This window comes from Rhagoletis pomonella, unplaced genomic scaffold (genome assembly GCF_013731165.1).
Source record: "Rhagoletis pomonella isolate Grant_MI unplaced genomic scaffold, Rhpom_1.0 Rhpom_scaffold_00003, whole genome shotgun sequence".
Taxonomy (NCBI): domain Eukaryota; kingdom Metazoa; phylum Arthropoda; class Insecta; order Diptera; family Tephritidae; genus Rhagoletis; species Rhagoletis pomonella.
The window spans coordinates 78,730,561-78,802,649 of NW_023458557.1; the positions used below are offsets into that span (position 1 = coordinate 78,730,561).

At 35.9% G+C, this 72,089-nt stretch overlaps 4 protein-coding genes and 1 long non-coding RNA gene across 6 annotated transcripts in view; 2 read left to right on the forward strand and 3 right to left on the reverse strand.

The window, feature by feature from the left end:
* Window positions 1-1,440, forward strand: part of LOC118735591 — a 1,580-nt gene extending 140 nt beyond the window's left edge. The window contains exons 2-3 of one of the 2 annotated variants that reach the window (XM_036465425.1): window positions 39-450; window positions 514-1,440. In XM_036465425.1, the coding sequence (XP_036321318.1) occupies window positions 62-450; window positions 514-1,063 (939 nt within the window). In that variant the 5' untranslated portion in view covers window positions 39-61 and the 3' untranslated portion in view covers window positions 1,064-1,440. Of the gene's footprint in view, window positions 451-513 lie in introns of both variants that reach the window. The other variant, XM_036465424.1, reaches the window with a different exon arrangement.
* Window positions 1,441-8,064: 6,624 nt separating this feature from the next.
* LOC118735592 (adenylate cyclase type 3) lies at window positions 8,065-25,171 on the reverse strand. Its single transcript, XM_036465426.1, has 20 exons — window positions 24,457-25,171; window positions 23,361-23,550; window positions 23,120-23,279; window positions 22,891-23,040; window positions 22,698-22,816; window positions 21,869-21,980; window positions 20,449-20,576; window positions 20,069-20,227; window positions 19,851-19,989; window positions 19,567-19,787; window positions 16,748-16,906; window positions 16,475-16,679; window positions 16,151-16,397; window positions 13,742-13,814; window positions 13,606-13,681; window positions 13,295-13,520; window positions 13,145-13,227; window positions 12,739-13,086; window positions 9,349-9,456; window positions 8,065-9,290 (listed from the first exon to the last, which is right to left on the reverse strand). The coding sequence occupies exons 1-20, from the start codon at window positions 24,779-24,781 to the stop codon at window positions 9,033-9,035; spliced, it is 3,486 nt and encodes a 1,161-aa protein (XP_036321319.1). The 5' UTR covers window positions 24,782-25,171; the 3' UTR covers window positions 8,065-9,032.
* Window positions 25,172-35,476: 10,305 nt separating this feature from the next.
* LOC118735593 (germinal center kinase 1) lies at window positions 35,477-50,659 on the reverse strand. The gene is made up of 9 exons (XM_036465427.1): window positions 49,371-50,659; window positions 39,600-39,695; window positions 39,407-39,535; window positions 37,661-38,170; window positions 37,303-37,448; window positions 36,596-37,241; window positions 36,199-36,528; window positions 35,928-36,118; window positions 35,477-35,865 (listed from the first exon to the last, which is right to left on the reverse strand). The coding sequence occupies exons 1-9, from the start codon at window positions 50,127-50,129 to the stop codon at window positions 35,853-35,855; spliced, it is 2,820 nt and encodes a 939-aa protein (XP_036321320.1). The 5' UTR covers window positions 50,130-50,659; the 3' UTR covers window positions 35,477-35,852.
* Window positions 50,660-60,087: 9,428 nt separating this feature from the next.
* Window positions 60,088-64,360, reverse strand: LOC118735594. Its single transcript, XR_004992615.1, has 3 exons — window positions 63,432-64,360; window positions 62,901-63,247; window positions 60,088-60,478 (listed from the first exon to the last, which is right to left on the reverse strand). It is a non-coding gene; the product is annotated as an uncharacterized LOC118735594 (long non-coding RNA).
* A 6,279-nt stretch (window positions 64,361-70,639) lies between these two features.
* The window catches only part of LOC118735596 (elongation factor 2), a 3,935-nt gene continuing 2,485 nt past the window's right edge, over window positions 70,640-72,089 (forward strand). Inside the window, exons 1-4 of the mRNA XM_036465429.1 lie at window positions 70,640-70,658; window positions 71,062-71,175; window positions 71,328-71,428; window positions 71,500-72,027. Coding sequence (XP_036321322.1) covers window positions 70,656-70,658; window positions 71,062-71,175; window positions 71,328-71,428; window positions 71,500-72,027 — 746 coding nt within the window. The 5' untranslated portion in view covers window positions 70,640-70,655. The remainder of the gene's footprint in view (window positions 70,659-71,061; window positions 71,176-71,327; window positions 71,429-71,499; window positions 72,028-72,089) is intronic.

Below are 72,089 nucleotides of genomic sequence, written 5' to 3' on the forward strand. Positions count from 1 at the left end.
TCACAAATATTTGTTGCCGTCTGTGGTTATCATCAAAGAAAGCTACCTTCTGTGCTGGAAGATGACTTCACAGGTATGCAGTTATCAGGGCTGCTACACACTGCGTTTCCCTTGCAGTTCGCTCACATTCTTCCAATTGCCAAATGACGAGCCACGTCGTACTCAATGGATCCTAAATAGTGGAAATAAACAGCTTCAGAATCTCAAGGCCAATCAGCAGCGCTACTTTTGCGAATACCACTTTAATAAAAACGACATAAAACCACATTTTTATCGGAAACTATTGTATAAATATGCAGTGCCAGTGCCATATAAGAGTGACAATGTCCGTACGACTACCTCAAGCACAGCAGACGGCACAGATTTTAAAGACTTGAACGAACTAGAAGAGGATGTTAACGTGACTGAGGAAGCATACATTTCTGACTGCAATCAAGTAAATGAAATAAGGTATACTTTTCATTATAAAATTTAGTACTGGGTTGGCCAGTAACTCTGTTATATATTGCTTAGTGATGTAGAATACGAGGATGATCTTGTAGAGAGCCTGGATATTTCGTCAACCGATGTTGCTTTACTGGACGAAGAAACTGATGAGCAATGTATGATAGCAAGTATTATTACGGAAGACTACAGAATACCGGCTTTCCAAGAGAGCAAGGACAATTTGGCAACAACGACAGACTCCGATGCGAATGAAGAAATAGCTGCGATTGATACGGGACCTACTATTTCTATTGATGTTGACTACCTTGACACCACTCCTGCTGAAACGTCATCAGCTATCATTACTTCGACAGCTTCCTCCACTACTAGCGATATCGTTAATGAAGCTACAACCGGAATTGAATATGATGCTGCAGGTACAACTTCGCTAGTAATGAACAATGATCATGAAGTTAATAACGAGCCAGGAACTTCTGATAAATCATATGAATCTGACAAACATTTTGCGCTATCACTGGTATATTATTTTCAACGTTTGAATGAGAAGAAGAAAGCAAAAGCCAAAATTGATATACTCAGCTACCTAGTAGCGCTTGAGCTGGACAACGATGCATAATTAGATGCTGTAATTATAGTTCAAGATAATAATAGCTGCTAACACAATAATAATTTAAGATAAGTGCAGGTATGGAGCTTTTTATTTTTTAGTAGTTTCATTTGGTTTTTCAAAAAGAGTTTTGCGAATATGAAATTTCATGATTAAAGTTTATTATCAAACAGGTTGAGTAAAACCGCTGCTTATGTTGTAGCGTCATAAATTGTTCTATAAAAGTTGTTGGTGTATTCTCTAGAAGTCATTGCGATATATGTATGCCAAAGGCTCTTTATGGCGTTAAATGTAAATGCCGCAGTACCATTTTTATTACTATAACAACGTGTTGTTTTGGTAACAATTCCATAAATAAAACAACTTTGTTTTTAGACTAAATTTTATTTGCAACATCTTTTTTTTCTCAAAGAAAAAGTTGCTTTACTAATCTATGCTAAATATTATGCCGTATGTATAACAGATGATTCCTACATTAAGCATTAAATCGACTATAGAAAAATATCTCAATAATATTTTTTATAATATACAATAGCTTATGATTTTTATTAAATTAATATAAAATCTAAGTTAAAACTATTAAATTGCAAACTAAGATGTAATATATCTCAATATATATGTATCTAAGTGTAAGTTTTGTTGTAGATATTTTTCAAAAAAAAAGGTTACTTGAGAAGGCAAAATATTCTCACCGCGGTACAGAAATTTTGGAGTATCACCTTCATCGAGCTTTTATTTCTTATAATACACTTCAACTTATTAAATTATTATATTGTTTGTGCTACAAAACTACAAAAAACGCTACTCCGAACTTAAGGAACGCCGATATTACAGTCAGCAGTTAACTTAAGCAACAAAAATTGGATTTTTCTTTTCTACATTGTTTTCACTGCTACACTGCCAAGCTTCGTAAATACACACATATCCTTAGTTTTTGCAAATAATTATAATTCCATATATCCATGTACAGACTTCGTTTGTACATACATATGTATGTGTGCGCGTCCACCTTGTTGATTGTCATGCTACTAAATATATGTTTGGTTTTCATTTTATGCAAGAGAAATATAGATGGGAACTAAATATTTACATATGTATGTACATTAGGGCGTACCAGAATAAGAGGTCGCCATACACCTTCGAATCTGAAGTATTTTTTGCAATTTTGGAAAACATTTTTCTTTTTTTTTGCTGAACATTTTTCGTCATACATTCCTTCGGTCGGCACTTACAGTCAGTCGGATCTTAAAATATGATAAATCGATGTTTTTTCTCCAGACGAAATTTTTTTTGTTCTTAAGTTCATTGACCTCAAGTAACCCATTCTAGTACTACATACCTAGTTCTTATCACCCTACGTTCCATCCTAATAACGGTGAAATAAACCTCACCAAAACTTATTCGACTTTTTGTAATGAAGTATTTCGATTATTCCAGTAAATGTCACCGAAATAATTAAAAAGGATATCCCTAGATTTGGCCAATACCAAAACTGGTCTTTCAAAATTGCTTTGCAAAAATACTTTAAACGCAGGAGTGTACGGCGAACTTGTTTGTGTTTATTTGGAATCTGGTACAGTCTAATGTACACATGTAAGTAGTGGATAAAAAAAACATTATTTTGAAATCCTTTCTTTGGTAAAGAAATATACAAAAATCAAACAAGAAACACTTTTTTTAAGGACGAGTACAAGCTTGCGTTAATAATTTTAAGAGAAATTAGGTTTCTTTAAATTAACTTCTAGCTCACTGTTTTATTTCTAATTCATATATGCATAGGTATATATGTACGTACATCCTAGTTGACATTTAAGCTTGAAATTGCGATTTTAAAATTCGTTGAGACCATCGATAGCTATTTCAGAAAGCAGTTTTTATTGCTAGTAGAGGAGATTTTGTTTCTTTACAATAACAATTATAGGCCTGGCTGCTTCTTTTTATTATAAATATATTTTTAAGTTATGCATTTGAAGCAAAAAATTAGTAGCATGGTTTTTAGTTAGATTCTTAAAACTTTTCAATTCAAAAATTCTCTGATTCTTAATTCTTTAATGATTCTGCAGAGCTAAATCTTAGACTAAATTTTCTACTGATTTGCTTATCTAAGAGAGCTGTTTTAAATATACATATATGCATATATTGCGCATGATTACTAGTTTTATATTACATTTTTAAAAACATATGGAGTATATATGTATGTATGTATGTATGTCTGTCTCTCTGTGTGCGAATATATATAGTTGAAATCATATTTCTAGGTGGTCGCTTTTTAAATGGTGGGCTTTGTTCGAACACAACATGCGATGAATTTGGCGTTTGGTATAATTTATTAATATATGTATAAATACACTCATGGACAAGAGAATAGGTGTAAAAATGACATTATTTGCGACTTATGCCAAATTTCCACTAGGCATTGAAATGACAAAAAATGCATGTCATTTGAAGAATACCATGTGGAAACAAACTTATTGGATTTTTTATGAACGTAATCAAACGGATATTTTCTAATGCCCAACATTGCCATTAAAATTTTTCTCATTGAAATTACGTAAAATATGTGTAATTTAAAAAATTCAATGTGGAAACAAACTTAATGAACATTTTTCTTAATGCAATGGCAAAAGTATTTTTTAACGACCCGTTTTGTTATACATATTTATGTATGTAATTTAATGCCTTGTGGAAATCCGGCATTATGTTTATTTATTCCATATAAAATATAATTCCATCTATAGCAGTAACCACATAAACAAAAGTTCAAAAGTTTTCGCAAAGTTGCCAAAAATTAATCAAATTAACAAAAAAAAAATATCAAAATTTCCAAAAATTGTTATCAAAATTTTAAAAATTTTGTTCAGAATAAAATATGGAAAAATATACTCAACGCCTTGACAAAAAAAAAAAACCAAAAAAATCAACGTGAATATTTAGCGACATGAAACACTAAAATTAAATGGGCTACAAAATTGCGTACTCGAAAATTTTGTAAAAATTCTGAATAAAAAATTTGAAATTTTGATAACAAATTTTAAACCTTCATTAATTTTTGTGGACTTTGTGAAATCTTTGAAAACTCTATTTATGTTGTTTCTGTTATGGATCAAACTATATTTTAAATGATTATTATTAAGTCTAAAAAAATAAACATAAGTTGCAAATAATAATATTTTCAGCTGTAAAAATTAATTTTCGGGTTTCTTTTACATCGAATTTAACCGTTAACAACAAGGAGAACTCGCTTGTACAGACTAGTGCAATCTAGAAAGTTTTTATTCATAAATTCGAAGTCTCTACAACAGTAATTAATTTTTCCACACAATTTTACTTGGTAGTTCTTTTGGTTGAAAGTTTCAAATAAAATCAAAGGTAGACAGACATCTGGTAATATGGTTGTGGAAAATTTTCTATTGCAGCGTTTCAAAAGGACAAGTTTAGAAGAAATAGAAAAGTTTTAAAAGAACAATTTAAGTTAATTTTTGTTTTGCAATACATACTTTATCAAAATTTTATAGTTAGTTTGGTTTTCATCTACTGACTACATATTTGCAGAGTGTGGTTGTGTTCTGTCATATACAGTCAGCGTCAAAAGTATAACGTTTTGACGATTTTCTTTATTTATATTTTCCATACCATTTTTTTTTAATTTTTTATAAAAATGTAATTCATTCTACAGCAGAATCAATTTTTTTAATTTCATATAGAACTCGGGGGGAAAATTCAGGAAATGTCAAAAAATTTTCATCAAAATTTGAAACTTTTCAATTCGTAAAATTTTGAGTATGCTGTTTTTTTGCCCATTAAATAAGATGCAAGTTTCAAGTCTCTAAAAGTTACCGTGGATTTTTGAGAATTTTTTTGTAAAGGGTGTTTCGCATTTTCTTCCATATAACGCATGAATAAAATCTATTTTTATATGGAGGAAAATGCGCAACACCCTTGACAAAAAAAAAAATTCTCGAAAATCAACGGTAATTTTTATAGACTTGAAACCTGAAGCGATTTTACAGACAATTTTAGAGGAATGGAGGGGTGAATGGAAAGTTGGCTACCCCCAACGTCATTGGGAGCGATTAGTTGAAAGGCCTGTAAAATCACCTCTTGTAAACACCGTATAAATTTTAAAAGTTTCATGAATCATGATATTTAAAATTTCACACAACTTTTCTTCGTTTGAAATTTTATCTGATTTAGGACCACAATGTTGACCAAGCTTACTTCACCTGTTTATTGCGCCATGATACCCTGTCGGAAGCATCAGCAACCAAACTGAGAACTATAAAAAACAATAATTTAGTCGCCCAGTATTTTATAAAAAAAAAAAAAAAAGAAATGGTTGCAAACAAAAAAAAAAACAAAAAAAAAATGGTTGCAAAGGAGATTTATAGAAACAAATGACAAACGAAATTCGGCGTTTCTTTTTCACTTGCTGATTCGTAATATTTGTTATAGTGTTTGTGCAAATGGTCGTCTGAATGTAATAGGTTGTCTTCTTAAACGCATCAACGCAAATAATCAGTCTCTTTTATTTCTTAATCATGACACATAGTTAATTCCAATAAGCGCAACTACGAAAAATTTCTAATTTTGCTCAAATTGGATACTTTAGGTTTAGGGAAGAAACAGACAGATGATTTGCATTAATGCGTTTAAGAAGGCAAAAATACTGTTATAATAAGACAGCATTTACTTAGAAATATACAACATATGTGTATGTGTATATATTTTTGCAAATAGGTATTTACATATCGTCACCATGATTGCAAAAGTTCCGGCCCTGCCAGACAAACTTTTAAATTTTATACGAGAAGAAATTTATATGGGAATAAAGTTCACAATAAATCTCGTATTTTTTTGAAAGATTTGACTATGCATTTTGCTAAGGAGATGCATCTGAGATCAAAAAAGCGTCAACTAGGGCCTCTTGCGTTAATCATGATGATATGCATTTCTTTTTATGGTTATGTATTGTAATTTATTAAATCATTTATGATTATGTAATATTTTTTATTGAATTTATTTCTTTTTACACAATTCTTTATCATGACTTTATACTTAGTATACATATATACATACACTCGTACTTACTTGTACATACAATTAATTTATCGATAACATTTTGTACAGAGATAGCTTTATATAGATTTCAAGGTACTCAGTTTTATTTCATTCTACTATAAATTAATCTTATTTTAAAATTTTTATAATTAATTTAAATTTTACATTTATTACTTTTTTAAAACTTGCCCAAATTCATATAAAAACAACAGCAAAGTATATAAAAATCAATATTTGTACAAATATACTGGAGTTGATCATTCGTTTGTAAAATGTTTAACTTTTTTTCGAATATATTTTATGGTTTTAGTTTATTTATTTTTTAATTTTTTATTTATTTTTTGTTCTTTGAAAGTTATTGTTTGCGAAAAGCCATAACATATTATACAAAGAAATATGTACAGTCTAAATTCTCAAATAATATGCATTTGTGCTCACATAAATACTATATAAGTGTCCTTATAAACAACTTAAGATAACACTGACCACTTAAAATACTCTTAATTCTTAAAAGAGTCACGAAACTTTGACTGAACTACTTCAGTTTCGAATATTCTATGTAGTTTCCCAATTTTTTAAGAATACAGCATTTGGCTATGATTTAGATTAGTGAGAGCTTACTTGATCGCTCTCTGAGAGAGCATCACAGTCTCATCTATTGACTCGTTTTGTGTTAGTATGCCGACCACCAATTTACATACATAGATGAAAAAGCGCCAAGTCCATTAGTCAAAATTTTAACAGGGGAGAAAATGGCGTTCTATTAACAATTTAGTCTAGGGCCAAATGGAGAAGTTTACCATACCTGCCCCTTAAGCTGCCACAACACTAAAAACTGTTAATGAAATGTACTTGCTGACTGAGTGTTTTAAATTAAGTAATTTTGGCTGCATTAGGAAGTATTTTTTTTTTTTTAAGGATGCAATCAAGCAAATTTTCTCTATGATTTTTTAAAGATGCTTTTATATGTAAATAAAGTTAATAACAATTCAATATTTTACCCCTTAGCCTAGACATTTTTCCTAGAGACAATCTTCTGGTTTCTATAGATCATATTTTTTTCTGTGTAGTTTGGCAGAGGCCCTACAATGAATGTCCTAAAACGTTTTTTTTTACAGATTTCGACACTTATATAGAATTTGAAACTAGACAGTATTCTTCATATCCAATTTTGCCAGTTTAGTCAGATTTTGGAGTTATTTTTTTTCAATTTAAGCGAATGCCCTTTATTACTTTGCCTAATTAAGAATTTTTATTTGAGATATTTGGTACATAAAAAGAAAAACATGAAATTAGGTTATTCACAAGGTGTTATGACGAGTCGCATGATAATAATGCCACAATTTTCTTAGCGACTAAAAATATTTTTAAACAATTAACAACAATTACAAAACAAATGTAACCGTTTTCAAATTTATGACAATATGGACTGTTATTGCAGCTTGTGAATACCCTAAATATGTTGCGAAGTAGCTGTGACTTAATAAAAAGTGTCGTTGAGTGCGAGATTAATATTAAAAATACATAGCCATATAATTATGTACATTGGTTTTTATAGAATAAATAGTATGTACATATATGTATGTATGTACATATGAGGCATTTTTCGTCAGTTGAAGCCCCCACCACTCTCCGAAATTGGTGCAGGTAAAAAAAAAATCGGTTATATACTTGTAAATTCGGTGCAAAATTTTACTTTTAAATGATGAATGACGTTTTTAAATATCCAAAATGGCGAATAAATTTTTAAAAATTCATAGAATGTGCTCGAAACTTATTACTCTGGGGTTTTTGGGGTCCCTATAATCATGAATTTTTAAAATTCAAAAACGCCACTCATCCTTTAAGAGTAAACATTTTTGGCAAGAAGATAACAAAATATAATGCATAATAATAATAGCAAATACTTAATAACAATAATATTGATAATAACAATAGAAATAATAGCCATAGGCTGGCAGTCAAAATTGGGCATCAAAATACATACATATGTAAACCCAGGAAAAGGCAGATACATATCTTCTTCTTTTGACTACGTAGGTAATCACTTACATACAGTTAATATTTTGAATTTTTTTCCTACTATTTATTTACTCTTTTTTGTTCTTCATACTCACATATACTTAGTACATAAATATTTATTATATACTGTGTTTATATATAGTATTTAATTAATGCAAAAAATCTGTTTGGTATACGTATGTTTGCTTGGTTGAGTGTTTACTATGGTTTTATGTTTGTATGTAAGTATGTCTTGATTTGAATATTGCTTCTGTACAATTTTTGTTGTTCTTTGATGTTTGCTTTTTTTTTTTTTTGGATAGGACGCAAGCAACCATAAGGGTGTAGGGATATATCCAATCTATTGATTTCCTTTCCTACCCAAAATTTCAGCGTCTCCCTTATATGACAGCCGCTGTATAACACATATCGTTGGTGATACTGCAAAACGTGCTATGACTTATTACCTCTGGTGCCTAATTGATCTGTTACCTGATCGCTTCTGGCAATCGTTCATCTTTATCAGCCAAAGGAAAACAGTTTTGTTTGCTGGGTTAGAGCTGTTTCGTAGAGGGAGTCTGTTTTTATTAGAACGGCAACGCTTTTAACTCAACGGCCGAAACAGCTCTAACCCAGCAAACAACTAGATAAGGAACTTGGCCCAAATTAAACACGGAAAACAGTTTTGTCATTCGTTTATTAGGATGTAACGATTTGCAGATGCATTCCGGTGCAAGTATGAGACCGTTTTGCAGTATCGTCGACGGTATTCGTTACAGCACACTTAATCGTACTTTGCCCTTACATATGCTAGTTTAACACACAGAATTACTAAACTCCTTTTGTATAGTTTACTAGTATATGGTGTTTGTTTTTCATTTTGATTTCTTTTTTTTTTAATTTTTTTTTCTCATAAAATCTAATTTATCAATGCATCTGCCTCGCCATCAGCCATCGTGCTACTATCATGCGCCTTTATATCTAAAAGTGGTGTTTTTATATCAGGTTCATTGATCTCTTTGTGCCGCACATCACCAGCTCCAATGCCATTTATGGCCGAGTGTCCATTGCAATGTTCGTTTGTTGTTTGTAAATGATTTTCTATTACGGGCTTTAAGTGCTCGTCACTCGATTGACGCACAGTTGGGTATGTGATGCTGCCCTTATCGGCTTTTCCCTGTGTTGAAAAAGAAAGATCAAGCCTATATTTGATACTTTTAATTCAAAATACTTACCATTAAATAGTAGGTCATAAGTTGACCTTTACCCTTAACACTAACAAGTCCACGTTGTTGGAAAGTGTAGCCAAATTCTTGTAGAATATTGCAAGTTTCTTCTGTCACCTGTCGAAAAAAAAAAAAAAAAAACTCAAATTGATTGAAAAAGCGTGGCAGTTGTCAGGGTCTTCTACTTCGGAAACATTTAGATTTTATGGCTTCTAATATACCGGATTTGCACTGGGCATTAAATTACACAATTTGTAATATCCAATTTGGTCATTAAAAAATATCTGCGAAAATATGTATTAACCGACTTCAAAAAAGGAGGAAGGTCATAAATTCATCGGAATATATTTTTTATGTACATATGTTACTGCATAACTGTAGACTAGGGGAACTGTTTTCGATAATTCTTTTTTTTTTTTTTATCGGAAAGGTGGTAACTCGAGTGTGGTCCCATACTAATTTATTTTAGTTCATTGGATCATGAAAAAATTACAATACTCCTAATTTAAAATAATCGTATTTTTGCTTAAAAATTACTTGTTTTCATGGGAAATAGTTATTAAGCTTGTTTCCACGTGACATTTTTTAAAGGAAAAATTCCTTTAATTTTGATGGCTTGTGAAAATTCGACATAATTGCGTTTAAAGTCTGTTTTCTCATTTGAAAATTGAGGAACTTTTTTATTTTATGACTCCTTATGCCGGATTTTCACTGGGCACACAAATTGGGCCATTAAAAAAATTTTGCGTCATTATTTATATAGAAACAATCATTAAGCTTGTTTCATCATACTCTACAAATCTGACATCATTTTAGGGACACTGTACGCAAGATCTCTTCAGCTCTAAGAGTATGAAACAATGAACTCGTACGGTTTAAAATAAAACACTTAAAAATGGAACTCTTTGGCTTGGTCGTACAGAAAATGATGTAGTGAGAGGCAGGGTTAGGTTAGGTCCAGCATGAAGGCATAGTCAAGCCTAAGAGGGCCCGTTGTTATACCGCTTGCTTGGCTAAATGTTGACACCCAACGTTTACCTAGTAAAATAACCACTTACATTGTCTAATGAAGCGTTGTTCATAGTTTGCAGATTTTTGCCCAGCTTCGATTCGACAGAGAGTCGGAAAAAGTACTGATGAAAACACTGCCGCTAATAATTAGACAGTGGTAATGAAAATGTTTTATACTGAAAGTACACATTCTGAAGTGCGGTAAATCGTGTGAAAGTAGATTTAGGCTTAGCTCTCAAACTTACTATACGTTTACGATACACAGTTTATAACTTTGAACTACTCTCAAGCAATGATCTTTCTCTTGAGCTTTCTGACACTTTGGCCTTCTTCTCTAGTCTCCGTGGTTCTCCGAAATTTAAAATTCCTCCCAGGTGAGATAGATCAAAGTATACCAATATAGGGCCCGATTAGATCCCTCTTCACCCTTCAAGGTAAGGCTGGGCGTGCTCCAACTTGCAGACTTTCAGATTACTACGTGTTCAGCGTTGCCAGGTTGACCTTTTTATGGTCATTTGGACGCTTTTTGTATCCTGTTGACGTTTGGATGTTTTTTGTGTAAAAATGACTTTTTTTAACTTCACAGTAATTTTTCTCTATGCACAATATACTTATTCAATGTATAGCGTACTATTTGCTTGTAGAGTAAGTACTGACGCTCACACTTTCGGCAAATTTGTTACTTAACCTTGTAAGTAGAACTGATTTTGAATTATTTTCTTAATAAATCTTTACAAGCTTTGTTTTTTGCAGCAGGTGCATCAAAAGATATTTATTCTTTGGACACATATGACATAAATATGATGCAAACCAAGCGTACTCGCATTTTTTATTTATTTTTTTGATTCTGGTACTAAGGATCCCGCGTTCAAAGGCTGGTTGTGTAAACGCTTGAAGTTACAATATTTGCAATTGCATATTAAAAGCCAAATTAGGAAGAGCTGATCTATTGTAACACGCACGCTCGAAAAGGCACTATGTTCTTTCTTAGCAGAACGAAATTTAGCATTTTCGACAACCGACCACCTAAACAAATGTCTACAAGAAAAAAAATATATATAGCAACTTAAAACTTGCACATTATTGCCCTGGAATTTAATGGGCTATCAAACTGCATACTAAAAAAAATTAAAAAATCTGAATAAACTTGAAAATCTAGCTTGAAAATCTATCTGAAACTTTTCAGATTTTTTATAATTTTTGTACAAAGTTTGAAGTGTGGATTTATATTGTGTTAGTTATATAATGAGCTAGGCTTTTATGAAAAAATAATAAACATTAAATAAACAAACAAAAAAAAACAGCCAAAATCGATCAAAATGTTGATGACTTAATCAGCTGATCACAAGTGTATGTATAAAATGGTTTTTATATTAACGATCTCAAACCAGTTTACAATAGCGGTATTCTTCACCAAATTGTTGCAACAGTCGTTGCTTGAGCTCATCTGCTGTTTTGCCAGAGTGCCAGGCCTCTTGCTCACTTTGGTGAATACCCCTAATGAAATTTAAATGTGCTCTGTCGAAATGACATTTTAATATACCTTACGTTTGGAAATGACGTTTTTTCAGACCAAGAGACGTTTTCTCATGCCGAAAACCTGGCAACATTGTACGTGTTTTACAGGTATCGATTATACATTTTCCCCTATGTTCTCTTTCCATTTTGCCTACGCAAAATATGGGTTTGCTCTCCTTGTACAAGTGTACTCCCTTCTCTGATTAGGAGGAGCTGATATACATATAGCCTAACATAAACCTGAGTTTCAAAACCTTTCTAACGCCAGGCTTACCGATATGCTAAGGAGAGAGATTTGCGTTGGTTTCAAGGAAAAAGGAAAATCGGTATTTTCTGTGAGGAACTTCAGCAGTCGGGCCATAGAAGGCCTGCGAGATCAGGCAGTTAAAGATTCTTCTTTTTTAGCCTTAGAACTATTTGTCTGTGTGACAGTCCTTAGTCAGATATATGTAAATGTGGGTCGTTCCGATTACGTAGAACCGACTATCGTAGGAACGCTGATATAGTTCGTCATTATATCTTTTGTGATACCCGTCGCTTATGCGAACAGGCCATAGATCTTGCGTAGGATAGTTCTAACATACCAAGCTCACTTGGTCCTAATATTTCTTTAAGAAAGTCTATTTTATCATAGGTTTATGCCAGAACTCCCAAGGTTGAACTTTATTTTGAATGAAAGTATGTAGCCCAACTACAGTAATAACTGATGCGGGCCATTCGAGGTCTGTGGTAGCGATCTAAACATTTTGGTTTTTGGTTAAATAATCGAGGCATTCTAAATATAATGGATTTCCGGTTTTCAGTTGCAAAAAATTTCATAGATGGATTATAACAAATGAGAACCAGAATTCGGAGTCAATTTCATCTCACCTGTATGGCACCAGCTTTGCCCGTACTCTCCATGCGCGACGCAACATTCACGGTATTACCCCAAATATCATAATGAGGTTTTCGTGCACCAATTACACCAGCCGTTATTGGACCATGATTAATACCCATTTTAAGCACAAAATGATTAAACGATTGCTCGTTGATACCCTGTAAAGCTTTCTTCAACTCCAGAGCGAACTCCACCAAGATAGCCAGATGGGCCCAACGTTTGGTGATTGGATCATTCGGTTGACTTATGCGATTTGAGTTGATGCCGCTTGCGGCCATATAAGTGGAACCGATGGTTTTTATTTTAATTATATCTTGAAATTGTGGAAGCTCAAGTAACTGAAATAACATTTGAATTCATAAATTACAAGCAGGCTATTTGATGAGCTAAAATTACCGCATCAAAATCGGATATCACTTCGTTTAGAAAGCGCAAACATTCAAGTCCTTGATTGTTAACGGTTTCCTCTGAATAAAAATCTATTGAAAATAAGTGAGTTAATAACTCTTGTGGAAATACACACTTTTGAAAACATCATTTGCATACCTGAAAAGTTGGGCATGCTCGCAAATAGCACACCCACTTCAGCATAACTTTGCGAGTAGAGATCATCGTGTGATCGTTTCGTGTTCTTCATGAAATGTTCTGCTACATGAACGGGTAGTATGTTATAGACTAGCGCTTCATTTCGTTGCCGCATATCTGTTGCCATTTCACGTTGCTCAGCCACTTCTGTTTTCCATTTAAAAATTACACGATCCTCACGATCCATCTGTTGGAAGAAGATGAGACCAAATAAATTAAAAAAAAAATGCAAGTAATTTAATTCGACTTAGGCAGCATTGCAGCTCACTTACATGTCGCGCAAAAAACGTTAATGCCAATGTGACCATAATTAGAACCGTAGATAGGGCGACCGAAGTCGGTATTGCGCTGAAAATATCGAAGATTGTTTACATATGTATATGTGACTTCAAATGGGCCTAAACTTACGGATTAGATGCAAGATCATCCTCGAATGTATATAAATCGCTCAGGAGGAATATATTGCAATAGCAATGAACAGCTGGAAGTAAGTGAAAAAAATAATCAAAGGATTTTTTTAAATCCCATATCAACTCTATATACATACATATGTATGTACAGTAGGGTGTCCCGTCCAATTTTTTTTTTTTAGCTGCACTATCGCAAGAGGTATCGAAATTTGCGTAATTTAACACATGTTAAGAAAAAAGCAAATAAATCAGAATTGTTGTAATTTTAAAGGGCTCTACCGCACCATGAAGTTTACCACTATTTTATATGGGGAAAAAACAGTTTTTCGTAGAAATGGTATAGAATCCTTGAAAATCAATATTTTTCAATCGGCAATCTTTTTTCTCTTTAGGAGACTTCGAAGAATAATACCCAATTATTTATTTAATCACTTTTTAATAATAATGATTTTTTATGGGCCCCCCATTTCATTTTTTGGAGCTTTTGGGGGACCGATAAAAAATATTAAGTATTAAAAACTGATTAAATAAACAATTGGGTATTATCCTTTGAAGTCTCCTAAAGAAAAGAAGAGTTTTGCAATTGAAAAATATTGATTTTTAAGAATTTATACAATTTCTACGAAAAAGTGTTTCTTTTTCATATAGAATACGTGGAAAACGTCATGATGCGATAGAGCCAACAAAATGACACACAATTCTGATTTTTTTACCTTTTTCTTTACATGTGTAAAACTACGCAAATTTTAATACCTCTTGCTCGTGTAGCTCACAAAAAATTTTTGGACGGGACACCCTAATGCACAGTGGCGGGCAAACAAATCGGGTTGAGATATTTCAACAAGTTTTGGCTATTTTTATTTTGTTTATTTAATGTTTATTATTTTTTATGAAGGTATTTCATACTGAAAAAGAATTCAAACTGTTTACAAAAATGAGGGGAATTCCGCAAAGCTTCATAAAAATTAACACCTTAATCAGGTTTTTTAGAAAAAATTTCGATACGTAGTTTTGTTGCACATTAAAGTGTAAGTTTGAGTAAGCGATTGCTTACCGTTGATTTTTGGCGGTTTTTTTTGCTGACGGTGTCACGCTCCACCAAACAACTTAAGTGCTACAATTTTTTTTTTAATGGAGGAAAACGCACAACACCGTCCGCAAAAAAAACTTGTACACCTACAATTTTTTATTTTAATCCTGAATAAAATGTTTGAGATTAGTAGGATGAACATTTTGAAATTCGTAAAGTTTTTATAAATCTTGTACGAAGTTTGTAATTTTGATTTAAAAAACAAAAAGAAAATAACTAGACTTGTTAAAATGTCGCGTCCCTATTTGTTTGTCCGCCACCTTAGGTAAGCGATACCTAAAAGGGAGCTTATACTATGTGCGCCTCTAAATCAGTCACGACCAAAGCATATTTCGCGGTAAAAATTTTCTAAAGATTTCTATAGGTTTATTGTAGGACGCGCACAGAGCAAAAGCTCTCTCTGATTGTCACTTTTCCAAATAAAATTTATAAACATTTAAAAAAATCTCATTTAAACTAAAGCTCTTCAGCGGGCTCCTTTTGTGCGTCTCTGGACCAGTGAGGAACAGAGAGAGCTTTTACCCAGTGAGCTTTTAAGCTGTAAAAAGATCTTTCTGCTCATCGCTGATATAAAAAAGCTTCATAAAGCTATTGCCGTCGGAAAGGTTTCTGTCCTGGCCGGGGTTCGGACCACAGAAACCCAATTCAGAAGTTAATGAATCGGAAAATTGGAGTACAAATATAATTTTGGTAATGAATTTAAGCATTATTTAAATTTAAAGTCTTTGCTTTTGGGGCTTAATATCCGGCTTTCAAGAAAAGCAAAGGCTCCATATAAAAAACGCAAGAGAAACGGCGAAAAAGTTTGCTTATGTCAAATGTCATTTACGCAGTACGGAGTTCATAAGAAGTTTCTACTACGGTTTTCTAAAGTTTATTATGCTTGCAACAGGAATATGTGCCCGCTCCATTATTTCGTGAGAAAAGAGTGAGACAGCAGGCCCTGAAATAACAGATATCAAAATTCCTTGGACTCTACTATTCACAGAAAATAGTGGGATTTTTTTTCTTTGCCGGTTTTTTAAGCGTTGGATACAAAGCTTAAAGGTTTTTGACTCATTTCATAAAGTGAAATTCCAACAAACAGTTACAGAATTTTTAACGTACCAAAATTGCAGATAGATTTAAAGCAAACCGGAGTAGAGCAGTGGGTTTCAAAAAGTGGAGTAAATCTATTCCGCTCGGAGCAAAGTGCGAACGTTGGTGGTGACTGCTCTGAGTACTGGGTAAAAGCTCCCTCTGGGCATTGCTGTCCTCAAATTGACCATCTCATTATGTGCGCTACCGCCTCGATATTTCTCTCATTCTCTAATTTACCTGTAAACACGATCATCAATACGATTTTCGTCATATGAGTTAGTTGCGCAATAACAGCCGTTGCAATTAGTATCAACACAGCAAAGTTGCTCATATATGAAGGATACATAAAGATTTCTCCGGGTATTGGCGGCGACACCTGCATTGATGCCGAGACCGGCTCGGCCACAACAATGCCCTCAGTGATGGCATCTATTTCGCTTTCCAAAACGACATGATCCGTTTTCAAGAAAGTCACAAAAAAGTACTGAAAATAACAAATGTGAAGGATAATACAGACATATAGTATAGGAATGATAGATTATTCATTTACACTAATCTTACCATATCCACAACATTACTGAGTCCTATTGTCACTGCTATTATAATCGCAGCCAATTCTCGTACGAATGTTATATCATTGAAACGTTTGCTAAGACTCACAAAGAATTCAGGTAAATGATCAGGAAAACTTTCGGCAATTGAGATGAAGACGAGCATAGAAATTGGTATCAATGGCGCCGAAATATTTATAAAATGTAACGGTGATCTGTTGGCGAAAAAGATTGCAAATATTTTATTGAATGATTTAAATAAATTACCAACAACAAAACCTACCTTGGAAGCACAATATAAGAATACAAAATATCGATGACTTGAACAATAAAAGCAGCTAGCAATGGCACAGAAGAAAGAGGTTCACGATAAGCTGCATAAGCCTCCTCTAAGTTCTTGTTCTTGAATTTTAGGAAGAATGTTGTGAACTTCGAAAGATCTCTGTAAAATAAAAAATATGTATCATATGGGCGAAGGAGACTTTACCTAAGATTTTTTCAACAAATTAAAAAAAAAAAAAATCGCTCCAGCTTTTACTGAAAAGTAAATAAATGATCTGTGTGTATTTTTAGCGCATAACTTCAAAAATGCAAAATTTTGAGTTGTAATTCTTTTGAAGGCGGTGTGCGATATGTACATACTGAGGAAATTCCCCGCTCTGAATTAATTCAATATTGGCAGCTTTGTGTAGTAAAGTTTATAGATCGAGTAATATAAAAGACATTGACGGATAGGTCAAGAAAATGAGCTTTTTTGTCCGCCGTCACGCTAATCTCGAAAACTTTTAAACGGATTCGGGTGAGTTTTTCTCTAATATTTTCAGTATCGATAGGAGAGTGACCTTTGGTATTTAGAATTTCAATAGGGTTGCCGCCTGTCTAAAAAATTATAAGATCCAAAAAATGAGGTGTCAAATGAAAGGGATTGGCTGCTAGTTAAGCATTAATGTTTTATTTATTTTTTTTTAATAGGGTTGCCGCCAAAATTTCATAATAAGCGAAGGCAACAGCTCTGCACCGTCACTACCAAATTAAAAGACTTAGCCTCTAGATGTGCAGTAATGTATTATGTGTTTCAGTATGGTTGCCACTTGTTTAAAAACTGTAGTATCTTCACCGTTCGTTGGATAAAAAAACGAAAGGGCATGGCCTTCGCATGTACAAAAACTTTCATTTTCTAGTAGAGTTGCCATCTATTTATAAATTACTAACTTACGCAGTATAAAGAAAAGTCGAGATTTTTTATACCATGCTAATCTCGAAAACTACTTAACGGATTTGGACGAGATTTTGTTTAATATAATATGTATCGTTAGGGCAGTTACCTTAAGTACTTTAAATTTGTATAGCGTTGCAAACTGTCTAAAAAATTATAAGATACGTTCGTTGAATTACAAAAAGTGAGATGTCAAATGAAAGGGCCGGGCCTCTATATGTTCAATAACGTTTTATTCTTTTAGTGTTGCCACCTTTTTAAAAAATTATAAGATATTCGCTGTACTAAGAAATGAGGTACCAAGTGAAAGTATATGTCCTGCAGTTGTGCAATTAACTATATTTTTTTGTGGGGTGCTACCTATTTAAAAATTATTACCTTACATGTATGTACATATCGTCACCTGAAATGCAAAGAGACGTAACAAACATCATCGCTGAGATTCGAAAAGCCATCACCAATAAAAACTTCAAAATTCACTTTTTGATTTATATGATGGATTTCATCGAATTACAACTCCCCACATCATTTTATGAAAAACAAAATTAAAATATTAGTCACGACTTTTTCCTTTTCATTTACGATGTTGTTACAGGTTTTTCCATTTCAGGTGATGACATAATACGTGAAGGCATTTTTTGTTTGTTTGTTAGAGGGTTGCCATCTGTACGGAAAATTATAAGATGTTGGCAGTTCGTTGGACTATAATGTGAGTTGTCGAATGAAAAGACTTGGCCTCCAGATGTGCAATAAGGTTTTATTTTTGTCATCAGGTATGCAATAAGGCTTTATTATTATTTTTTTAATAGATTTACCACCTGCTTTCTCCAAATCAGCGCGTGGCGAAGTCTCGCGCATACGAGTTCGTCTAGTTACAATATAAAGGTCGTACAGTTCATTGTCGCATTTTTTCTCTTTATTTCGAATGTCTCTAATGGCTTTTCATCTTTGGTCAGCATCTGTCCATTTTTTGTTTGCCGAGACACAGTTCGCTAATCAATCACTTTATCTACGAAACCGTATCAACTACAAAACATTAATCTCTATATCGACTGCTGAGTGGAAGGTCGACCTCTCTCGGCCGCCAACTCGAAAACGCCCTATCTCAAAAAACTTTTCAAAAGTCCTATTTCAGAATTTGGTTGAAGAACGCCCTATTTCCGAATTCATTTCAAAAACGCCCTATATCCGCACATTTTCAAAACATTTTGAAGTGAGATAGGGCATTTTTGAATCGAATTCTGAAATACGCCGTTCTTCAACAAATTCTGAAATAGAGTGCTTTTCTATAAAATTCTAGGGCGTGCTTGAAAAGTTTTTTGAGATAGGGCGTTTTCGTTGGATTTAAAGAAACCTCATTTTTAGTAGGGAAAATTATATCGTTATCGATATATTTATCAAGATCGATAAATAAAAGTATTAATGCCATTCGATAACATCATTTGCATCTTTGATACACTGATTTGTCGAAATCTTTTATAAAATCGAAAATGTATTATAGGTGGCATACGCGGTGTATCTGACCCCCCATCTTCTTTTGGAAATATAATAGGTACATATTTATTGGTATCGCCACCGTCATCAATTCAGTATCTGTCTATATCAATATATGTTATCGAGATCGAAAACTAAGATTATTGATATCAAAGCGACTCGATAACATCATTGTTATCGTTGTTATCGATTTATTTATCGAAATTGATAATATGATTAGCTATCGTTTCGTTTGAATTCCTGTTAAAGCTAATATCCATATGCTAACCAAAAAAATTTTTAGACAAAATTTACTTCGCCGGGGCCAAAGATGTGTCCCATAAAAATGTAGATATCGAATATGTATTTTAAAATGTAATCTGTATACTTGTTTTCTAACGTAAGCTACTTACTCGTGTCCATCTCGTGCAATTAATTCCTCCTGCAGGCGTACTTTGAAGCTAGCTTGCTTGCTTAGCTCCTGGCTTTTGTTGGCATCTTCAGTCTTGTCACCTTCACTTTTTGACTCAGCTAACAATTCTTCGTCGAGCGCATCATCATCTACTAAATTGCCCACATCATTTTCGCCTACATCACCACATTCGTTGATATTTTTTGTGCAGGGCGAAGCAAACTGTAAAGAAATACAAAGCAATAATTTTATGCCCTAAAAAATATTTTCATGCTGAACACACACCGGCTTCAAAACTTTAGTTATGAAGTAAGTCTTAAGGCCAGCAATGCGTAAAGCCTCTTCTCTGCGTTCGCCATGTGCCGGTTCTACCTCAAATTCGCCGCTGAGGAAAGCCAAGGTTTTATCCGAAATATGCACACGCCTGTAAATATATAGAAAAAAAAGTTAACAACAAAAAAACATAATTTGAATCTCTCATTTCAAAAGGGTAATCCACTCACCCGGCTTTTCCGCTTGATTCCATTTTATTAGCCAATTCAACATCTTTGGAGTAAACATCGAATTGCCACTGCCGCTGACCGAGTATGCCAGCCAATATAGCACCGGTGTGTATGCCCACTCTCATATCAACAGGCGAATTGGCCTTCTGCTGTACATATCTATTTACATGCATAGATACATACATATATATACACACACATACAGGGTAGTTGGCGAAAGTGAGGCAGACGAAGAATAAAAATAAGAATCAGCAAAAATTGCAGAAAAAAGCAAACGTTCGCAAATGTTGAGATACTGATCCATAAAAATATATATGTATGTACATACCACACATACCTACATATGAATATAGAGGAAGGAAGGCATGGCGTATACTTACTTAATAGCTTTCACCATTGAGAGGCCCATATGTACACAGAGCACAGCATGGTCGGGACGTTCGTCAGGTGCACCACTAATGCAATAATAGCAATCACCAAGGATTTTAATTCTTAACTGATGGTATTTCTATGTAATTAAAGGTGAGAAAAGCGGAAAGTTAACATAGGTAGATATTTACGTAAATATTTATGTACGCACACATTGTAACAGCAGCTAGCATGAAAATGATTGATTAGTGTGGAGCATGTGCTTGTTTAACTGTCGTCAGAATTTACTTACGAGTATGTGGTGGTATTTGAAAAATGCACTACCTCTTTTACAGAGAAAAATCGAAAATTGATGAAAATAAACGTGACAAGTATTTACTAATAGAATAACATGTCTCCAGTTGGCATGAACAACTGGCGGAACTTTCCAAAGGAGATTGCGAAATGCCAAAATAATTAAGCGGATTTGGGGCAATCCATCCATGTAGGTGGATGAAAAGTTCACGAATCAAAGATACTCGAACACGTTAAGATTTACTTGATTAAATAACATACATATGTTACCCGGAGGGAGATTCTCTAGACAAAGCGCTGATGCCGTCTAGAGCCTGTCGCGATTTCTGTAACCGAGATTTTCTCGACAGTGCCAAAACAGGTTGTGGCGTTAACTACACTTTCTTACTGGTTAACCAGTTCAGGTGCTAGTTAGATTTTCTCTAGTAGGTTACGTTGGCAGCGTACTGTCCTGAGTATCTGCCAGGCGACAGCCTTAAAAGCGTATCCTTGACGAGCACAGGATATTTAGGTTGTCCTGAAACAAGTTTATCTTGTTAGAGCCTAGACTGGCTACAGAATAATCGCTTCCCTTTAAGATAATCACTTGTGTTGTTGGGAAGATACTTTTTAGCAGTGCCTGGACTGGCTGTATCCTACAAAATCTCATCTGGAGTAACAAATACTGTTATCAAATCAGCAACTTTTTTCTGACAAAAGTTTTCTTGATACCGTCATGGCAAGCTCTGGCAAGTGAAAGCCATATAATAATAAACTATCAGGCCACTGGGTATTTTTTCCGGAGCTAAGCTTTCTGTGCCAAAGGTTAGACTGGCTGTAGTATACAAGAACTCATCAGAGATTTTCATTTCTGCAGCTGGAGAGATTATAGTCATAGACCCAAAGGTTGGACCTAAGAGAAAGGAGTGTTAGTGAGTAGGTGTAAGAAAGCAGGATAAAAGTTGCATCTTTTGGGTCTCCTTTACAATTAGGACATGTGTAAAGTATGTCTGAGTCTATTTTATACTTTTGTAACTTATGTAATGCGGTATCCCTATCCCACACACATTTTCTTGTCTTTTATGAAAGTGTAATGCCTAATACTTGGTACCAAAATCTATGAAACCTCCATCGTTAGTATAGCTTGTACACACTTACCTCTGCAAGCCTATCGAATCGTGCGAATAGTTCATTCAACATTTTAACCAAATCCTGTGCACTGTAAGTGGACGAAATGGCGGTAAATCCGACAATGTCCGCATAAAGAATGCTATAAATGGAAAAAAGCAAGCAGTTATCGGATGAAAAAAATAGTGAAAACACCGTGCGACAAAAACCACACAAAAAAATTAAAAATACTCGAAACATTCAATATACTCTCGAAACTAGAAGTCAAGTATAGTAAAACTTCATTTGGTTTTTCTCTCAGGATTTTTTACAAAGGAAAAAATTATTTAAAAAATTAAGTGCAATGTGGAATAACAATATGGGTAACAAATTAAAGTGAAAATTCTGTAGAATTTAAAATAAAAATTCGAGTTTTTTGGTTAAGAATAACGACTGGACGTTGAAAATGCCGAATTAAATTTTTTAAGCTAATAAATTTAGGAATACGAAATTCGAGAATGTATTCGTATTTATATTAGTCTTTACTATTTTTTCTTTTATTTGATACCCACATTTTTATTCTACTTTGCACTGAACTTTAAAATAATTTTTTTCATTTCAAATTCAATTTTCAATGTCTCTTAAAAAATTCTGACCTCAGAGAGAAAAAATAAAAACACAGTTTTACTATATTTGGCCCATAGTTTCGCGAATATATTGATCTTTTTGTGTGTGAAATTGACTGTCGCACAATGAAATAGTTCCTTAAATTTGAGAAAATTGAAAAATTCCAAAATCTCGTAAATTTCTAGGTAATATTTTTCGAGTTTTTCGGTTTTATAGTGTTTATGATAGTCGCATAAATAAATAAAAAACACACCTCACGTTTTCATGCCTGCTCATATAGATTTTCTTGAATGGTTCCGAACTCGTCGAACCCAGATCCTGACGCATTTTTACAGCCACATGCTTTGGTAATACAGAAAGCAATAAGCGTTCCTATAGAAAAAAAGAGAATATCGTATAAGTATACCATTATTTCCTAAGTAAATATTTCATTTCTTTGGTCAAACCTGCTCGGCAGACTGTTCCTCGATAATCATTTTCACTTCGAGACTCTTCTTGGCTTGCAGAAAAGCACGCTTCTGTTTTGCCTCACTCATAAAATAGTACATGAGACCAATGGTTGATGCCGGTAAAATCAAGCCAACGTTTGCTAGTATCTAAAGTTAACATTTTTGTTTATCAATTTTACCAAAAAAAAAAAAAAAATAACCAATGCAAATTAAAATCAATATTTACTTGTTGTAGGAATATCGGATCTCTTCTCGCAAAAAAATATATTTGCAATGGATATATGGCAACAGTCAAGAAACCCATGCAGCAACCATTGTAAAAAAGCTCAATAGGCAAAGTAACGTAAATTAGAAAGTTGAAAAGTATTATCCAACCGAGTGTATCTCTGTTGAGTAAAAAAAAAAATTGCAAATAAAAAATTATTGTATAACCATTGAAAAAGAAAATCATTTTTTGGCGACCATACCTTGGTGAGGTATTAGTACCTTGCAGATACAAATACACGGTGAAATGCGTCAAAAAGAGGCCCCATAGTAGATACGAGGCATGTTTCGTAATTTGTTCGTGTAAGTCTTTAACGTTTTTCAATGCGCTCAGTCTCAGATCCAAAACTATGCTAAGCATCACATTCGTGCAAAGCACAAACAAAGTGAATACTTTAAAAACGAAATATATGTAAATAATATAAACATTAAAGGCAATCTTCAACGCCTCGATTGGACATACATACATATGTATGTATGTACATTAGACTGCATCACAAAAAAAAAGTTGCGGTTTTTCGTCGGGATTACAACATTTTTTTTATATTTGAAATACTTCGGAAAAGTATTAATATTGACCGGAGCTGCACCGATTTGAAAATACCTCAAAAAATTAATTTTTTTTATGAATAAAAATGGTTTCTTAAAGTACTTTTTGAAAAAAAAAAAATGCCCTCAGATGTCCAAACAGTTTAAGCTTAAAAAATCTGCATAGAAATGTAAAACAAAATTTCAACGGAATCATAATGAATGAAACTTGAATAACTCATCCAAAATTATTACGATTTAGACTTATCGAAAGGTATTTTCTCACCCTTTGTAATTCTTTGCAAAAAAAATTAATCTAAGTATTTAAGAGAAAGGTAAGATAAATGAGCGTCATTACAAGTTGAATTAAGATGTATTGATATTTGCAAATAAAAAATTGGGACGTGAATGTGTTTATTTGCAAATAAATAAACAGCGTGAGAAAATGCCTTTCCTGGTATCTCAAAAACGGCATGAAAAATCTAATTCTTATCATTCCGTTGAAAAATTTTGTTTAATATTTTTATAAAAAAATTTTATGATTACATTTTTTTTTTTCAGCTGAGGTACTTTTTTTCAAAAAATAACTTAAAACCCCTTTTTTAAATATTAAAAATCATAAAATTTTTCCGAAATATTTTGGCGCAAGAATATTATGGATTTTATAGTTGAAATGGAGAAACAGTACCGATTATTTTTCGTATGGACAGTGATGCAGTCTAATTAATGTACATATTTACATACATTAAAAAAAAAAGTTGTCAAACTCACCAAGCGGAACCAGATTCTGTTCATGCGGTATAATTAGCGTCCAACCATTGAAGAGTATCGCTGCAAACAGAAACCATTTGAAGCCCGCACGACGTTGTTTCAAGAAATAATTGTGAAATAATTTATCCAATACAGCATCTGGTAAATCGACTGCATTGCCCGTAGTCTTCGCCGCTGCACTTTCGTCCCCATCAGTAGCAGCAGCACCACCACCACCCGCTGTTGCATTGTACCCATTATCTGTTGTTGCATTTGAATGTTTGCTGTTGTTGCAGCTCTTCTGTACGCCATTCTCAATGCTTGCCGTTGACTTGGTCTCCGGCATTGCGAGGTTATTTTACTCTTCTTCGTATGTGTTTTTTTTTGTTTTTATCGTTTATATATTGTATGTATGTGTGTATGTAGTTCTTGTTGCCTTCACTAGTTCTTTTATTTTAATTCGATTGTTCGATTAGTTGCGATGGCGTTAATTTAATTGCTTTCACTAAGTTTGAATTGACTCACAACCGTAAAAGTGTAGTGGTTTGTATGTATGAATGCCATATGTATTGTTGTTTGTTTGCTTGCATTTGTAACGTTGATTGAGTGCATTGATAGCTGCATACATATGAATGTGGATTAAATGAATAAAGTTTCAATTATTGGGTGTATTCATGAAAATTTGCGAACTCGTCTCTAGTTTGCGCAACTAACATATTTCAGCTGTTCTCATTCTATATATATAACTAAATAAGTGCAGTTTTCATTTTCCATTCCGAAGGTCAATCAATATATCTACAAACATACGTACATACATATATAAGTATGTACAGTAAGCTGTAGCGCGCGCTATATAAAAACCCGTTATTTTATTTAAATCTACGAGTATATTTCATTAAAGTAAAGATTTTGAAAACTTTTCGAGCAAATAACACAGGTTTACAAAAAAAAGTTTATGCATAATTAACCAAACCTATATGTATATCCCTATGTTATTCAATACGCTGAATGCGAATCCGAGTTCCGGGGTGCCGGGGCGCCAGGCTTGAGTGCCAAAGATCGTGGTGCGGATTAGGGTTGCAAAGCGCTATACGATTTTCACCCCTGAAGAGCGCACCCTACATATGTATGTCAGGATGATATCCCGCCGGTCGGCAGGTGGCTAAATATTTCTATCCCGACATCGCCTGACCGGAAAGCAGCTATGCCCTGACATTGAGGGTGATGTCCTTGGAACACTAGACCTCCACCATTGTCTCCCTCGCGATATTTACAGAGCAGATTGTAGGCGTCGGCATTCAACAGAGTCGATTTACTGTGCAATTTGCTTCTTGGATCGCGCTTTTCAGTATGCCATGCCGATCCATAAAGACAGTTATCGCTTTGATCTTACTCTGAAGCCCGTTGCAGACTGAGGTCAACGTTTCGGTATATCCTGTTTTGACACACGGAAGAGACTGTGTGGTGAATAAAGAGGTGCTGGTTAGCAATCAGACGGGAATTGTGGCAGGTTCTGAGATTACTCCATCCGTTACAGGTATTGCACCTAACCGAAGCATTGCACCTATATATTTACTGGTCCGGGGTTGGACTCAAGCCCTCCCGAATAAGACGGATGCGGAGCAATCCGGCTGCAAGATGTTGTACAAGAGGCGAAAAAAACCTTAGTAATTCCGGTACGTAGAACCGGCTGTCGTGGGAATGGAGTGCCACCGTAACCATCATTGCTTGCATCACCTTCGCCACTGCTCATGCCTTGTACTGGTGGTTGGATGAATACCCTAACTACCCGCTAATAAAGTTAATTTTGTTCCTCCGAACAAAGCTCTTCTAGGTTGTCTTTACAAGAAAATTAGTTAAACTTTATAAAAAGTTTTATAAAATACCATTATAAAAAAAAAAAATGGCGTGAAAATAGTAAACAAAATTATCAAAAACAACGTTATAGGGTACATCGGCCCTTTTTTATTTCACTTCACTTTGCAATGTGAGCACTTCGAAAGCTTTGAATCAAATGTTATCTTTTTTGCAGAAGTTTTAGCGCCAATATTTTAGCGTCATTTCCCACATCTTCTTTTGTTCAGTTTTTACAGACCTTCAAAGCGGGCTCTAATTGTATGAAAACGTCTGGGTGACAACCTTTGTTGTTGTGATAGCTCAACCCTGCTTAGAAGCGGCTAATCCTTCAATCTTTGTCGCCAAGCTCAACTAACTAACGGCAGGCCCAGGAATCGTGCTGTATCGTCGGGGTCAGACCAACGGCAGGCGGTTAATAGTTGTGTTGAATTATGACGGCATGTGAAGAGGTGGTTTCGTGAGGCGAACCTTCACATTTGTGTCATACGTTAGGAACGTCGGGGTTAAGTGGGTATAGGTAGGAGTTTAACCTGTTGCAGTATTCAGACTTTAATTAGGTCAGAGTATAGCTGGTCTCTCTCTGCAATTATAGGGCATTAAACTCCGATGACGATATTCCCGGGGTGGGAGTTGATGGTATTGATCGGGCAATGATGGTAATGGTCTATCTGTGAACGTCGTTAATTGCCAGCCCGTTAAGTGTCGGATGCTGTGGTTGCCTTACGTATGTATTTAGTTCCGGATGTTGTCCTGCTGTTCATAGAGATACCTTCTCTCGTAACTGACCAAGTGCCAGTTCGGGTACTCACGTCTTTAGCAATCGACATGGAACTGCTTTGTGATCATAACATTATGTTCCGCTACTGTGACCATCTAGGCCTCACTGTTTAGGTGGTGTTCTGGCGAAATCAGAAGGTATCCCGTAGCTGCCCGTAGTGCTGTACTGTGTCATTCTTTATAAGAGTGTACAAATGCTGGCGTACGTCGACGACGTCGAAATTATCGGTAAAAACAAGGGATATGTCTATTCTGCCTACTCGAGGTTAGATAGAGAAGCAAAGCTAATGGATCTGGTGGTGAACGAGGACAAAACTAAGTAACTCCTGTCATCAGACAAATAATTTTAAGTATGCGTTTTATATATAGCCCATTGAATTTTAGTAGGATAAAGAAGACGCAAGAAATTCGCTTTGATTTTTAATAATTTTTTAGGTGACGGTGTTATGCATTTTTTTCCATATAAAGTATGCTCGACCACCATGTGCTCGACAGTGCTCATAGTTTCTTTATAAAAATGTATATGGAAGAAAATGCGTAGCAGCTTCAACATAAAAAAAAAAATATTAAAAATCAACGCCATCTTTTCTTCCCACGGCTCCACTGTCTAGTAGAAACTTATTGCTCTAAGAGATCTTGTAGATAATTTTCACTATCGGGAATAATAGACCTAAAAAATCTGCAGTGATCATGAAGCTTATAAACTTTCGTCAGTGGAAGCTGATGATAACAAGACGCCAGTTCTTGTAAAAATGTTACTTTTTAAACCGTTAGTCAATATTTAAATTCACATTAAAATGAAATATCTTTTCATATTAAAAATATTTATCCTTTTCCTGGTTGTACCACATCAGCCAAACTAGCCTTATCACAAATATTGCATACGAATAGGCGCACAACCAAGCCGCGTTGTAGCTGTAAACCCCTTTTAGATTATTATGCGCCTGCAGTAAGAAAACACACAGAAACACAGTAGTAGCAAATACGGAAATTAAAACCGCTAAAGCATATGAATCACGAATCGTCGAGTCGCTTTATTTCCTTTAACCATTTAAAATCCAATTTAATACCGTAAATAGTTGCCTAACTAAACGCATTCAATATTTATGCGGAAATGTGCTAATAATAAAAGCCACTGCCGCACAAACAAAGTGGCTTCCGAATACAAATCCAACTTAAAGGAGAGAGCGGCAAGCGGTCGGGGCAGGCAGAGGTCACAGTCAATCAGTTGGTGGGTTGTCATAGCAGCTGCAATAAAGAAAGCTTTCCATACACGCGACTACACAACGACTCCCCCACTCATTCGAAAAGGAGCTGCTACACTGACAGTTAGTTAAATGGGGGTGTATACATACATACATACATACATACATATGTATGAATGTGTGTGTGTGTGTGTACCACTGTCTTTGGCTTGTAGGAACTGCTCAAGGTCCAGCCAATGTCTTTGTAGAAATTGCAGTCGTTTGTATGCATGTAGGTATGTATGTATGTTTTGAGGTGCTTTCACATCCGTCGGTATGTATGCATGTGTGAATGTATTTCCAAGTGTTATGGTAGGAATCATAAAGTGCACACCAATGCATTGCATTTTTTCAAGGGCTACGTCAATGAGTGCTGGCGCTATGGCTTTCACTTTGCTATGTTGGTGTTTGTATGTACATATATTTGTTTATACGTATTATAACAACATACCCGTACGTACGTATAACCTCGCATGTCACACATTCGAGATGTGCTTAATTTTTAAATGGCCATTCGCAAATGAATTCTCGGCACGCGCACGCACCGCACGCACACTTGTAAACTAACGCACACATACGCACGCACGCACGCACGCACGCTGATACACATTTTGTGCAATTAAATCGCAGCAAGCGGCAACTGACAGCTCAGTTCCATAACCTAAGATGGCCGAAAGGAAAACGAGCACCCAACCAACAGACGCTGACTTTGTGTCCCAAGGCAGTCAGCCAAAGTTGGCTTATAAGTGGTTTGCTGCGACGCACAGCGCTCGTTCGTTCCGTTCGCTCCGTTCGCTCGCTGTGTGTGCTGTCTGTGGTGCGTGTTGAAAAAAATCCTTAAAGCTCATTGCGGGATGATGCGAGTATACAAATTAAGGGATGTTATATGCATACATTTAGGCGTATGTATATGTACATACTTTACTTCACAAAATATACAGCAAAAAATAGTGAAAAAATATTAGGTAAAATAATTTTTCATTTGCTCCTTGACTAAATTATCCATTTTCCATATCATATTTGCCAAAAGCTACCACCACCAGCAGTAAATATACCTAGTATAAACCATAATCGAAAAGGTACACAAAAATCTTGACATTGCCCAAAATTGATAAATTGATTGCTTGGCTGAATTTTTGTCCTTTGCCATGGTACACGCAACAAAGTATTGTAAGCTCAGTTTTCACACTTTTCACTCGATTTTGCACTACACACGTTTTGATGAAATATGAAGCATACTTTTCGGCGTTATTCGCTATACCATTTTTTAAATATTTATACCTTTTTTTTAATAATCTGTTATATATATTTTTTTTATGTTCACAAATATTTGTTGTAATACGTTTCGTTGTCCGAGTTTTCCGAGTCAGGTGTTCATCCGTAACTATTCCAAACGAAAGACTAAATCTGGAATTTAACAGGAACTCGCCAATGCACCAGTAGCAGCAGCAGCAGCAGCAGCAGGCAAGATGGATTACTTAATAGTTGGTGTGTATGTATTGCTGCTAAAAAGTGCTACAAGGAAAAGCTTACGAAGCCATAATAAGCTCAGAGCGCACACCAAGCAATTAAAAGCTCCGTCAAGGGAGCAGCATAAACTCAATGCAGCATGTGCGCGTTAACTCGGCTAGCTGGCTGGCTACCTGATTGGCGGGATATTAAAAGGCGCGAATGCCGTATATAAACAAACACGATTCGCACGGCAGCTAGACATGCCATCAGTGCCAGCAAGTGTTCTGATAAGGAAGAGCGTTGTGAGCGCACACATAAACGCAGATAAGCCAGCTATTCGCTCCCTCTCTCTCTTTTTCGCTCTCTCTTCTGAATGCATTTTGTTGCCATTCATGCGCGCGTTAACTGAGAGCCATTTTGTGTAAACGGAAAAAGGATATGAATGAAGCTTGCATGTCCTTGTGGAAATATTGAGTAAGGATATAAAAGAAAAAAACAATAACAATAAATACAAAATTTATTACAATTTCCCCAGAGCGTGCTCTCCTTCTTTAGCTGTCGTATTTCTGTCAGCAGCAGTCAGTGTTTAGAATATATTTCATTGCTTTCGTGAGTTAATGATGGACGAAGCCATCAATTTGATGTGTCTGGTTGCGTAGAATTCTATAAATACATTTTTAGGCTAAAATTAATTGAAGTTGTAAACGATACTAAATTTGCTGCAACGTGGAAAGCGACTCACTCCTCATAGTCTGTTTAGTTAAGGGAATAGAATAGATAGAATAGAGAGGTTGGGAGTTCTATCCGGATTTTATGAATATCCAGATACTCGAATATGTGTTTAAAAAAATCCGAATAGTAACCGGCTAGCCGGATAATAAAAAGAATGGATATTAAGCGAAAATTCGAATATCCGGATAACAAAATGAACGGATATTAACCGGCTATCGGGATAACAAAATAAACGGACACTAGTCAGATATCCGGATAGCAAAATGAACGGATATTAACCGGTTATCCGGATAACAAGATGAACATATATTAAGCTGATTTCGGATAGTAAAATGAACGGATATTAACCGGCTATCCGGTTAATAAAATGAACGGATATCCGAATATCCGGATAGGAAAATGAACGTATATAAACCGGATTTCTGGACATTAACCGGATAACAAAATATAACGGATATTAACCGGATATCCGAATTTAATCCGTGCACGAGTATCTGAACGGACATCCGATTACACGGATAGTCCCAGCACTACATTGGACACAATCACGCCGATTCTGAACAGAAACTCCTTGCGAGTTTTCCCTTTTTTTCCTTTCCTTCTATCATGAATAAAAATTCCCAGAGAATTTTTTCTATTAAATGGCGAAGTTGAGCAGTCAAAACAGTCAAACAGCTCTTGCGAAGTTCCTCCCAAATTTTCGCGGAAAATGCTACTCCCTGGAAGTTAATTATGTGAGGATTTCTTTATCGGGAGAAACAAATTCCGGGGGAACAAACTCCCTGGGAGTATTAAGAATTGGGCTGAATAAGCTGAATTGGTGGTTAGTATTGAAGCGGTTATACCTAGCCTACTTTTAGAGTGGTTTTCACAATGAAAATTTAATGCAAATATATATAAAAGTCGTGCACTGTTTTTGGCCGATTTTATGGGAGCTCCGGTTTACTCAACGTTTGGCCTTATCTACCGAAGGATGCGGGCTAAAACAGCTTCGACTCCTCGCCACTCTGTCCTCGCGTCTTATCGGAACCGAAGCTGTTTTAGCCGGCAATTCACATTGCGTCCATCGATAGATAAGGCCAAACGTCGAGTGACCAGGTGCCATATTAAAGTCCTTTAAACGAGAGTCCCAAGCCGCTTCTGCCGGGAAATTTCGGCGTACTACCGCTACACGTCCGGATGGGATGAAGCGAACGAACTACTTTGCCAGAGACGACTCCATCCGAACTGCACTTCGGTTAAGTGGAACTCCTACAACGGATGAAGTAACCTAAGAACCCGCTGAGGCCTTAGGCCTCACAGAGAGTGGACCACAAGCTTTGTGATTGCCTGTTGCTCAAGCCAAACGGCAGCACCCGTCTCCACAGCTACCAGCTCACACAACGCGCAGGTGCGAACCAGCACCCAAATTGCAGAAACTCCAAGAAGCTCCCGCGAGCAACAGCTAACCTCCCCACACTGTTCTACCACCCGCTCTAACTCGCGTGTTAGAGCCAACCAGCAGCTCTTGGTTACCCACACAATATGCTCCGTGTGCCAGAACAGGGCTCGAATCGTAAAAGCCGTTCACAGATCGAAAACCATAGGAAAGAAATTATGTGATACGTCAGTCGTATAAGCTCCGAAAATGTGTTTTTGCGTGACGAGTAATACGATATCGTATGTGACGATTCGGGTCCAGAGTATACCGGAATGTGGCATCAGTGAAATACAACTCATGCCGTGGCTGGTGCCACTTCCGCCTATGCTCTGGCCTGCGCACCACATGCGGGTGGACAACAAGCTACCGCGCCCTCTGCGGCTACGGTGCCCTCTCAGGCACAAGCGCAACTGCAGCCACACACCACTAGGCAGCAACAGCAACTACGGCGGCCACAACAGGCCCATGGTAGACCCCACACTTCTCTTACCCTACAGCAAGATCGAAGAAATTGTGTTAGCCGACGTAAAATCGTAGACCGTGTCAGCTGACACGACCTATTTTATGTGACTCTCGTGTTAACGAAAACTCACCACCGCATGACGGTGACATTATCCGTTGCTCGTCTCCCTCTCTATCAACAGCAAGTTTGAAATGTTGATACGGACGGCAATTTCGGAAGGCCGCTCCGTCGGTGCTGGTTGAGCCATTAATGGGTCGGCACGGCACCTTAATAGTTGCGATCCAACGATGTTGCGCTGCATACAATGTGCTCTGTAAAGATCGCGAGCGAGATAATGGTGGAAGACTAGTGTGGCGCGTTCATTTGGGTTCGTTCATAAAGAAGTCTATAGATAGCTTTAAATTAAAAAGCTTCTCCAACATGGTATGTACATACAAACGTTCTAGTCGTAACTGATTTATAGGCACCGGTAGCATGCTTTTAAAAGCTTTTCATTCTTTCGAGACCGGCACAAAATGGATTAAAGCTCATCACTGGTTTACATATATCAGCGACGCTCAGAGAGAGCTTTTCACTTTGTACGCGTCCCGCTAGCGCTATTTTGAGCTTCTTTGGTTTGTATCGGTGGTGGGCTTGCCTGCGGGCAAAGCTCTTTCATGCGTTCAATACTAAATTTATACAAAGCTTGAAAGAGCTTTGCCAGCGGGCAAGCTGGTGCTCACCACCAATATAGATGGGCACAGAGTAAAAGTTCTCACTAGACAACACTGATGTAGGGGTTATCAAGTCCAAGTCGTATCAAACTTTGGATACTTACTTATTCTTTTTAACCAACTCGGAAATTAAAATGTTTAACCCAGACTAAAACCGAAATACATACCTATGTTTGTAGGTAATTGTTGTTGCGTTTTTGTCACGGATATTTAGCTCTGCCTAGATGAGGTAATCTTTAAATCGCTGTCCTCAAGAACATCGAACGTGAAGCCAAGGAAAGGTGCTGTTTCCAGAAGAGCGAGCAAAGCAAAAGCGATGTAAGTTGATTGCACTGGATTGTATTTTGGCCAAGGACTATCACTACAATAACAGCTTTCACACTGATCTTCTCAAGATGAATATTGATTGCTGATGGCCATTCTGTACAACTTCGGCTCCACTGGTTGTTTGATGAAGTCCTAGCTCTCATTCGTACGTTCGTAGATATGGCTCCTGGCGTATCTGGCAGCTTCTGCTTCAAGCAAATGCCTATTCTCTTAATGGCAGTAGTATTTACATATCACTTTGCAAAATGGTGTTCAGGTGCGGCTTGGACATCTACCTTGTACACTACCAAACACGCATCTTTGTTTTTGCCCAAGTGTTGCTCGCGAGATTAATCAACAGTAGGGAGTAGTCATTACCCTACGAGACCCCTCATTTATATCTTTTGTGGATCAATATTTGATCTCGGGGAAAATAACTGTCGATTGTCGACCATGCAGACGATAGCCGGCCATATTTTAAGTTACTGAGGACGAAAGAATGCCACGATGGAGTGTCACAAGTTTTCAACAAATCCAACGTTACTAAGGCAGATGTCTCGCAGGCGCTGTTGTGGTTAAGGTCACAAATGATATGACTGAGTGCTTATGGTGTGGCAATGACCTGGACCATGCTGATGATCGGCTGGAGTAAGGCAGCATGTGTAGCACGGGTGTAACAAGGCCTCAACTGCATTCATTGCTAAGGAAATTCGATTTATCAGTTGATAAGACTGACTGATAAGACTTTTGTTGACAGAAATCATGATGGTGCCGAACCCCATTTTCACAGAATTTTCTGTCGGGGGAATTGGCTTTTACCTTCCGCATGGCCATCGGGACTTTGAAAATAAGAGATGAAATTTTTTTAGTAGTTTGAGCAACCCATGTACACGCGACGCTGGGCTTTACCCAGCGCAGAATGCAATATGATCTTCCCACGGCGACAGCCGATTCCGCGTACCGGAATGACTCAAGCGCTATTGTTGCGGCGATCCAACACTTTTTGGATCGACGAACACTTCCAATCTAAAATTACCTCGTTATAAACACTTACTTGGTATGGTGAGGATGCCTTGAAAACTGATACAACATTTTTTCTTTACTTTCTGCCATCTATTTCTGACGCTAATCCGCTAATTTTGGATATGGTCCGTTACCAGGGGAGCTACTCTGTAATGCGATGCGAAAGCGAAATGCGATGCGACAGGCTATCGCCACAGCGTATTACTTACGTTGTATTTGTCTATCGCATCGCATTTCTCTTTCGCATCGCATTACAGAGTAGCCCCCCAGGTTAAAACTAAAATGAAATATGAGAAATACAAAATTCATAGTCTTTATAATATTGTCCGATAATTTATTTGTATTACTTCATTAGAGTTTCACTTGCTGTTGTTTACTGTTTAGTTTCCTATATTGTTTACTTCTGTTTTGTTCTGAATTCCGGATCGTTGTGTATGTATGTGTGTGTGTGTGTGTTTGTGTGTTTGTAGGTGTTATTGCTAAACATTATTTGTTTTATTTTATCTATATTTTAGTATTAATATTGTATGTAGGTATGTATGCATTCTTGTTAGTTTCCATTTTTTTTTTTTATTACCATATAGTTTAACATATTTGCATAAACTGCTTTTATTTATTACTTATTTTCGCCATTCTTTTTCATATACTTTTACTTTAACCTGTTTTATCTTTTACAATTAAAACTAAAATTAAGTGCGAATCAAATACAAAAACAAAACAAAAATACACACTAAATACGCTTGCGCGTAAATTTTTCGATAAATTTAATTTTTAACTACATATTAATAATAAACTGAAATTTGAAAGGTATGTGGAAAGATTCAAACAATCGTACTTCCACGGCGCGCCGCATGTGCTCCTTCTGCTTCATTTTAAAGGCAAATAGGTCGGCGCTTAGATTTGCTTTAGCTAAATTATACACGAATAAGTCGTTTATTTGTTTGTTGTTTGCAAGAATTTAATTTTAATATGTATTTTGTTTTTTTTTTTCACACTAATTTATGTACGTACCAACGTATGTAATAGTTGATTTCATCAAATTATCTACAATTAATTAATCTTCAAACGAGAATCTAACAGCTCGTCGCGGCACATTCAGCGTGACAACGATTTATTTGGAATCCAATAAATATTACACTATCATAACAAACAATATTGCTGGTACACTGCTGGTTGTGTTTGTTTTTTAATTTCTTTTAAATATAATTTAAATTATTTATGTAGGTATGGAGTTACTTATCAAGAGTTATTGATTAATTGCGCACTTGTCGCAATATCTTAAATATCTGCTATGTATGTACCTATATGCACATGTGCCAATCTCCAATCTGGTTGATAGTATGTGTTTATATTATTTAAATATCATAACTGTTGATATTTCAATGTTGCTGCTTTGTTTAAAATCAGTCCATGTACCATTGTGTTCGTTTTTACTTCTTATTTCTGCAATTAAAAATATTTTATTAGTTGTGTGTTCCAAGACATTTCCAATTCATTATACACACCTGATAGCCCTGTCCATAATGTTGTTGATACGCGTCTCTGAATAGCCTGGAACTAATTTGTGAATTATTTCTTTGAGGAACAAATCACTGACGCCTGGACTGCTACGCTCAGCTAATTCAAGTACTGACTTCAAGTCGCCAATGTCCGTTACGTTTGAATTTTTGCTTGAATTGGCATACTTTCGTTGAATCTGCAAAATTCCATTTACAGATATAAAATAAAAAATATAAATAAATAAAATCACTCAAGCGTGCTCCGCTGCGCACTTACATCCGTCAGAACTGGAAAGAGGAAATTGTTCAGACATGCGCTATTCGTTTGCATCACACGGTTGCCGCCGCCGCCCATTTTATGATTGGAATTACTGGACGCCACCGATGTAGCCGAGGCAGACGCTCCGGACTGCTCTAAAGTAACACCATACGAGGAGCGCTCGCCATGCGTGCTATTCGACAACGCTGCATTGCCATTGTAATTGCCACTACTCGAGCTAAGCATTGGCGTTGAGTTAGATGACGCGCCGGACGCATGCATACTACGCCGCTGCGCGCGCGCATCTTCCTCTCGCAGTTGGTCTTCGCTTTTGGCATGCTCAATGAGCTAGAAGAAATAATTCGTTGTATATATATATTAAGTGTTACAACGATTTGCACAATTTTGCACCTACCGATGAACGCCGCTGATCGTGCTCTTCGTCGAGCGAGGCGGAACGGCTCTGCCTTAGGTTCGATTTCGACGACTCCTGGAAGACCGCATTGCTGCTGCTGCTATTGCTGATCTTCTTCATACCTTCCGCAGCATTTGGCGAATTGTTACCACTCGAGGATGAGAGTAGTTCTTGGCTGCCAGATGTTTGCTTCTGTGTTGGACTAAGCGGTTGATGCGCTATATTAGAGCTGGACGAGCGTATAATACCAGCCGCTGCCGCTGTGTGTTTGTAATGATTTAAGTTACTATCACGTGGCGAAGCTGCGGACGAAGATGTTGTAGCTGATAGAGCAGATGGCATACCTGGCGGACTACCCGCCATATTATCGTGCAGTTGCTGATGCTGTTGCTGTAGCGATGTGGATGAGGGTGATGACGCCACCGTAGTTGCACCGCTACCCGGATAGTGTTTGTTGATTGCATTAATTGCAATCGGCGTTGCTCCACTGCTTTGTGATAATTTCTGTGGCATTTTTAGGTGTTCCATATCTTTAAAGCTGCTGCTGTTAGCAACCGATTCCGCGCGTGCTGCATTATTGATACTGAGTCCTTTAACGGTCATAATCCAAGGTTCGTCATTATTGCCACCAGGCTTCGATTCATCACTGCGAAAATAAATTACATTCACTAATCTGCAAGCTGTAAGTGGACATTAATCATATTTACGAATCTGAATTTTCTGATTCCGTTTCACTTTCGTCGCCCTTCTGGAGTTTCCATTTTTTGTAGCGATCGATTAAGTCGATAAGGTACGAGTTCTTCTTGGCTTTCTTGATAAAAGGATATTTTAATAGTTCCTTGGCTGTCGGTCTCTATAAAAACCGAAGAAAATACATTAATTTGAATGATTTTCAAAAATCTATATGGCTACTTCTTTAAAGTGAAAAGCAATGCGTTAAGCTCGGAAATCTCAAAACTTTTACTAAACCTTCAAAATGCATTTGAAAAATATTTTATATTTTTGTGATTTTTTTGTTTATCACGTCTATACGAAGCACATCAATATAACATTCATTTAACTCACATTTTCAGGATCCTTATTAAGGCACGCTTCCACAAAATCTTTAAAAGATTTCGTATAATTTCCTGTTAATTGCGGAGGATTATTTTTCGGTATCAAAAACAATACCCTCATTGGATGCAGCTCCGAATTGGGTGGTTCACCCTTTGCCAACTCAATGGCTGTGATGCCCAGCGACCAAATGTCCGCTTTTGAATCGTACATGGACTGTTTTATCACTTCGGGTGCCATCCAAAATGGCGTACCTACGAATGTATTACGCTTCGACGTTGTATTTGTTAACTGTCCGGCCACACCGAAATCTGCTAACTTCACATCACCCATTTCGCTTAGTAATACATTGGCCGCTTTGATGTCTCGATGCAGTTTACGCTCCGAATGTAGATAGTCCAGACCCTTCAATACTTCACGCAATATAATTGCTATGTGCATTTCCTCGAAAGAACCAGCTTTCATAAGATCCAGCGCCGAACCGCCACCTAAATATTCCATTATTATCCATAGCTTTGTTCCCTGGTGAAGGAAAATGAAGATTCAATGTTTTTTTAAAGACTTAATTAATCAATATTATAACACAGATAGTACATTGATTTGAATAAATATAAAGAAGGCTGATTTCCCCTATTTTCAAGCAAATAATAAGATTTGATCTTTTGTTATGCCTCCTACTGAAATATTTCGGCGAAGGGAGATATTGGGTTCTTTTCAACAGGTTGCAGCTCATAAATAAGCAAAATAATTTAGTGGAAGCTGTTTAATTCAACTAATTTTATGATTCGCTTGCAAAATTAGGTGGCTGCTGTGGTGTAGTGGTTAGCAGTGCGCGCTTCCGCTCCGCAATGCCTGGGTTCAAGCCCTGGTCAAAGCAACATTGCAAAAAAAAAATTTAGAAAAAAGTTGTTTTTTTTTAAACAGTGGTCGCCCCTCGGCAGGCAATGGCAAACCCTCCTAGTGTATTTCTGTCTTGAAAAACAGCATCAAAAATGCAATCGCCGGTCGGAGTCGGCGTAAAACTGTAGGCCTCAAATCGGAGAAGAAGCTCGGCCAAACTCTAACATTTGTGTAAGCGCCAATCTATTATTATTATTTTTTGGAAAAGTACAATATTATGTCCTTATTTTTACGTTAGGGATGGTTGTCTTTAGCATTTTCAAGGCTGCTCAATATTGGTTGATCATGAAATGAATTGTGGAGTAGTAGAGTTTGAAATTCACGCGTTGTTTTTAACACCAAAATTGTTATATCGATCTTGTAAACGCCAGTTTTAAAGTTCCGCACAGTGATTTGTGGTGGGCATTGATAAATGAACTAAGTACATATTCTTTCGATACTTGGTTCAGCACATCCTTAAACACCAGGCAATGTTCTTCAGAAGATCTTTAGATGATTGGAAGAAAATCGAGACGAAAAATGCGTTCTTTTCTGAGTATTACAATGCCAGTTTGTAGCCATTAGATACCAAAAAGCGACTCCAGTGGAGCTATTCGGAAATAAGTAGTTGCCGACGTGGGTTGCCATAGCGATACCATATTTGCCGCTAACTTGTTTGAGATTAACCCCGATAATCAGATCTTATTTCAATCACCTATCTACTCTTCCGGAGAAACCCGTACAGGTACCTACATAAATACCAGTTAGTATTCAAATTTCATGTTTTCGAGTATTTCAATTCACTTTACAATTTCACAAAGGATTTTTTTTCTGTTTTTTTTTCGAAATCTTGTTCGAATTTCGCTCACATTCACTTACCTTTAGATACGATCCGTAGTATTTTGTAACGAATGGCGAGTCACATTGTGACAGTACCATAATTTCCTGTTGTATATCTTCGATCTCATCTTCCGCTTCTTCTAAATCAATTATTTTTATAGCCACGACCTAAAAAATCGTTGAAAATTTGTTAAGTTAAAAGTAAAGTTGAATGAAAATGCTGCGTACAAACCTGCTGCGATCGATTGTCGATGCCTTTGAATACTTCGCCGAAGGAACCTTTCCCGATTCTTTCTTGCTTCGTGAAAATAAGCTCAGGATCGACTTTCTGCAAAAATATAATTAAGATAATTAACAAAATTGTTTAAAAGTTATTTTAATTAGGATTTCTCAAGACTCGGAAAAACTATCATCTCGTTTAGTATGAGATCAGTATTTATAGACTGGATTTTTTACTGAGGGCAAAAGTTGCGTTCATCGCCATGAACTTGAGTGGAAGCAAAAGTCTAACCTCGAAAAGCTCTCCGGTGTGAGATAGAAATCACTAATGGCCGCCGTTCGTGAGATGAGGGTATTTTTTTTTTTTTTGTTTTAAGACAAGGCGAAAAGGTGTGGTGAGGAAAAATGATGTAGATTCCATAAAGAAGTTGGTACGATGAAGGCTAGTGTGCTATTTGCTTTGCTTTGCGCTTTATGACTCCTCTTGGCTTCGTACCATTAAACCAATATTCCTAAAGCTCAGGACCCGAATCGCACCATTCGATTTTGAACGCAACTCGAATCGATGTTTGATTTTGAGATCACGGCATTCGATAACGAATGCACTTCTTCGTTAATTTAAATTGCATTGGGGAGCAAAGTAACACCAGCTTTGGTTAAAATCATGATACAAAAAAGAAGGTAGTTTCATTACTACTATTTTTTGATTATAAAGCAGATTTTTGACATTTCTCCAGATGTAAACATTAAGCATAGCTTTGCCACATTGAAATTTTTTGAGAGGGGAGATTTTCTTTAAATATTCGGAGTCTAATAAAAGAGTAAAATTTGCATAAAAAAATTGCAAGTTGATGTGTTCGATAATCAAATTTCAACGTTTTTCTCAAGCGTTTAAAAGATGCTTTGAATAATATCGATGTGCAGAGATAAAGAAATAAAATAAAATCCAGTTTTGAAACATTTATTTATTAAAAAACTGTTTTTCATTTTATTTTAAACAAAATAAATATACTTACATATCAAACCTCTTTTTTTTAATAGTCCGTTATTAAAAGGAGCCAAAATTCTGAATTCTCCCGAAGTGAAGTATCTAGAAGTAATTCTGTATACAAAACTATCGAGGAAATCTAACGTGGAACACAAAACCTCTAAAGAATTGGCAGCATTTTGGCAATGTAAACAGTTATGGTGGAGCAGATTCTCAATCAAGAGCGTGGGAAGTCTGCTTGCAAAACTTCAAAGTGTGCTGTACGGAAGCTTTTTTTCTACAACACGTGGCGCTGCTCTGGATGCACTGCTGCACTTACTGTCACTTTGTTTCTTCACAACGTAGGGAAGCCTTAAAGGCCAGTATAACACTGAGTGGGGCGAGGTGGAGGGGAATGAGTTTACATGTCTGCGGTGACAGACAAGCTACACTTAAAGCATTGGGCTACCCTCTAACTACTTACTTCCAAACTGTGGGTGCCAGTTCAATCGGGAGTACCTCCTATCGTCCATAACCATATTATCTTTCATACTATGAAGCACCGAAATTAAAGCCTTACTGGGGCTAACGTTTGCAAAGCACATCCAAATCATTTTCGGTGATTGGCTTTAGAATAAACGAATTTAATAATAACTAATTTTTGCGGTGGACAACATATTTAGCGGTATTTTGTATCAAAGAAAAAGTTGGTTGGTTTTTTTTTTCAAATATGGCGACGTACGAATTTCCATTTTCGTTGTTGCTCAGATCGAAGACAAATTTCCTTTTATTTTTGTAAATAATTTTTTAAAAATAAATAAATGATTATTGATGACAAGGTATGGCAGCACGAAATGTCACAATCTGCTTAATTGTCAGGTAGTTAATATGGCGTACGAAAAGTGACAATGAAACTACCTTCTTTTTTGTATCATGGTTAAAATCAATCAACAAATAAGTAAAATAAATATTACAACACTGTGGATGTCAAACGAACGAGGTTTAAAATCGATTTATTTTGAAAATACTTTTGAAGACGGTTGCCACTTGTTAAAAAAATTGAAATAAGAGGTTTAAGAAAGCGTTATTTCAAATTTATTTTTGCAGGGGATTGCCACCTGTTCAGAAATGAACAAGGTAAAAAAGTAAATTAAATACAATTTCTATAAGGGTATTACAGAAGAGAGGTTGAAGTAAGCTTTATCTCGAATAGGAAATTCAAAAACAAAGTTAATTAACAAGCTAATGAAATATTTGATTTTGGGTATCAAGGGAAACGATCGAAAATATTTTTAAAGGGTATTATTGTCACCTGTTTAGAAATTCAAAATCAATTTAATTAAAAACTTTAATGATATATTTGTATACGGGTGTCAAACGAGAATAATTTAAGCATGCTCTACTTCGAAAATATTTTTAAGAGGGTTGCCAGCTGTTTATAAATTCAAAACCATTTTAATTAACAGGTAAAAAAAGTATTTCAATATGGGAATCAAACGTGGGTTTTAAGAAAGCTTTATTTCGAAAATATTTGAAGGCGGTTGCCACCTGTTAGCAAATTCAAACTCAAACTCAACAAGTTGAATTAAATGCATATCGCACGTTTAATAATATAGAGATGTATGCCAAAATTTACGTTTTTAGAGATTTGATAATACAGTTAATAAGTGATGAGAAGAATATGTTTAGCCTAACAGATGACTAAGCTTCCCAAAAATGGCAAAGATATGTGTCTTTCCATCTGTCTTTTGGTATACTAACTGTACGAATTGATCAAACTTTGATGGCGTTTTCCAACAAAATTTAAATTTTGAATTAAGTCGGTATAACAGAGTACGGTGCAGCCAATAGCTAGTAACTTCATAATTACTCACGTCTTTTTTAATTTTTTGTTTAGATTTTGATATAATTTTTTACTTTTTTGCAAAATTTGGTTTTTTCATTTAATGTATTTTGTCATGACATCAACGATATGAGCATGTAAAAAATGTTTCAACGCATTTTACTTACTAGCTTCCGCTTATGTCATTGGTATTTTATCACAATATAAGTAAGACGATAAATGCTTGAGCCTGCTAGGTAGCCAGGCCAGTTATGTAGGCAGTCGATCTGCAGCACAACCAAGACGAAACAAAGTCTTATCAATAACGGCCTCGACTTTTGCCATGCCAGCTGCGGAATTAGTCGGCATAGTAAAGCACCTGCCCCAAAAGAATCGCTGCTACAACGAGTATGTATACTAAATTCTATATATGAGGTAATGACTAACATCAAATTACGCGCATTTACAACATTTCATTTTTGACATGTTTACATTCATACAATGGCGTATAGATAACATTAATAAAGTACAGAGAGAACACCTTTATTGCCTAGGCATTTCCAACGCGCGCGCATTTAGGGTGACAACCAAGTTTTATGTATTATGGGGGCGACTAATTATCGCATACACAAAACGTGAATCTTTCCACAGCGCCAAATGATCACACTTTTGTTATATGTATGAGATCACTATATTGTTTGTGCTTCTTTGGTGTTTACTAATTAACTATTTTTATTAATTTACACTTTTGGTCGAAAACAAAGTGATAAAGAATTGCTGCAACAGAAATCAAATATATGGAAGTTATCGAAAAGGTGTTCTTAAACGCTCGAAAAAGTTTAACTTCTACCTAATTGGGAATTTTCGCTAAATGCGTAATGACAGAAAAATGCGTTTATGAATTTTTGCGCTGGCACTTTTGGTTATACCAGGTGAAAACAATCGCACTTGACAGTGATTTGTGTTTTTGGCATTGGCAATATGGTGTGTTGGTGGTGATCATCAGCTCGAAATTCATAATTTCTTTACAAAGCACGTACGCGTACATACAACGCACTGTCCGATTTGGCTCTTTAGCGTATGCAAACAAAGATATGTACGTAAATACGCATACATATGCGCATACATAGCAAATACTCATTGTTGCGTGAGTTTCAATATAAGAAAATTCAACAGGAAGGAATATTCTTTTGGAGTTGGATCCTTTGTTCGCAAAAGTGTCGTTGGTATATAAATAAAAATAAAAAAAACTACAAAGGGGAAAAAAACTATTAAAAAAATGAAGATATTTGCAAGAGCTCTTTGTTAAAGTATAACATTTATATTAACTTAAGCAAGGACTGAAAATAACCGTTCAATATAAAGATTTTTATTTTTGGATCGTAATTTTTTGATTTTTATTTTTTCTTAGCAGGAATTTTGTGATTTTTATTTTTTTCATTCATTTTTAACCGTTTAAATGTTTTGTAATACTGGAGTTTACTCTTTAAGGCAAAACTGTGTGCGTTTTAGCGAAAGTGCGAAAATGCGAAATATTCGACAGTTTTTTTACAACAATAACAATAAAATAAAATCTAACTTTGTTCACTTTGTTGCGGCATTGTGCATTTTCAATTAATTTTCGTAAAAAGCTGTTGCCATTTGACATTTAACATTTCGGACGGACAATATTATTTAACACCGTTCACGCTTTTGTGCAAAACAAAGCGCTAATATTTGCGCTACACATTTTCGCATCAAAGAGTGAACTCTAGTAATGTACATTTTACATTGTAAAAAATTTAACCCGAAAATAGCGGTTTGATTACCGAAAAAAATAAAAATTAAAAATAACGATAAAAAAATTACCTAAAAAAATAAAAATCCAAAAATAACGATTATTCTTGAAATTATGGTCCTGATTTTTTCGATAAAATCGTTATTTTATTTTTTTTATTAAGAAATTTCGTGTTTTTTTGTGATTTTTATATTTTCGTTCATGTTATTATAGTTTTTTTTTCAGATTTCAGAGCTCTATAATATAGAAAAACACCTGTCGTTTTGTCCCTAAACCTCACAATTTGTTTACAGTGTATTGAAGTTTTCCTAATTCGGTCTGCAGTAGAACTAAATTATTTGAAAAATCTCGTATGAAACTAATGGTAATTTCTTTTCTTCCAAAAAAATGTTGCCCTTCCACCCAGGGCTGCCAACTTGGCCCAAACTGTGCCATTTTTGGCCCTATTTTTACATCAACTGGCTCTTAATTTTTCAATTTGGCACTTTGCAGTTGCACCTTTATATTTGGCACATTTTGACTGTTTTTATCCTCAATAGCTAAGGATAGGTGGCAGCATTTCGGAATATTGTTGTTTTAATCAACCATTTGATTTTCAACACACAAACAGTCTTCGCGTATTGCGACACCGCGTCATTGTTGGCAGTCATAGCTTTGAAGTAGTAAAGGACTTTGTTTACCCAGGACCCAGCATAAACACCACCAATAATGTCAGTCTGGAGATAAAGCGAAGACTAACTCTGGCCAACAGGTGCTCCTTTTAGCTCGGTAGGTAATTAAAAAGCAGAGCCCTCTCTCGACGAACAAAAATCACGCTGTACATATCTCTCATCATGCCCGTCCTCAAAGGACAGAGAATGTGACTTTTTTTTTGCCTTTATTTTTGAATCGAATACGAAAAGAAACGAAAACACCATACATTTACAATTAATCTGATCTTTTAGGGTCTGTAGTACAATTTAATGGCGCATTATTTTGTGGAACATTTTAACCCAGTATTGCCTACCCATGTGATGTGCGTCGTTTTGACCCTTGTTGGGATCAAATCTAGTAATTGAAGAGCATGCAGTATCTTGAGGTTCACGTTACCTTGGCCTACTTACTATGAATTTATCTACACATCAATATCTCTTTACTTCGTTTCTTTCTGTAACAGCTGCCTAGGTTCACGAGCTCATTAAATACTTTCGTAAAGCATTATTGCAAGGAAATAATTCTTGCCTATCTATAGTCGTAGTATCGTAAACCAGCACCAATAAATGTTTTTTATGGCTTCTAGGGACTGTACTCAACCTCCGGTAAGTTTCTATTTTGATGGCCGCCGCAGTAGACTCAAAGCGGAAACTTTTTGCTGAGCATATGCCGCGGGCATAAGGGCCTGACAGTGTGGCGTTCGAACAATTGTTTAACCTTTTTTTTACTTTGTTTCTAGAGACGCAGATGACCTTATTCCTAAAATTTACAGGTTATTTACATCGAGCCTGATTTACCGCTGCCAGAATGTAAAAATACATAACGTTTCTTGCAGTGCAGAAGGGGATGAAACCTTGGAAACGCTTAATTTTGAAACATTACCGATGACTGACGAACACTCAAATCATTCGCAGTCCATATGGCTTTAAGTGTTACGTGGTGGTGGAGTTTTCTGTGTCTACACAATGACGGATTTGGTTTGTTCACTGCTTAAAGCGTGCTCTGTGGGCAGATGATATGAGTACCTGAAGGGAGTAATAAGACCCCAACATCGAAGATCTCGACGACATTACTTGATCGATTGTTACAAAACATTAGCATGACATTAGGCCCATGGTCTAACAGAAAAAAGTCTTTTGCTCATCAGTACAAAGCATCTGGGTTTAATCTGTCGTTTTGTTTATTAAACATTAACTAATTTATTTGTTATTTAGGAGATCACAACATCTCGCGGGTTCGATTCAAACTGAAGTCTAGAAAGTAGTCGGATGAGCATATCAGAAGGTGGAGGGTCTCTACCCAATAAACACAAAAACGAGCGTGGCAACGTATCGAATTCGAGACGAACTCGAGAAAATAAATTTCTCGAATATATTTTCTGGGCTAGTTTCGAATTGGAGGCGAGCTCGAGTAAATCAGTTTTCTCGAAAGATTTTTTTTTTTTTGTATTCTTAAACGCTATTGTTTATTTAAGTTTATGGAATAAATATTTCAGCTGCATTTCAATTAACATTCAAAGATAGATATTTAGATAAATTTAGTGGATGAAGTCATCCAAGAAATTCTACCAATATAGCGCCGATCGACTAAAGAAAAAGTTAATCGAATTACAAGAAACACGGTGCCGAACTAATCTAATAAGTATAACAAAGATTACTGCTTATTCATGTTGTTAAAAATTAAATACGGATTTACATTTATAATAAACTGATTAATAACTCATAATTTCGAACATTTTTTATAAAACTTTTGTCGAAAAAATTACAATCTCAAACTACCAGCGAGCTGAAATCTTGAATGGAAAAATCAATAATTCTCGTGACGCCAACGATTCGAAAAAAAAATTATAGAATCTCCAACGATTCGAAAAATTAAAATATAGAATCTCCAACGATTAGAAAAATTAAATATTCTCGAGACGCCAGCAATTCGAAGAAAAAAAATTTCTCGAATCGCCAATGATTCGAAAAACTAGTAATACTCGATTCGCTAACGATAGGCGACTCTCCTACGAATTCGAATTCGCCGATCTATCGCCGCGAAGTATCGTCTCTATAGTTCTATCAGAGAGAATGAGCTCGTCTCGAGTTCGAGGCGAATTCGTTGTGTTTAGTGGGTAGGATATTTTCTTTAAAAGTATGTAGTTGATTTTTTTACTCAGTCAAAAGTTAATTTTGCTTTGAAAATAGAAATTCAGGCGCCATTTTTGCCATATTTAACTTTTTTATTTCCGAAATGGGAAAATTGCAGAGCAAGCTCCTTAAAAAGGTTGTGGTGGTTAAGGTGATTCATGCCTAAGTTATCCTTACTGTGCGAATTGTGTTGCTCTTCTTCGTTCCGTTGTTAAAACTGACCATCACTCAGAGATACTAATCATTTCCAAACTAGTTGGTTCATATACAGACCGATTCTGAACAAAAACTCCCTGGGAGTTTTCTCTATTTTCCCTTTCCTCCTATTATGAGTAAAAATTCCCTGAGGATTTTTTATATTAAATGGCGGAGTTGAGCTGTCAAAAAAGTGTCAATCAGCTCCTGCGAAGTTCGAATTTTCTCCTCTAAAATTTTTCGGGAAATGCTACTCCCTCGGTGTTAATTATTGGAGCATTTCTTTCTCGGGAGAAACAAATTCCCGAAGAACAAACTCCCAGGGAGTATTCAGAATTGGACTGATAGTGTTCCAAGACCGTGAAATCTTAACAAACTATGGCAAAGTATGTATTGATGCCAAAGGCAGGATCTACTAAGTGTTTGGTGTGATTCGAAAGGTCTAACTAAGTACATATGTACCTCGTAATGAACTGCTCGAAACTGGTTAAACGATTGATTCGATTCTCTATAGCCAACAACTAATGCGATTGAACAGGCGCACTGTGGTCGGAGAGGTCATGTTTTGCGCGAAAAATTAGAAGGACTGTTTAGATTTTAATACAAATTTAGGATCATAGTATTTTTGTCATGCTAAATACGAATATGGCATACTATTTATAGTTTGGCAGCTGTCAAATCCAGTGTCAATTTTGCTAAAAATAAGAAAGTATTTTTAAAAATGACACTGATTAGGTTTTTAGACACAATAAAGACGAATTTTAATTAAAATTATAACGAAACTTAGATTATTGACAGTTGACAGCTGTCAAATCAACTGTCATTTGCCCTAAAAAGTAGGAAGAAATTTGTTAAATTGCCACTGTTTAGGTTTTAAGACACGCTAGTCAGAATTTTACATCAAATTGAGTCGACAGCTATCAAATGGACTGCCAATTTAAATTTTTTTTTTTTTTTGAATGTCACTTATTAGGTGTTTATACACGATGGTCACGAATTTTATGTCAAATTAAAATTTTGTCAGCTGTCAAATAAGAATAAGAATGGCTTTGTTTCCGGCTAACTTATCAAATATAAATTTTTTTGCATAAAACATGCCCTCTCCGACCACTGTGATCAAAACAAACGACTCAAATTGAGCAATAGGAAAGCGCTGCCAAGCATCACGGCTATGCTGGACCTTACACATCTTTAGCGACTGCAAAAATTTAGAGATTGTGAATGGGTAGTTTGACGCATAGTCCGGGATCTTGGTCGATCAAACTACAATTTATTTCGCCTTTTTCAAAAGAGGCTTGTGTTTCACGTCTACTAGAAATTATAGAGCGCCGGAATTTTGGTTTTACCAGTTAAATATGTACAAATGTGGCAAAAGGTTATCGATCAAAGCGGCACACATATTTTTATGTTAATATCCCCGAATGCCTGCGTCGAACAAAGAAATTAAACTACTGAATAGTTAAATATGTAGTTTTAAATACCCTTCGTTTTATCAGCGACTCATACATCATTCGGTTATCAAAGATAAAATATACTGAAAATTTGAAGTTATTTATCACTACATACTTTATTTATCCAAAGCTTTACCGTTAAGACTAGCGTGATAAACAAAAATGTGTATGCCTATGTACATACGTACATAAAAGTGTAAAAATAATTGAATGCCAAAAAGAGAAATATAGCAAATCCATTATTAAGACCACAAGTTTGGTGCACAAATTGGTATTAGGTATTGGTGCTTGGCGTTGGCCAATATTGGAGAACCAACAAACGAGCGGCGGTGCAAAATAAAATTACTTCCGCAGCAATACACTTATGGCATGAAAAATTGTGCCAACAACTGCCAACAGTGGTGTTGCTGTTATTGCTATTGGCTATATTGCCCAGAAAGAAAACTACATATTTCTCACAAAACATGCCACCACTTAAGTGGTCGAAACGGCGAGCGCATGCAGCTGCCAAAAGCGTGTGAGGAAATGGACAAGAGCAATGTGCGGGTATTTTGCCGCCAGCACCACCATCACCGCCTTAGCCATATAAACAGGTGTTCGACACAACAACACGAGCACTCGAGTTTTCGATTTTCTACACTTTTGAGTCGCTCAAAAATGCAATTGGAAAAGAAAAAAATAGAAAATAGGAAATCAATGGTGTGGCATAAAATGGGAAGCATCAAGTGCTTCTCTCTTCTTGCATACCAATTCGCTGGGGCTTTGCCGCAAATTTGCACGACGCGCTGACGATTTTCCACTAGTTGCCACCGCCGCCGCCGCCGCCGCCGCTGCCGCCTGCGCATGCTTTGTGTAGTGTTGCTGCTGTTGATGTGACTTGTGTTGTTGCAATTGCAGTTGCTGTCGCATTGCTGCCACATTTTGCGCGCTCTCACCAAAATAGAAACTCTCACTGCGTCCAAGCGCCATGGCTGCTGATGTTGCTGTTGGCGTTACTGGCGGCGGTGGAGAATCCAAAACGGCGCTATATGGGCGTGATCGATACTGTTCGTACATGGAGACGGGACGCGGGCGTGGCTGTACGGATATGGCACCGCTATGATGATCCAATTTGTTGTTGCTATTGCTGTTGCTACTGTTGTTGTTGTTGCTGTTGTTGCTGCTGTTATGCCGATAATTCACATGTAAACTTATCTTCGATTCAGCAATGGCATCTTGTAGTATGGCCTGCGGGGAAGCGAAACGATCGCGCTGCAATTGGGACATTTGCTTTGAGGTTGCACCGCTGCCAGGTGTTGCGCCATCGTTGTAATGTGATTGATGTGTATGCTGTTGTGGTTGTTGTTGTTGCTGGTGCTGGTGATGATGATGATGATTCGAATTAAATTGTGTTGATGCGCTGCGTTGTATGCCGCCTCCGCCTCCGCCTCCACCAGCACCAGAATTAGCATTGCCACTCCCGGCATTGTTTGTAATATCAACGTTGACGTGAGTGCTGCGCCACATTCCTACAGTATTTCAGTTGACTTGCTGCTGTGGTTGTTGTTGGTTTTAATGTTGCCGTATGTATTTATCTTACTACAGCGAATTAAATGTTTATTTTTCCGTCTTGTTTGACTATGATGACGACACCGCGCACAAATGTTATTGCCTGTACTGTTTTTGGGCAGCTGAAGTGTGCGATTCGACGTTCCAGTGGCAATGGCACATCAATGAAAGCAATGTACTATTTTTATATATACATACATTATACATATCAGTGTACACAAATGATTGATATTTGTTTTTTATCTTTGGTTTAATTATTGTGTCATCTTTCATATGCTGCATTGTATGTATGTACATACATACGTAGTAAAAAATATTTGGTAATATTAGACACAATTTTTTACTCATTACTATGTTCCACCGCGTATCGAGCGCGCACATTTATTGGCACAGACATAAGGAACGTACACAGTGATTTAACCCGCTGGCGGGAATTTTAATTAAGATTTTTTTGCTTGTTTTTTATTTACTTGATTAAAAATTTGTTTGGCTGAACGCATACATACATACGTTAGGGTGCATCACTCTCCAAACCAAAAAAAAAAAAATCGGTATTGTTTTTCTCTCGGAAATATAAAATTTATTCGGGCTTATGCCGAATTCCATGTGAACAAAGATTCCCAAAAAATTCCTATAAAACTGCTTACTCAAAAATGTTCTAAAGATTCAGATTAAAAAGTTGAAATTTTGATTAAAATGTGTGGACTTTTCCGAAATTTTATATAAAGTTTGAAACTGTGACTGATATGTTTTTGGGTAAAGCTTGAACGATATTTTTATAGAAAAATAATTTTAAAAAATTAGTTCGAAAAACATTACGAATATTACAAAAAAAATCAGAACGTGGTCAATTGTTTGAGTCACTGTACTTTCAAATTGGCCCAGCTCACGTAAATCCATATATTTCCAAAATATTTTGACAGAAGTCTTAACATTTTATAAATCCGGTGGGAAAAACGGACTTTTTTTTGGTGAGGCACCCTAATGTCATATGTACTTAAGACAGTGGGAACACTATATTATATTAGGAATTGCAGAAAGTAAAAACTCAGCTATTTTTATTTAAAAAATTTCATTTTTGCATTAAATTTTCTCGGGAGGAGTACTTTTAATAATCGCTTTTTTTCAATAATTTAATGCAGCCGATTTCATTATTTTTGACTTAAATTCTAATTATGTGGCTCTAAGTTCTGTTACACTGTAGGAACACCAAAACTACACAAAAAAGCGCAGAGACACGTAAATTTAATTTTGGGTCGTAGATTACGGATCTTTGTATCGTTATTCTAGATAAAGACATTTTCCACAGATATTTTCATTTTTAGTCTGCATTTATTTCCTGTTAAAGTTTGTTTTTTTTTCATAAAAATGAAAATATTTTTGGAAAATTAGTTGTTTTAGAAAAACAGAATACAGATCACTCGTTACACCCACTTTCGAATGCCGCGATACGGGTCCAGATTCGAAATCTACGATTCAAAGTTAAGTCTACGTTTTTCGGGGTTTTTTCATGTTACATCAAAAGTGGAGATCAAGGCGAATTCATATAAGATGATGTTGTTTTATCAGCTGTGAATGGTGCGTGACTGTTAAAATTTTGTATTTTGCAAGCGAGTGTGTGAAACGTGAGAGTATTTGTATTTTGTTTCCCTCTCCTTGCTTCAGGGCAGAATAGCTGAAATTTGACAATGGCCCACTAAAAGCAAAAACAAAATACATATAATTTTTGTATTTGTAGAATTATATGTATGACATATGTATTTTTTTTTTTGCTTGTAACCTTTTTTATATGCGACTTTATTTTCTCTTTTTGGATTTTAAATTAAAATTTTGGTACAGTTTGCTCATTTTTTATGTCACATATATTTTTTATACGAAAAATTTTAATTTTTGTTCTCGAATTTTCACTGTTAATTTTTGAATTAAAATTTTTTCTATTTCTTTTTTTCTATTCACAAATGTGTAGAGTTCCTACTAGGCATTGAATTGGCAAAGCTTTTTGTATATATGGCCTTAATGATTTATTTTTTAATAAACAACCAAACTTTGTCATTAAATCTTCATAATTTAATGGAATTTTAAAAGAATATAGTTTTGGTTTTTGTTTATTTTTGATGATTCTTTTACTTTGTTCTACGATTAGATACTTTCAATATTTTTTTGTAAATTCTTTTTTTTTAACTTTTTAATTTCTTAATTTCTATTCTCTTAACATTCGTATATTAATGATAACTAAAACCTCGTGGAGCTAAATCTTCAAGGAATGTGATATTTTCATCGACTGCTTGAAGCTACTCTTAGGGCGATTAGCGAACTTCAAAACATCCTCAGTCTATATAAATATTTTTTGGTTCATATATGAACGTTGCTTTGGAAAGGCCATTAAAAAGACCGATAAGTGTTAACATAAATGTATTTACTTTTATATGGTGTTTAATTTAAATTGCCAATATCTGATTGTAAGGTATGGGAAGGGGCTGAGAAAGAGATTACTCTAGTGAAACACAACTCAGTATTATTGTTTTAGTTCAGGGAAATGGTTTTCGAAAGACGCAACATCTACTTGTCCAATAGAAACAGAACCCGTCCATGCCTTAAGGAAACGTACTTTAAAATGCAGAGATAGGCCCTAGGAGGCTATATAAGGAGAAGGCATAGGGACTATGACAGACCTTTTAGGAAGCTAAACCTAAAAGAGATTTAACTAGAGAGCTAATCAGGCTACCGAAAACAGACTTTACGAAAGTATCTGGTATTCCTACAGCTCTCTCCTATCGCATTTATGTACTTCTGGAATGTGATGCAGCCTTAAGAAGACATATGTAGAGATATGTATGTCTAGAGGTAAACTCTGCCGGTCCTTCTTCTAAGTACTCTATAGCTCCTTTTTATTTCTGCTAGAAATACAAGTCAAATCGTTTTTTACGTGGCGGATCCCAAGCCCAGCGCACAACTCAATGTTTGCCTTGTCACATTAACTTGTGTCTAAAAGAGTGTTCGGTTGCTACCTAGAGAATACCTAGTGTTAAGACTGGAAGTCGTAAGCTGCACCCTAGTGAATTAACAATTGAACCATGAGCTGTACGAGCAGATCCAAATGCAGCGGCTATGCTGGCTTGGTCATGTCGTACCAATGGACACAAATGATCCAGATCTTAAATTATATTTACAATGCGGATCACGTTGCTGGTAGCAGAGGTATGCAAATACTTCCCTCCTCTGTGATGGAAAGATCAAGTGGAAGAGTACTGGAATTCGCTGGGCATTTGCGACAAAAAAAAAAATTCAAAATTTCAAGGCAAAAAATTCATCAAAAGAACGCTCAATTGAAAATATTTTTTTAATAAAATTTTTTAAATCAGTTTGCAGCTCGCAATAAACAAATGCTCGTATATTTATTTCTTCAAGAAAATTCTCTGCTACGTTAAAGTACTTTTTCCAATAACAGAAATAATCAAAAATATTTCTTGTGATTTTTCTTAAGATTTGAATTTTAAGCATAAGGGAATAAACATCGCTCTTCCCATATTATTTCAATATAACTCAATATTAAGTTTTTTGATATACTTATTTATGTGCACTGCCCTTGCAAATTTAAAAGTAAAATCAAAGCCCAAAAAAGGAGTATCTACTCGTATTTAAGCGAAATGTGTTATATATATCTTTATTTTTTTTTTTTTATTTTTTATTTGTTTTTATTTTTTATTTTTATTTTTTCTCAGCTTTAGGTTTTTAATTTTTTTTCTTCACTTTTTAGTCGCATAGATTTCTCTGTTTAGGTATGTTTAGGTTCCTTTTTTCATTTTTTTTTTGCTTTTTTTCGTCTAGTTTAGAACCATTTAACTTTTTCTGCGTTTTTCAGTCGCATAGATTACTTTGTTTTATGTTATTTTGCGTTATGTTATGTTCTTTTTTTATTTTATTTTTTGCATTTTATAGTCGTCTAGGTTAAAATCACTGTGTACCGTATGACCGTATGCAGTTTTTTCATTGTTTCTTAGTTGTATGAATTTAGGGTGCGGTAGCGGTAATGGCAGTGTCAGCAGTACATTGCCGTAGTGCCACCAAATCACGGCCAGAACCGCGCACCACTGCTACAACAAAACAACACATATCATGGGTAATGCATGGGTATATTTGTATAAGCTGGGTATGTATGATTGCTTGTAACTGTTGTACTCGACGTATGTAAAGTATAATTCCGCCACGTACGGTGGTTCTTGGCAAAATGATGGCGCGACACACTTTATGCAAACAACGTCCACAATACTTGGTAATATTCATTGGCTTTGTTGGTCAGCCAGCTGAGTTAATTGAAATATATATATATATATGTACATATGTTTGTTAGTTCATGTGTACTATATACACGGATATTTGTATGTACTTTTGGTCACTTTGTTGTTTGTTTGTTGGTTGGTTAGTTGCTTGGTTGGTTGCTTAGTTGGCCTGTTGGGTCGTTCTTTCGACGCTACGGAATGCGCTTTAAACTTGGCTTGCTTGGCGCTTTCAAAAATGCAGTATATGTAAAAAAAAAACAAAATAACGTAAACTAATGCCAAAAAAAAAAAATTAGAGAAAATACCGCACTAAACACCGCATTGTTCAAAGTCATACCTAAACGTATTTTGTACCGCGCGCGCGCGTACCGCTCCGATAGACATTAGCGAACGTATGAACGAGTACTGACTGAAAAAAGTTAAATGACAAAATACAAAAACGCAATAGAAAAGCTGAGCTCAGCATAACTTAGTTGAACTAAACTAAACTAAGCTCTGAGGCACATCAACAACACCAACAAACTCACATACAACTAAACACACGCGTTTAAAATTACTTCGTCTAAAAACACAAACGGGAATATTGCGCTTAGACAATCGCCGTCGATCCAAACGAGGCGAGGTGTTGGGCCAAATGGAAAATCAACGGCGAAAATAAATTTTTAAAAAAATACTAGTATGTACATACAATGAACACTACTATATATATACATATGTATGTATGTATGCATGCACATATATGTATGGATGTAAGTATCTATGTGAAATAGAATATGAACGCCAAAAGAATTCGTAATCAAAACACTTTGAATTATTTTCTAAAACCCGGCAGGAGCACAATGCGCGATCAACCAATTGAGTTTACACGAAGCGCATAGAGCGACTAACTAAGCCAAGAAGCAACAGGCTAGGGTAACACCGCGTTGTAGGCAAGATCGAGCACTCTAGTGGATGGATCGCCGTAGTAGTTTGTAGTCGTTCTCGTTGTTTTGTAGATACCCGCCGCTGCCAGACAAGAGAGACAACCAAAGCGATGAGCCAACAAAAATAAACTGAAACCCATTGACGGCGGCGCAATGGTGGTTGATTGCGAGAACGTACGACAAAATCCAGTGTTAACTTGGTCGGACGGCCGGTTTGTCGGCTAGCCATTGGTAGTGGTGGTACTGCTGCCGCCACTCTTGGCTAATGTTCACTGTGTACAATTTTAATGTACGTAGTACTGTTAGCAGCACCGCCAACAATACGTTTACAACGCGATAAGCAGCAATAGGAAAAGCCACCGCAATGGCAGCAGCAGCACCGCCACCAGCTACCAGTGGTAACAACTGTAAGCCCCATCACAAAAACAACAAAGCCAAAAGAGAGTGAGCCGACAGAAGTGTTGTTAACACCAGCTCAGTGTTGCCACAGATGGGCTTCTTCTACCAAAACTGGTAGGTTTATTTCCATTTGGTAGGTTGGTAGCATAGATTGGATTTTGATAGGTTCCACAATAAAAATAATTATGTGAAAAATAGAAAATATGTATCTCCAAACATTTTAGCAACCCTGTTGCTTATTGTGCTTGATATGCCTATAAGTTAATTTAAATTGAACTGAGCGTGTCAATAAACCCACTGAAGACCACCATTGTTCCATTTACCCAAAGAAGGAAAGTCAACTTCATTAGACCCACCTCGGTAGGGACAGAAATTGAGTCTAGGGATATCTATGGACAAATGGCTCAATTGAACTTCACATCTCTCGAATGTTACCAACTACAAGTGCGTTTTATACCTGTCGGAAACTTCAAGGTAAGATTTGGGGAATATCACCCAAGCTAACGTATAGGTCTTTCAATACGGTAGTATGCGGCACTGGCGTGGTGGTATACCGACAGATCGAAGATGGACGACGGGAGTACTGTGGCAGGCGTACTTGGACCAAGATTCCAAGAAAGTCTGCCAATGGGCACATAGCCAACAATATTCAAGGCAGAAGTCTTCGCAATCGTAGCTCGTGTTCGCAAATGTCTTCATGAAGAAGAGCAAATGTGGCCAGAATAAATATTACGTCGGATGGTCAGCGTTAAAGCACTTAGACTATTGTGAAATGGCATCAAGGCTTGAGTGTGCATTGAAAAAAAAAGAAAAACTTAAAAAATTGTTGGTAGGTTTTGGTGGGTTTTGGTAGGAAAAAAAATTTGTCCGTGGCAACACTGCACCAGCTACATACACATACTATCCCAATAAACATTGTGGCGAACGTTCGAAAAAGAACTTAGATATCCAATATGAATATCGCACTGAGAACGAACTCATAACCGACCTTAGTTTTTCAACGTTCAGAGTAAATTGGAAATACACCCGAAATCGGTTCGAAAAAATGAAGACCATAGTAATAAGAGAAAGTGAAATCCAGCTCATTCTCGAAGGGAAATATAAGGCAATCACTCTCTCAAAATAAAATTTCAATTCGATAATGGGCTGGATTTCGAATTCATAACGAAGGGGAAAATACATTGGATAACGAAGGTTCCGTTTTGCTGGAGAATGGCCTAGTTCTCGTATCGAATACTAACCTATTGCACATTCGTTATCGAATTGCTAACCAAGCCCAATGTTTATTGGGATGCATGCACATCAAAACACTTTCGTATGTGTGTCGGCAAGTGTTTGAATCTATAGTAAGCGTTTGCTGATGTTGACTTCAAAACGGTAGTGAAAATATAATTATCTGGCTCAATTGCAACGAAATCTCGCGTTCGCTCTCTCTCTCTCTCTCTCCCTCTCTTTCTCTCCCTAAACCAGGCTTTGAGTAATGACAAAATTTTGAAGTTGAAGGCTTGGCAGTTTTCTTTTGTGTGCCATTGTTGTTGCTTTTGTGTAATGTAATACATTTTTTGGACCAACTTCGAGAGCAGCAATCAAACTGAGGAAGCGCGTTGATTCATCTGCCAAACATACCTTTATGTGTGAGACTGCATGTGTGCATGCGCGTGTGTTTTTTTATGCATTGCGGAAGACTTTTTAGTCACCCTTCCCCTATTTTGCTGCAATGAGACACTCAATTGCAATGCTAATCACGTTTTAGGTTGAAAAACTTCCTTCAAGAAAAGAAGCTCACTAATAGTAACTAAAATAAAATCGTTCATAATGTCGACAGTAAAAAAGAGAGTTTTGGACGGACTTAAGACTTATAACTAATTTTTTCAGCAAAGCAGTTCGCTTATTACTTGATAATGGTATCGATGGTATGCCAGATGCGTTTTCAGAAAGTACTTGCTGTTTTTTTTTTTAGCAGCAGAAGTCATAAATCTCTAATCAGATATAGTCAGCTTCCAACCCATTTATCTTCCGTCTCGTGAAGTCTGTGAGCGAAGAACCGGGCGATCTCTTTTGGTAAAGTCAAGCGGGATTCAGTTGGTTGGGTCTTCGGGTTGGAAGGGAACAGAGACCATAACAATTATAAGAAATAAGATTATTGAATTATTATTATTGAACAATGGAAAAGTTGTTTTCGTCACCTGAGACGAAAATCGTTAGACTAAAAACTTTTTCATCTTCTCCTAAAAACTTTTTATCTCCTTTTATTTTAATTAAATTAATTTTCAATTTTATATGATTTTAAAATGTTGGCAAACGTCAGCAAAAAATCATGGCCGACGAATCGAGAGAATGAATTTACCAAGGCGAATTTATATAAGGTGGTGTTACTAGCTCAGCTGATTTTAGGTGCAATCCCGTATTCCTCGGACTCGGACTAGTAAAACTGTCAAAAAATAAAAATTCGCTCAGAGCGAGAGAGTAACATTGAAAAGTACGGGATCGCTTTCTAGTAAAAAATGGTAACTTCTGTCAACTTCAACATAACCTCCAAATTTTGGTTGTAAATTTTTGCTTATTTTGTATGTAAACACATTCAGCTCGCACATGTAAATAACCAAAAATACTTTCAAATTCATTAGAATCCACTTAAACAAGTAATTAAATACTTTTCAACATGAATTAGCAGAGTGCACTTTTCTTTTGTTTACAATTTGGTTGCCAAACACACTAAAGCTGATCGTTTGACACATTTACCAGAATTTACCAGCAAAAAATTCTCGGACTAAAACTGGTAACTTCTGACAGAGAGAGAACGGTATTTACTCTCTTTTTTCTCCTCTCAATAGTCAGAGAACCGAGTACGGGATCGATTTCCAGTAAAATCTGACTGATTCTGACTAGTCCGGATTCGTACGGGATCGCAACTTTTGTGTATGTGTTTCGCCGCACGGCTTCTGATATCAAATTGAAAAATTTTGTTTGAATTTCTACACACACTCCTACAGATTTTGACAGTTTATGCCGCCAAAGCAAAAACAAAATACATGTAAATTTTTGTTTTTGTACTCCTGCTATCACCTTATATTAATTCGCCTTGGATACAGATTTGATGACATGAAGAATCATGGCGTTGAATGTTTAACGCGTCAAATCTCCGAACTCAATTAAGAAGTTTCATTTCAATAAAATCCCATATAATTATGAAGAGAAGACGCAAATCATTTTGGTCTTGAAATAAACGTCTCGCGAGACGAAAAAAAAATCCCCGATAATTATTATGAAAAGACGTAAATAATTTCCATTTGAAAATAATCGTCCCGCGAGACGAAAAAAGATGTTTCTCGTAAATAATTATTATACAAAGACCAAAAAAAATGTCTCTTAAAACAAAGCGACGTTTTTTGATCCCAAATGTTAGGATAATAATTATTTTGGGTCTCTGGAAAGGAATATGAAAAAACGCTCTGAATTCTGGGCAGGTGTTTGCCAAATTTAGATGTGAGATGACTGCTTAATAGACTGCACCATCCCGATCTGAGCTGAGTCACAGAACTTCCGGTTTCCATAAGAAGCCGAGTTTCTCAAATCCCTGTTATTTTAGCGGGCTGTTGTTGTAGTAGCATCATACAAATTCCCCAAAAGATTTCGGGGGAATGATGCCAATGGCAGTCCTTGGCCAGATATGAATCTGCGTCGTTCTGATTAACTTGACATAGATGGAGTTACTTAAAAAGAGGAAACTAAGTGCGATTAAAAAGGTTCCTTCGTCGAAAATCCCACAGGAACTATCCATTCCTCAAAATATCTGAGTAATAAAAATTCTCTAAAATTTTCTCTCGAGTAGAGAAAGTTGCGCGAACGTAAATTTGTAGGAATTTGCAAGTTTCACAGCCAGTAGGGGTCTACGGTTGCATTTCAAACATAATAAATGTTTGTATTTTTTAAATTATTTCAGATGAACAAAAACCATGTATATTTCATGTTATTCTGACTTAAGCAAATATTTCAATTTCCTTATCGTAGTATCTGTCGGGTTTCCTAAATCGACTCTGGTTGTGATTGCGTTCCGATTACATTTTTTTTCAGCCGTGTACCTTTCAAATCATTGGAATCACCTGAATTAATTAAGTAACAAGTATTTACTTAAATTTTTTCATTAGAAAAATGCTCAAGTTTATAGATTTTTAAATTTAATGAACTTTTTAAAAAAAAAATTTCATCGACAAAAATGCAATCATGTGGCACACAATAATATGTTTACTAGATTGCGAGTTTTTGGTGGGAAGAATTTTTCCTCTCCAAGAGAACTGTCACTTTACGCTCTCAATTTTTGAGTGATGGATAATTTTTTGCACTGCACGAACGCGATTTGAATAAAAATCATGATAATTCGTACAAATTTGTTGCTTGACGAACAGACCTAATGTGTGATGAAGATATTAGTTTCGTGCGGAGCTATTTTACAAGCTCGAGGGCTCGGGCTTGTGTCGGTAAAAGTAACAGTTCAATATGTTACAGTACTTAGGCTGTAATAGCGTTAGAGTTACTTGGGTGTCTATGGGGAACTGTAACCTTTGTTGTTGTTGCAACAGCATACCAATTCCTCGGAGTTTTGGGTAGTGATGTTGAAGTGACAGTCCTTGGCCAGATATAAATCGGGATCGTTCCTTGGATACGTATCTGTGGTCATAAGCAATAGCCGCTTAAGTCGAAAGACCTTAATTTGAAAAAAAAAAAAAAAGTTTTAAACATGTGGATTGTAATGTAAGCCTTATAGGGAAACCAAATATTTTCGTTAATAACCTTTTTAAATAGCCTGGCCGCTAGCTAGATGGCGATTTGACATTCGCATGGAATAGTAGTTACAGTATAATATAACTCAATTATTTCTTAAGTCGAATTAGGCGTTTTTTGCTTATGACCACAGATATGCACATATAAGTCAGAAAAAAAAGGTTTACTTTCAAAAACATAGATGCAATCAGGGAAACTTCCTCTGTTGGCTGGGGGTGCTTTTCCACCGCAGCCGGTTCTGTGTTCCAATCCACCTATTATTCATGAAATTCATACAATGCTCCCAACAAAGGATTATTGGTTTAGCTTTCTCGCTGAATAAGTTTTATATTTTTTGTATAAAGAAACTTCTTCCTTCTATTTTCCATATTTAACTCGTTTCTATTGTTCTTTTAATAACAAGTTTTTATGAAACCTGCAGGTTTAGACATTTCGATCTGAGATCTAGCTTTCAATCCCTCGCGCTGTTCCCATTATATAAGTTATAATGTTCAAAACTTCTTGCGATGGTCAGCATGAAGCGTTAAACAGCTGAAAACCTGTTAATTCTTCTATAGAAAAATAAATTAGCTCCCACTTTACTCGTTTAACTAATATACATTAAGTGTGCTTCAAATCTGAATAATTAATAAGCTATTATGCGAGTATTGGAATTTGCGAAATTTCATAGACATTTAAGTATGTATGTAAACACCATTTTTAAATATTTCATATACTATAAGTATGACTACGACTTGCATTATCATAAGTAAAATTGTGTCTAGCATAGGAAGCGCGCTCCAACAACAGGTGGCGCATTAGCGTAAAGCGCTCCGAGTGCGGTGATGGTTTGCGCAAGCTTAACCTGACGGTATAGACAATGAAACGAGGACTAGAATAGAGAACATAAGAAAGTAAATGCGCCTGCTTCCGAACTCCGCGCTGCTTGTGAATCTAAAGCACGAGCAAGACTTTGGCAAGCGATCACTCTCAGCTAGTAAAACTACTACGTGACACTTAGTATTTCAGTGCGAACCAGCGTGTGTTTCAATTTAGATATTTTTTTCTTCGTGGGTAGACACTCAAGCACGCAGCTGTGCCGGAAAAGTAACTGCAATTATTGCAACACAATTATGGGTTGGACCACCAGCGGAATTGTTTATTTTTCCAAAATTTCATTGACCGAAATTCAATGAGAACCGAAAAAGAAATTAAAGAAGCGTAATACACATGCATTCACAAAAGGTAGACATAATAAAAGTTGTATGACTATTACTCAACTTCAGTTAGGCAGAGGCTCTATCAAATACACATCATTAGTTCTATAATTGCTTTTAATTTCAGTTACCTTGCTCTTTGAATTGGAGTTAAATGAAAACCAAACTTCTTTGATGTGCATCTTATAAGAAAATTTTACGTTTAATTTTATTAAGTTCCCAGCAAAACACCATTCAACCTTGTAAAGGCTGCGGAATCAACTAATTACTGGCATTTTTTTTCTAATTCAACTCAAGCGTATTGATAAAATTACTTGATATGATAAGCATTTGACTCACACATTAATCGGCTATTCGAATTACACAATATTTTTATTCATATGCGCCTTATATACTATCTCTTTGGGTGTGGAAATGTTTATTTAACGATCTTTGAACAAACAAAAATTGGGTATTTTCTATTTACATTTCGTATCGACACTACAAGAATCTTTCTTTCTACTATGCAAATATGATTATAGACATTTTCTAGATTTTCCTTAATACATACAATTAAAAAAAAAATCAAAAAATAAAAATTTAACTGCTTTATAGATTTTTTCTAATTCCAATTGCTTCTAGTATTCACATCCATAATTATCTATGTTACAAATTTCTGTAAATCCCATAGATTTAAATATTTTCTACCTTAACACTGATTCAAGCTAAAGATATGAATAAATACATACAGATATGGTTAATGATTTAGCACCAAAAATTATAAAAATCTATTTTTATATGGAAGAAAATGAAAAAGCACCCTCCACAAGAAGTTTTAAAAAATCAACGGTACTTTTTAGCGACTTGAAATTTGCACTTTATTAGACTAAAATTGAATCGGCTGCAAAACTGCATACCCGAAAATTAGCTAAAAAATTTTAAAATTTTGATGACAATTTTTAGAAATTTTAGTAATTTTTTTGAAATTAGCGCAAGTTTTGCAACTTTCAGTTATGTGGTTTCGGTAACAGATTGAATTATATTTTAAATGAATATTATTAAAAATAAATAAATAAACATAAGTTACAAACAATATCATTTTTAATTTTGGTGCAAAATCTCTGACCATAGCTGTCGTTAGCACACAATTCATTTAATCATAGTACTCACCTCTGTCCAAGCCATGGTGGCTGCAGTATTGTTAGCTGCAGCTTTCGCAGCAGCAGCGGTGGCGGCACGTTTGGATGGCGGTGCCACAGAGCGTCGAGTTGTAGTGCGTAATGCCTTGGTAAACGTTTGCGGATATGTCCGCCAGGTGCGTGCGACGGTTGTTGTTGTTGATGATTTGTTTAAGAGCAACGATGCTGATACTGATACAGTTGCCGATGGCGGTGTTTGCGGGAAGCGATGTACACCAACTTTTTCGTTGACCAATGATAACAGTGTGGCAGATGAGACTGTAATGGCGCTGGTGGCAACAAATGTTTGACTAATTCTGATGCAGTTCCAATTAAATTCTGCGTGATATAGCGAAAAATTAAAAGATAGCGTAACTACATGGAAAAATATACAAGTTGATATAAACTAATAGACGCATTTTTTGAATATGCTTAGCTTTACTATTGCATTGCTGGCAAATTTCCAATCCCTATTTTCGACATTAACATGTGTTTTTCTTTAAAAGTGCCATTTTTTACTCACCTGTTTGACTCAGTGCAGTTGTTTGCACGCTACGCTCATGCTACTTCCAAACGCCGATACCAAAAACAAAAAAACAATTTTCGTATTAATTAAATGCACTGCCTTTGCATGTAATCTAATTTGGGATCGTAGCAAAACCGTGAGGTTTTTTGCTATTTTTTTTAGGTTGGTCTAGTCGTGGGTAACAAAATTTAGCAAAATATTTGGTAATGCTGTCTAAAGTGGTCCGCTGCTGTGGGAGTGCTCTGCTCCAGCATTTCCACCACGACCACTGTTGCTTCTTCGTTAAGCTGGTTCTCCTTCACTTCTTTTCTACCTTTGGTAGCAAATCTCTGCCGCGTTGGTTGTTTGGTTGTTTTTTTTTTTTTGTTTCTTCAGTGATCACCAGCAGCTTCGCTGGCTTAAGATTTTGTTTCTGTGTTTTAGCTTCTGCTTTCTTTTTCGCTATTGGAGAATCGAAATATGTTTTGGGCGATTTGGTTTTTTCTTTCACAATTCTCCTTTTCTAAAATTAAGTTTTTGATTTTATTGTGGCTGTTCTATTATTCCTCGTCTAGTTATTTCTCGATTATTTTGCACTTCACTTACGCACTTCTCTTTCTACAAAAGTTTTCTTTTCAACATTTGTAATTTTTGCCGTCCTCTTGCTCTCGTTTTTTTTTTTAACTTTTTTGTCTTTTTCTTTGCACTTAAAAGGGAATTTCGATTTCTCTATATCGTTGAAAATCTGAAAGTTGCAATTTTGAATTCGACCGGAATATGTTGCGATGGCTGGGAGCGAAATGAAATAAAACAATTTTCCTTGTTTTTTGCTTTTAACTAGAAGATGTCGGAATATTATGTAAATTCAAACTAATTCTGCTGTCTTCTTAATTCTTGCTTCCTTTTCAACTTGATTGTCACATTGCACCCAGCAAGCAATAGGCTTCGAATCGGAGCACTTGACGAAAGATGTCAAAGATGACCTTTACCCGGATTAAAGGCCCTACACACGCAGTAGTGAAAATAATAGGTTCATTCCTTATCTTTTTGGACTAAAATCTGAAAAGTGTCAAAATGCCTGAGCGTAAGGAAAATGCGCGCACTAAAAGAGAATAACAGGAAAAGTAAAGGAACGCAAGAAACCACATTTTTAGTCCAAAGAATGGCAACAACAAAACTAACGTCAAATAAGAATGGAAATGTAGTACAAAACACATTCACACAAGCACAAGCGCAATAAACACTAAGGTCGGTGTTATGCAGACAAACTTTTGTTTGCCAAATTAAATGGCGGCTGCTTAGTTTGCTCGGAGGTGGTTATGTCGAGTTTGGCACAGGGTTGCACGTTCATTATGGTTTTCTTGGCTATTGCCAACACGAAATGAGAATTTCAGATGTACATAACGCGCAAAATTTAAAATTTTTGTATATGACAACACCGAATTTGCTGCAGTTTGACCAAACAAAATTAGTTTGCTGTGAGAGGTTCGCCAAACTCGCTCTCTCCGAGTTTGCTGCAACAACAATTGCACGCAGTTTGCCAAACAAAAGTTCTGCATAACACCGACCTTATTATATCGATTATTTTTTGCCTCCCAATTCCAATTCACTTTTTAGATTATTCTCACTTTTTGCGTATTCTTTAATTTCCGTTAATTTAAATTCAGTTGAGTCTGACACTTTTCAAGATTTTGCCAGAAAAAATTCTTCTGACTAAGTCTGACTACTTCGGACTGTCCCTGAGTGTTGCTCTCTCATTTTTGCTGTAATTTCCGAGTTAAGGAACGCTTTTTGGACTAAATCTGACTACTTCGGACTTTTTCTGACTATTTCTGGGAGATAAGGAACACTCCTAATAGGTTTGTATAGTAACCAATAGTCAGTTGCGTACACGCGATGTTTACGCTCTTTGAGCGTGTGCTCGTTATCTGCCCATGCCTGATGATAACCCAAAAAATTTGCCAGAGAGCACTGAATTGAGAGCGTAACAACACGGGAGAGCTGCAATTTTTGCTAGTAAAATTTTTACTAGCAGAAATTAGTTAGCAGAAGAAGAAGAAGAATAAATGTCAAAAGCCGCCATTTGTTGAATTGGTTTAGCACAAACAAAAGTGAAATGAGTGGAAATCAAAATATTAATGATGTACTAGACTGTGTAAAAGCTTGTGTGTAAAGCTCGTCGGCGATTTCAAGCATCCGTTGTTGGTTACCCCAGCAACCGAGGCAATCGGAGATCGTCGTGTCACACGTACTTGTTGTCGGCTCGTGTTGATGGAAAATCAAACATTTTTGATTTTCCATCAACGCGACCGCTTGACAAGCTGTCTGTTTGATAGTGGCGCAAAGCGTTGACAAGCATTAGTGTGTTAGTTTGTTGTGATATGTAAAATGAGCAAGTTCGCGGAAGATAAAGATTTTACGTTTGCGTTTGCGGTTGACGTTTTGTATATAAACTTTTCATCCACAACTTTTTCTTTTTAGTCTTTCTTTTTTTCTAATAAAACTACTGCAGTGGCAAGTAGCAAAAAATCGTCATCCGATGAAGACATGTTTACGTCCGCCCACTACGAAATTTTATTGCAAATGGTGTTGACGCTTTATGCTTGAGTGTCGCCGGGCAAGCTTCAAGCACCCGACATTCAACCCGACACTCACACATGTACTCGTTGCTGGGGTAACCAACAACGGATGCTTGAAATCGCCGACGAGCTTAAAGCAAAGAGTTTAAAACTGATTTATAAATAGTAAAATGTTTACAGCAGAATATCAAAAGGGTGCAACAACTATTCACTTGCAAGTTTTAACTAGTTTTGCGTTCAGTAACTTTTTCTGCTAGTTTTCTCTTCTTCTCAATTTTACGCTCTATTTTGCTTCTACGTTCTCGCTGCAATGTTTTACTGGAGAAGTTACTATACAAACCTAATGTAAATTTTAGGTTTTTTTTCAGATTACATTCGTCATCACTTGGGATTGCACCTCGTAGAACTTTGTGTGTGTGTGCAGTGTTTCCAGGTCTTCGGCATGAGAAAACGTCCCTCTTGGTCTGAAAAAACGTCATTTCCTACCCAAAAACGCCTTTTCCATGTATGCACACAGAATTGTTCTTATTAAACTTTTATTGTATACAAAGATACATATGTACCTAAGGTATATTAAAATGTCATTTCGAGAGAGCACATTTAAAATTCATTAGTGGTATTCACAAAGTGAGCAAGTGGCCTGGTACTCTGACAAAAGAGCAGATGAGCTCAAGCAGCAACTGTTGACAACAATTTGTAAACTGTTTTGAGATCGTTAATATAAAAATCATTTTATACATACATTGTGATCAGCTGATTAAGCCATCAACATTTTGATCGATGTTGGATGCTTTTCTTTTGTTTATTTAATGTTTATTATTTTTCCATAAAAGCCTAGCACATTATATAACAAACACAATATAAATCCACATTTCAAACTTTGTGCAAAAATTATGAAAAATCTGGAAAATTTCAGCTAGAATTTCAACTTTTTATTCAGTTTTTTTAGAATTCTTTGTATATGCAGTTTGATAGCGCATTAAATTTCAGGGTAATAATGTGTAAGTTTTAAGTTGCTAAAGAATGGCGTTAATTTTTAATAATTTTTTTTCTTGTTGTAGAAGATGCTAAGTTACGTTCTGTCAAGAAGGAACATAGCAATATTTCAGCCGGTTTTGCGTTCATTACATTTTCAATGAAGTCTTAAAAAGTCGCCTACATTTTTCTGACTTTTTGTGCTACTGCAGCTTTTAATATGCAATTGCAAACATTGCAATAAGCCTCTTAACCTCAAGTGTTAACACAACCAACCTTTGAACGCGGGATCCTTAGTCCAGGAATAATAATATTTTGAGGCACCTGCTGCAAAAAACAAAGCTTGTAAAGATTTATTAAGAAAATAATTCAAAATCAGTTCTACTACAAATTTGCCGAAAGTGTGAGCGTAAGTACTTACTCTACAAGCAAATAGTACGCTATACATTGAATATATTGTGCATAGAGAAAAATTACAGGGAAGTTAAAAAACGCAATTCTTTACACGAAAAACGTCCAAACGTCAACAGGATACAAAAAACGTCCAAATGACGTTAAAAACGTCAACCTGGCAACGCTGTGTGTGTGGGCCTGTGTGTGGATATAACAAATCGGCAAGTACTAAATTTTATAAATACTAGAGCTGAAAAACTATCCATGGTACTATGGATACCTTCGAATGGTTCCTTTTTTTTGCAATATCGAATGGTCGTTGGCCACTATCGATAGTCTTTGATGAAATATACATATTTAGGGGATTCCGTTAAAGTCGTAAAGTCTTAAGCCGTGTAAAACTTGTAAGTTTACTGGGCTTTTATTGGAACACCCCTTTGTGGACATGATTCAATAATAAAAGGGTTGCTCAAAAAGCAGTTTTCTCGCTCCCTCTTGACAAAATCGTCTCCCTTAGCAAGACACTGTGTGTTGGTTCGTGTGTGTGTGCAAAGCTTTTGTAAGGGAGCTAAGGGAGTGCCGAAACTTAATGTCAATAATCAGCAAACCTTTAATTATTAAATCATGCTTTGTGGAAAGGTGTAAATAGGTGCGTAAAGTGACTGTTTGATAGGTCAACCAGGATTTTGTGAAGCAATTTTTGTTTCGTAGTATTTTCCATAACATCCCGCCATCTTGTCTCTATCACTCTTGGTTAAAATACAATTAAAAATGCCAAAAATTAGGAGAAAACTTAAATCAATACAGTTAGTGGAAGAAATTCATTAATTTTATTCGCGTATTATTTTTTTAATCTTTTTGATTATTTTATCATAAATTTTAGTATAGAAATTTCGGCCCTTCGGCAACACTGAAGTGCGCATCAAATTTACCGTGTCTGCGAAAATCATTTCAGCGCGAGTAATTTTGCTACTTGCGCATTGCAGGTAAATATTTTTAAGCGCAGGCGTTTATACTCAGGTGCAGTTCCCATGCCCTGGGAGGTTCCTGTGCCTGAAATACCTGAAGCACACGAAAGTTCAGAAGTGACGATATCATCTGTTGATGCCCAGACGCAAACTGAGCAAGCCTGCAAGAAATGGGTATTTTCTTACAAAATTATGCTCACATAAACACGTCAGGACCTAGATTTACACTAATATACATACATACGCACGTAGAAGAAAACATTATATTATTTTTTTTATAAGTGCCGGATGATTTTTAGAATTAAATATTTAAGTAGGAAACTAAACGCTCAAAAACATTGGGCGAATAAAAATAAAAAATACTTAAAACAATTTCATAAAAAGTTTCTTTAATTTTTTTTTTCGTGGCTTCCTTTATCAGGTATTCGTTTCTGTCTATATGAATATGTACATGTAAGATGCGAATGCAATTAAAATTCTTTGAAGATGATATTGAAGTAATTCTTAAAATTTGTATACATACATATGTTTGCATTTATACTGATGCTAATTTGTAGCAAACATAGCACTCGCACCTCAAAGGGATAATTTGTTTGTTTACAGTTTTTTGACATTATAACTAACTACGAGAGAGTTGGAGCCAGTTGTCACTTCTACCTTATTGAATATGCCATGAACGAAAGACACAAGATGACGCCTTAAGGAAAGAAAGAAAAAGGTTATTTTCTAGCTGTTGAAATCTCGACGCCATCTTTGTTGTAAGAAGTAAACAACGAAGAGAACAAAAAAAAAACGCGTAATTGTTGAACGCATGAATAATCATTATTATTATGCAAATTCTTCTATAAATCATGCCGTTCTGTTAAATTATTAAATTTAGAAAATTGCAGTAAAAAGCCACCACCAAATTGTAAACAACGACCAAATGTAAATAAACGGCTAATGTCAAAGTCGCCCAACTTTTTTCCTAAATGCGATTATAACGGGCTACTAAGAAGAAGTCGCGATCTTGTATTTTTGGTTCATGGAATATGCCTTGGGTGGTAGCGATAAAAGCCATACTTCTTCTTAAGAGCACGGTTATGTCAAATTATCGCCTGTTTTGCTTTGCCTACATATCCGCGTATACATACACATCCACGTAATTATATGCCCTGCAAACAAATGCTCCCTAAATCTTTAAAAGTATCGAAAGTTTATTATAAGCATATGAAGCAGTTGACAAGAACTAGTGAAGAAATTTCTGTACAATTTCTTAAAGAAAATTCATGAAAAAATTCTTAAACCATTTAGAATACTCTGAAATCCTGGTATGCAAGGTATACATATACATACGAATATGAATACATAAAGAAGCTGTTGTTGACACATCGTGTTCATACCAACGGTAAATGTGGTTTTGGTATGATTGCTACAACCTGTAAATTATTAGGGGTCCTCATCTAAAGTGATAAAGGGATAAATTGCTTAAATTTATCAATTTGTCCGCATTCTTTCACGAACGTACCTTGGTAAATAATTGCATAAAGGCTCAGTTAGGCTATCTGCACACTTGTCGTCCAATCATAGTTGCGTTATCGTCTCGCCCTGAAATTTCGAGCCGAGTACATGCATTTCTAAACTTAACTTAATTTAAACTTACCATAAGAAATCATCAATGATTACTCAACACGTTAACTTAATTAACATTTTGTTTTGTGTTTTCTTTTTCAGCTCTTTGACAGTTTGCCGCCTAAAATGCCACATCAAAAAATGCATGCAAACAAATGTGTTGGCGTGCATTTATGTATTTTTGAGAAATACAAAAATGAAAATTTGGCAAGCAATTATCAAGAGTTTATCACTTTTGATGAAGACCCCTCTTGTTTAATACATCTTGGTCTTGGTTGTATTCATGTCCCGAAGGAAATTGCAACCATGCATGTAAGCGTTTGGAAAGCAGTTTCAAATTCAACATACACTTAGAGGTTGCCGGGTTTATGCGAACTGTGAAAATGAACATCAGCTAACATGGCTTAACAATCAAATTGAAATCTTCGTCAAACGGTTATCATTTATAGAAGATAATTAACTTCATTATACGCTTTTAGGATAGTGATTCAAATAGATAAATTGCCAAGGTTAAAAAGAAACTACTCTTTAATGCACTCTAATGCAACGCTGCAAAAAATTTGGGCTGGCAATGCCTTAGCTCCGAAAATGTGTTGAATTTGATAGGTGACCGAGCCGTAGGTGGTGGATTCGTTCTTCGTTCTTTTTGCCAAGTACACGAATCGAGGCGTGTAGTGTTTGAAAAAGTTGGTCAGAAAAATCATTAAACATCCAAAATGGTATGTAAAAAATATTAAAAAGCTATAGGAAAACAGAAAGTGTTCGCCTTAGGGAATAAAATTATTGGTTTATCTTGTGACAAATCGTGCGAATGATTATGTAAATCCGCCTTGAATTTAATCGAAATCTGTGGTGCTGCATAATGGCGAAGGTCGATTATTCGCCTGCATGTACGAGGCACCGAAGAGCTATTCGTTCAATTGAGTGACGTATGCAATTTCATAAAAAAAAGGAATATCTCAAGGGCAAAATTTTCAATTTCCTTGTCGATAATTCTGTTTTCCAAGCATGAAAATATCATAGCCTCTACTTAAACTAACATTCGCATGTATTTTCCCTGTGATGCTTCTTTTATATTGCGTGCGCTGATGGCGTGATGGATTCGTGCATATGGATGTGTAGGTCAACTTTACTGTCGACGAAATCCGTGCTTTGATGGACAAGAAGCGTAATGTCCGCAACATGTCCGTCATTGCTCACGTCGATCATGGCAAATCCACCTTGACTGATTCCTTGGTAAGTAGTAAATAATCCTTTCATAACCTAGATTCTCACTGACTCACATACATTTTTCGCTGTTCGGGTCGAGTGACGTTAGCAGCGAGTAGAATCTTATGCATTTCACAACTTGATCTAATCGCTTTGTTTACCTATACACTTTTCCGCAGGTGTCGAAGGCTGGTATCATTGCTGGTGCCAAGGCTGGTGAAACTCGTTTCACTGACACCCGTAAGGATGAACAAGAGCGTTGCATTACCATCAAGTCAACGTAAGTTATTTTCTATATTTTGTGTATAGGTTTGACTTGTTGTAAAAAAATACGTATTCCTAAACCTCCAGTGCCATCTCGATGTACTTCGAAGTTGAAGACAAGGATCTTGTCTTCATCACCCACGTCGATCAGCGTGAAAAGGAATGCAAGGGTTTCTTGATTAATTTGATCGATTCACCCGGTCACGTCGATTTCTCCTCAGAAGTAACAGCTGCTCTTCGTGTAACTGACGGTGCTTTGGTCGTCGTCGATTGTGTGTCTGGTGTGTGTGTACAAACAGAGACTGTGTTGCGTCAAGCTATCGCTGAACGTATTAAGCCAATCTTGTTCATGAACAAGATGGACCGTGCTTTGCTTGAATTGCAATTGGAAGCTGAAGAATTATACCAAACTTTCCAGCGTATTGTTGAAAACGTAAACGTCATTATTGCTACCTACAACGATGATAGTGGGCCAATGGGTGAAGTGCGTGTGGACCCCTCAAAGGGTTCTGTCGGTTTCGGTTCAGGTCTGCACGGTTGGGCTTTCACCCTTAAGCAGTTCTCCGAAATGTACTCTGAGAAATTCAAGATCGATGTCGTCAAGCTAATGAACCGGTAAGTTCAAAACGCATGCAAATCTTTTGATTTTTTTAATTTTAATTTTAAAATTTACAAGT

Excerpts from the sequence above, each read along its gene's own strand:
- LOC118735592 (XM_036465426.1), bottom strand. The coding sequence starts at position 24,781 with ATGCCGGAGACCAAGTCAACGGCAAGCATTGAGAATGGCGTACAGAAG. Across the intron at positions 23,280-23,360 it reads GGTACTAATACCTCACCAAG|AGATACACTCGGTTGGATAA; the intron begins GTATGGTCGCCA and ends TTTACTCAACAG. Across the intron at positions 13,682-13,741 it reads GATGATCTTGCATCTAATCC|CGCAATACCGACTTCGGTCG; the intron begins GTAAGTTTAGGC and ends CGATATTTTCAG.
- LOC118735593 (XM_036465427.1), bottom strand. The coding sequence starts at position 50,129 with ATGTGGCGCAGCACTCACGTCAACGTTGATATTACAAACAATGCCGGG. Across the intron at positions 39,696-49,370 it reads GGCAAAGCCCCAGCGAATTG|AAAGTCGATCCTGAGCTTAT; the intron begins GTATGCAAGAAG and ends ATATTTTTGCAG. Across the intron at positions 37,242-37,302 it reads GAATCAGAAAATTCAGATTC|TGATGAATCGAAGCCTGGTG; the intron begins GTAAATATGATT and ends TTATTTTCGCAG.